Source organism: Phoenix dactylifera, chromosome 16 (genome assembly GCF_009389715.1).
Source record: "Phoenix dactylifera cultivar Barhee BC4 chromosome 16, palm_55x_up_171113_PBpolish2nd_filt_p, whole genome shotgun sequence".
Classification (NCBI taxonomy): domain Eukaryota; kingdom Viridiplantae; phylum Streptophyta; class Magnoliopsida; order Arecales; family Arecaceae; genus Phoenix; species Phoenix dactylifera.
Genome location: NC_052407.1, coordinates 13014556 through 13085209, shown reverse-complemented (window position 1 = coordinate 13085209; position 70654 = coordinate 13014556). Strand labels below are relative to the sequence as shown.

The following is a 70654-nucleotide window of genomic DNA, read 5'->3' as shown; positions in this document are numbered from 1 at the left end:
TTGGGCCGCGGAGTTCGACAGGGCCCAGCTTCTTAGATGGGATCGTGATGACTAGCAGTAGGCTATTGGCAACTGAGCAAGATGATCGATCATCAGTCTGTTCCACATGATCTTGATGGGCAAGATTTATTGTGACAAGAAAATAAATGTTTCAATCCTCAATGCCAGAACTTTGTATGACTCTGATACCGCAATATTAAACTAGATGGGGGCCAAAGGACCACTTACATGAAGATGAAGCTAGGGAAGTATTGCTTGATGCTAGCCCTACTGTAATACTGAAAGTGGATTTGAATATGCTTCTCACCACCCATGAGTAGCATTTTAGTTTTTCAGATTCCAACTCTAAGTAAGCCGGTTAGGGAGAGCCTCCCAAGCACTCCTGAATAAGTTGGGGACTAAATCCGTAGGATATTCTTTTATAATATGCCCCACTTATAGGACGCAGTTATGGAGATTAAAATGGATATTACCTCTAATATGCTTATGTAGAAATTATCCCTTGCCATTCGTTTCTCATTGTTGTATCGGAGATTTCTATCTTTAATGCAGAATTCAGATTAAATTAGATAAGTAAATAAAATAAAATTCAGTATGTTAGTGTGGATTATATCCAGATGGGCTTAAATTAGATAAAAGTTCAAACACTTCTTTTAGGATGCTCAAGCGCACTTACTTTGAAGCTGTTGATTCCGGCTCCATTTAAACTTACAGTTTTCTGGCCATGCTAACGGAAACTCCTTGCACTAGCTGATAAAAACAAGCACATGAAAATCTGCTGGCAGGGAAAATTTAACCCCCAAATGCAAATTTCACATGGAAACTACAGAGAAGGCCTACGAGAAGGAACTCAACGTTCATATGGCCACCGCTCGCCCTGATCCACCCAGGCCCTTTCCATGCATTAAATCCACCGCCCGGCCGGCCGGCGTCCCACTTGGAGATCCCAAACGGTCGCTTTCCCTGGAAAACGGACAAGCCTCCCTGTCCACTTGTAGGATCGAAGGACGAAAATGCCCCTTCAATTTAATCCGGTAACGGCTACTCATGGGCCGTGGTGCGGAGGACAGCCGAGAGCAGGACCAGCGAGTCGAGGGGCAGTCTTGTCAATTTAGACAAGTGCACTGCAGCGGCGTCCGTCTCGGATTCCGAGTTCGTTTGGATCCCACCACCTGCCACCTCTGTTTTGTTTTGGCACTCCGATGCACATCATGTGGCCTCGAGGCATCCCACGTGTGCGGATGCCGACGTGGCGGGTCCCCCCTGACCTTTATAAGCCATCATTTCCGGTCCCTCGATCGTATTTCCCCACGCCGTTGGCCGTATCTCCACACACACGCGCTCTGTCTTCAAGGCACGGACGCAGACGCCCTCTAGTTTCTTCGGTGCTCGAATCCGCGAGCAAGCAACGGTCGGATTCCCAAATCCGAGATACCCCGCTTTCTCTTCTCCACCACCGAACGAAAAGAAAGATCTTGCCGGAAGGCTGAGTCTCGGAGCAAAAACGAGTAGCCGGACTTCCGTGGAGGAGATCACCGGAGAAACAAATATTACAATAAAAGTCAGGCAAAAATGACGGAGGGCGGGAGCCGGAAGGTGGTGGTGGAGGTGTGCAATGCGAGGAATCTGATGCCCAAGGACGGGCAGGGAACGGCGAGCGCATTCGTGATCGTGGACTTCGACGGGCAGCGGCGGCGGACCAAGACCAAGCTCCGCGACCTCAACCCCCAGTGGGACGAGAAGCTCGAGTTCCTGGTCCACGACCCCGACGCCCTGCCCGCCGAGACCCTCGAGATCAACGTCTACAACGACAAGAAGAGCGGCCGCCGCAGCACCTTCCTCGGCAAGGTCAAGATCTCCGGGGCCACTCTGCTCGCCTGGAGGGGGACGTCCGAGGCCGAGGCCCAGGCCTTCCCGTTGGTTTACTATCCCTTGGAGAAGAGGAGTGTCTTCTCTCAGATCAAGGGAGAGATCGGCGTTCGGATCTGCTACGTCGACGAGCCACCGCCGCCGAATGCTGCTGCCACCGAAGCTTGTCCGGCTGCGGCCGAACAGAAGCCCGACGACCAGCAGGCTGCCGTTCAAGAGAAGAACGCCGAGGGAAATGATAAGCCACCGGTGACGGTGACGGACGGGAAGAAACCGGAGGAGAAGAATTCAGAGGTCAATCCATCTGCTCCTAAAGAAGAGGAAAAGAAGGACTCGCCACCGGGAAACCCGAAGCCGGAGGAGGCCACTCCAGCCGCCGGCGATGCTTCAAAACCGAAGGAAGAGAATCAAGGCCCGCCCCTGCCGCCGTCCCCGGCGAAGGATCCGCAGCTCTCCAGCTTTAGCGACCTCGAGATCCGGCCAGTCACCAGCGAGCGCGCCGGTGGGAGCTCGTACGATCTGGTGAACCGCGTTCCGTACCTCTTCGTCCGGGTCCTCAAAGCGAAGCGCGGGGGTTCCGCGGACGCCGGGCGGCCCTGTTACGCCAAGGTGGTCATTGGGAGCCAGAGCGTCCAAACGCGGACCGTTATGTCCGCGGACTGGGATCACGTGTTCGCCTTCCACAAGGAAAGCCTGAATTCCACTGCTTTGGAGGTGTCCGTTTGGGAGGAGGGCGGCGATGATAAGGTGGTGGCCGACGCGAGCCTCGGGTTGGTGTCGTTCGACCTCGAGGAGATCCCTAAGCGGTCCCCGCAGGACAGCCCCCTCGCCCCCAGTGGTACGCTTTGGAAGGACCGCCGGAGGGCTCGCTGGGGAACGATGTCATGCTCGCGGTCTGGATCGGGACCCAGGCCGACGAGGCGTTTCAGGAGGCGTGGCAGTCAGACTCCGGCGGCCTCGTCGTGCATACGAGGTCCAAGGCCTACCTGTCCCCAAAGCTGTGGTACCTTCGCCTGACGGTGATCCAGACCCAGGATCTGAGGTTCCCTTCTCCGCCGCCGGTGGTAAATCCCGAGTCGAAGGCGGCCCGGCCTCCGGAGCTCTACGTGAAGGGCCAGCTGGGCTCGCAGGTCTTCAAGACCGGGCGGGTGGCGCTCTGCACCTCCTCCAGCTCCGCCAATCCCAGCTGGAACGAGGACCTCTTCTTCGTGGCCGCCGAGCCTTTCGAACCTTTCCTCACGATCGTGGTGGAGGACGCGACCGCAGGCAAGCCCGTGGGCCAGGCGAGGGTGGCGCTCTCGAGCGTCCACCGGCGCCTGGACGACCGGGCGGAGCCGCCGTCGCGGTGGCTGAACCTGGCCGGCGGCGACGGGGAGCGGCCCTACGCGGGTCGGGTGCACGTGCGGGTCTGCCTCGAAGGCGGGTACCACGTGCTGGACGAGGCGGCGCACGTGGCGAGCGACGTCCGCGCGGCCTCGAAGCAGCTGTCGAAGCCCCCCGTCGGGCAGCTGGAAGTCGGGGTCCGGGGGGCGGCCAACCTGGTGCCGATGAAGGTGGCGAAGGACGGGGCCAGCGGGTCCACCGACGCGTACGTGGTGCTGAAGTACGGGCCGAAGTGGGCCCGCACCCGCACCATCCTCGACAACTTCAATCCCCGGTGGAACGAGCAGTACGCCTGGGACGTGTTCGACCCCTGCACCGTCCTCACCGTCGCCGTCTTCGACAACGCCCGGTTCAACAATAACGGCGATAACCATAGCCACAATAATAGCAAAAGGGATGTGCGGATCGGGAAGGTGCGGATCCGGCTGTCGACGCTGGACACGAACCGGGTGTGCTTGAAGACGTTTCCGCTGACAGCGATCCAGCCGGCGGGGGCGAAGAAGATGGGGGAGCTGGAGCTGGCGGTCCGGTTCAGCTGCTCTTCGTGGGTGAGCCTGATCCAGGTGTACGGGAGCCCGATGCTGCCCCGGATGCACTACGTGCGGCCGCTGGGGCCGGCCCAGCAGGACGTGCTGCGGGGGACGGCCATGCTGATCGTGTCGGCCCGGCTGGCCCGGTCGGAGCCGCCGCTGGGGCCGGAGGTGGTGCAGTACGTGCTGGATACGGAGGCGCACGCCTGGAGCATGCGTCGGAGCAAGGCCAATTGGTTCCGGGTGGTGGGGTGCCTCTCCAAGGCCGCCGGGCTGGCCCGCTGGGTGCACTCCGTCCGCACGTGGGAGCGCCCCTCCATCACCGTGCTTGTCCACGTGCTGCTGGCCGCCGTCGCGCTCTGGCCCCACCTCATCCTGCCCACCGCATCCTTGTATCTGTTTTTGACGCTGATCTGGAGGTACTATCGGGCGCGGCCGAGGGAGCCGAGCGGGATGGACCCGCGGCTGTCGCAGGTGGACACGGTGGGGCCCGACGAGCTGGAGGAGGAGCTGGACGCGTTCCCGACCGGGCGGGCGGCCGAGGTGGTGCGGGCGCGCTACGACCGGCTGAGGGTGGTGGCCGGGAGGGCGCAGGCGCTGCTGGGGGACGTGGCGGCGCAGGGAGAGCGGGTGGAGGCGCTGCTCGCCTGGCGGGACCCGCGGGCCACCGCCATCTTCGTGGTCCTCTGCCTTCTGGTCTCCCTGGTCTTCTACGCGGTGCCTTTCCGGGTGCTGGCTTTGGCGATGGGATTCTACTACCTGCGGCATCCCAGGTTCCGCGACGACATGCCGTCGGCGGCCTTCAACTTCTTCCGCCGCCTGCCCTCCCTCTCCGACCGGATCATCTAGTCCACTCCTGCGCGTTGATTAATTTATTTAATTATTTGATGATATTCCTACCTGATCATGTGTTTATTTATTTTATTTAATATTATGTTTGATTAGGATTAAATGGAATTTTTCTTTTTAAGAAACTGATTTATTTATTTGGCAAATGCACGGTATGTTGTCGTCTGGGTGCTGGCAGTTGCGCGCCGTCAGCTTTTAAATATTCGACATGCTTTATCTGTGATTTGAATTTGGTGACCGTTGCTCCCACCGTCCCACGCCCCGGAGAGCCGGGCCTCTGGCTTAATGGCTGCGCTGAGGAATATATAAGGGGCTCGGTGCACCATAGGCAGGCCATGTCGGGACTCACTCAGGTTGTACCTTCCACGCGTTAAGAAGGTGAAGCCACCAAATCACGAGACACACAGACTTCTCTCAGCACATACATGTGGCGCTGTGATAGTGGTGCAGAGAAAAGCGCGCATCTAACACCTACAGCGAGGGAACCGGCATGTGCTTCCAGTTCCAGGTCTTGCCTAGGAAAAAGTAGGGATTTTATTTTGTTTTAACCAAGGGTTGGTTAAATATGCAGATAAATGGATCTGATGCGGTGAATATTCGTCAACCTCATCCAGACGCAGATAAATGCAAGCCTCGTCCAACCGAGGAACGGGAACAACACGTCACGTGTCTCATTGAAGATTGTTTAAGGAAAAGTAATGCCCATCAAGAATGTTACCAGGATCTCTCATGGGCCGTCCCACCAGCTCAACCATTATCTCGTGACTAAAACAGTCGTTATCACGTGTGTGACTTATCATGCGGTTACTATGTTGCTGTATAGTTATTGCATGCCGTATTAATCTTGCTAACAAACAAAGAATCGGCACCTTAGGAGTCTGGTCGGTTTGGTCACTGTTGGGAGAAAAACCCCAGTTATGCCGCCTCGGAGGCGCTCGGTCAAAAGGCACTCGACTAAAGAGCGCCGACCAGAAGAGTGCCAAGTAGGGACGCTCGGCTAGAAAGAGCCGACCAGAGGACACCGACCAGAAAAACGCTCGACTAGAGAGCGCCGACCAGAGAGACAAAAGAGTGCCAAATAGAGGCGTTCGGCTAGAAGGCGCTCGCCCAGAGGGCGCCGACCAGAAAATACTAATTAGAAATGACCCCGCCACAGGGCGCCCCGCTGGGCGACCAGCTCGGCTCGGCACCCCTGCCGAGCCGATGCCTTAACCAAATATCCAATCTCCGCCTAACCTTTTAAAGGATCTGACGGCTAAATACACAACTCCACTATAACCTGCCACCATCTCTGAGCCGTCAAGGCACAAGATCTTCGCAGGTATTTGGCACGACCTATCATTAATGCATGAGACCCCCTCAAGTCTCCGATGCACTCAGTCATTTAATGAACACGGCTCAAGACGATCTCCGGATCACTGAACCATCAAAGCGTATGGCTCTCCTTGATCGCCGGTTCGCTCGGTAATAAATGCACTTACCATCTACGAACCCCAGGCCCACTACGGCCGACGGTTCAACCACTCCAACGGGTCCGATCAACCGCGACAACTCCCTGACTCCGGTCTGATCCGGCCTTATTCTCCACTACACCATTAATGAGCCAAATCGTGCCCAATTATCACAAAAGAGGACAAATTCTCCTGTCACCTCCCAGGTAACATATCCTTCTATAAAAAGGAGCCTGGGGGGAAAAAGAAGGGAAGGAGGATGAAAAACAAGTAAACAGCACAGACACGAAAGAACAGAACATTTTCTCTTCTTTGCTCTCTCCACATATTAGCCCCCTCTGACTTAGGCATCGGAGGGCCGGCGCCGGAAAGCCCGGCCACCGGCTTTTTTGCAGGACAGACGCCCACTCCACAGGAGGACGCGGCCAAGCCGGCGCACCGCCGTCCGCCGTTCCGGCAGTGGAGCTCCTCCCCCTGGTTTCGCGGCGGCCCCCGGGTCCAATTTCCAGCAACAGTTGGCGCTAGAGGAAGGGCCCGAGTTGCTGCCATGAAACTAAGTAAAGGGGCTTCCAATGCCTCTCGACGTCCTCCACCTAGTCCCGAACATTCTGTCTGAAACTCGCCGCCTCCGGCCGAGTCAACTCCTCAAGTTCGGTCGGAGCAGTTTGATGCCCTGGTGCAACAGGTGCAAGCCTTGGCTACCGCTATCCAAAGCTTGCAACCCAGGGGTATCCCAACGGCACCACTTCCTCCGGCTCCAGTTCAACCGGAGCCCCCTACAAGCGGACTTCCCCTTCGAGGTCAGGACTCTCAAGTCCAGGCCTCCCTTTGGAGAGAACACCCAGTCAGGGACCATTGAGGATGGCCACAACCTTCAGAAGCTGAGTCGGTTCCAGGGCAACCTGCACCCGAGCGAACCGCTGCAGCGATCCCTCAGAATGATGAACTCGACAAGAAGGTCGAGAAACTGGAGCGCCAAATCCAGGCACTCCACGGGAGGAAATCGGGGCGCGATGGCGACTTTGAGTTCACCACGAAGTCGCCCTTCTCCCCGGAGATTGAAGATGAACCGGTTCCACTACGGTTCAAGATGCCCCAGGTGGAGCCTTACAATGGCAAGGCTGATCCCCTTGACCACCTGGAAAGTTATCGGGTCTTAATGGCCCTACAAGGAGCCTCGGAGGCCATGATGTGCAAGGCTTTCCCAGCGACACTCCGAGGACCGGCCCGGCTTTGATTTACCGGGCTGAAGCCGAGCACTGTCTCCTCTTTTGAGCAGCTCGGCAGACAATTTGCTGGCAATTTTGCCGCCAACCAATCCCAGCGGCGGACATCGGACTCCCTCCTTGATATCAAACAGAAGGAGGGAGAATCCTTTAAGGAGTATCTGGACCGGTTTACCGCTGCAACATGGGAGGTCCGGGAGCTTGACCAGTCCATCGCCATGTCGGCGCTAAAAACTGGAGCCCGGTCTTATAGGTTCCTCTTCTCTATTGAGAAGAATTTTCCTGTAGATCTTACCGAAATATTCACCCGGGTGCGGAAGTACGCCAAGGCTGAGGAAGCCGTGGCTGTTAGGCGGAGCGGGACCGAGCAGAACCCCAAGAAATAGAAGAGGCGCCGCGAGGAACGCGGCCAGCCCAGAAGCCCGTCCCCGCGACGAGCTAAGAATCCGCCCCGCCTGAAGAGTCCACCCCGGTTGCGGGGACCGCCTCAGCAAAGGTCACCACTCCGCCCGAGGTTCCCACTGCGGGCCCGTGCACCCGAAGGGAGGTATGAAAACTATACTCCCCTCAATGCTCCTCGGGCCGAAATCCTTATGGAGATTGAGGGTCGGGATTGCATCCGGCTCCCACATCCAAAACAAGATTTCAGAACTCGGCGTGATCCCCGGAAGTATTGCCGTTATCATCGGGATCACGGCCATGATACCGAGGACTGCTACCAGCTCCGAAACGAGATCGAAGCACTCATCCGCCGAGGGGTGCTCGATCGGTTCATGCAAGGCCGGCGTGAAGAGAAGAAGCCAGCCGAAGGAGCCGCACAGCCTGAAGGTTCGAATGCCAACAGGCCCGTCGCCGGCATCATCAACACCATCCGAGGCGGGGCCTCGGCTGGAGAAGCTTCAGGAGAAGGAATCTCCTCGAAGCGCCTGCGCGCCTCAGAAGCCATCTCCTTCTCAGATGATGACCTGGAGGGAGTCGAAACTCCCCATGATGATGCCGTGGTCATCTCCATGATCATAAATAAATTTGATGTAAAACGCATCTTGATTGATAATGGAAGCTCGGCGAATGTTTTGTATTTTGGTGCCTATTGTAAAATGGGGATGACAAAAGAGCAGCTACGAAGGATGAACGCTCCGTTGGTTGGATTTACTGGGGATTCAGTCCCAGTGGAGGGCGAGGTCGACCTTCTGGTCACAGTCGGGCTCGCCCCCCGTGAAAATACCGTGGGGATGAGCTTCCTCGTGATACGCTTCCCTCGGTCTACAACGCCATCCTCGGAAGGCCAGGTCTCAACGCCCTCCGAGCAGTGGTCTCGACCCGCCACCTGCTCATGCGATTCCCCACCAGCCAGGGAGTTTGCGAAGTTCGAGGGGACCAAATGGTGGCAAGGCGGTGCTACTTGGCGACCCACAAGGCAAAACAACCCGCCGAGGCGCCTGTCCCAGCAGCCGACCAGCCCTCAACTAAGACTATGGAGGCACGGGTCAACCCTCAGAAAAAGCGGGTGGAGCCTGATGAGTTATTAATTCAAGTTCCTTTACGTGAGAACTTTCCTGAGCTAACCGTGCAGGTCGGCTCTGGCCTCAATGAGCATGAGAGGGGTCGCCTCCTCAATTTCCTGCGGGATAACATGGACGCCTGCAGACATGCCGGGGATAGACCCAGAGACCATGGTCCACCGACTCCAAGTAAAGCCAACCTGCAAGCCCGTGCGACAAAAGAAGCGAGGCGCCGCCCCTGAACGACAGCGAGCAACAGCCGAGGAGGTCAGCAAGCTCCTTGAAGCTGGCTTCATCCGGGAGATATCCTACCCGGAGTGGCTCGCCAACGTGGTCCTCGTCAAGAAAGCCAGCGGAAAGTGGCGTATGTGCGTAGACTACACCGACCTGAATAAAGCCTGCCCAAAGGACAGCTTCCCACTCCCCAGCATCGACCAGCTCGTGGACTCCACCTCGGGTCATGAGCTGCTGGCATTCATGGACGCCTTTTTCGGATACAACCAGATCCGCATGGCGCCAGAAGATGAGGAAAAAACAGCCTTCATCACCGACAGGGGAACCTACTGCTATAAAGTGATGCCATTCGGCTTAAAAAATGCCGGGGCAACTTACTAAAGGCTGGTCAGCCGGATCTTCAAAGACCAAATAGGCCGAAACATGGAGGTCTATGTTGATGACATGCTGGTAAAAAGCAAGGTGGCCCAAGACCATATAGCCGACCTCAATGAAGCATTCTCTACACTTTGAAAGTACCATATGAAGCTCAATCCAGCCAAGTGCGCATTCGGAGTCACCTCTGGCAAATTCCTCGGCTTCATCATTACACAACGAGGAATCGAGGCCAATCCTGAAAAAATCCGAGCCCTCCAAGAGATGACACCTCCCAGAACGGTCAAGGAGGTACAACGGCTCACAGGCCGAGTTGCAGCCCTAGGAAGATTCATCTCCCGCTCGGCCGAGCGCTGCCTTCCATTCTTTACAGCCCTCAAGAGGCCGAAGGACTTTCTATGGTCGGATGAGTGCCAGCAGTCTTTTGAAGAGCTCAAGCACCTCCTGGCTTCCCCTCCCCTGCTCACAAAGCCTCAACAGGGTGAACTCCTTTACCTGTACCTAGCTGTCTCTCCCGTAGCAGTAAGCTCGGTCCTGATCCGAGAAGAGGAAAAACTCCAAAAGCCAGTATATTACACCAGCCGGGTCTTGAGGGATGCCGAGACCCGATACTCCAAGCTCGAGAAGACTGTCTATGCTCTGGTAATCTCAGCTCGGAGGCTCCGACCCTACTTCCAAGCTCATACAATGGCCGTGCTGACCGACCAGCCGGTCAAACAAATCCTGCAGAGATCAGACCGCGCAGGTCGGATCACTAAATGGGCCATCGAGCTCGGAGAATTCGACCTCGAATATCGACCCAGACCGGCGATCAAAGCACAAGCGCTCGCAGACTTTATAGTCGAGTGCACCATACCGGATGAGGTCGGCCCCGAGCCTGAGCCACCAACGGAACAGACCCCGAGTTTGACATGGACTCTGCATGTCGATGGCTCTTCAAACTCGGGGGGTAGCGGAGCGGGACTCATCCTCATCAGTCCGGAGGGGGTGGTCGCTGAGCAAGCCTTGCGCCTCGAGTTTCCTGCTTCCAATAATATGGCGGAGTACGAAGCGCTTGTCGCCGGGCTCAAGCTAGCCAGAGAGCTAGGGGTGAAGGACTTGAAGGCCTTCAGTGATTCTCAGCTCGTCGTCAATCAAATCATGGGCGACTTCGAAGCCAGAGACCCGACCATGCAGAAGTATCTTCAGAAGGTACGGGATCTCACCTCGACCTTGGACTCCTTTCACATTCAGCATGTTGCCAGGTCGGAGAATCTTAGGGCCGACCAGCTGTCAAAGCTGGCGTCCTCCCGCATGAGCGAGCTTTCCAAGGCCGCAGCACTGGAGTATCTCCAAAAGCCCAGTACAGACGAGCCCGAGCAGGCCCTTTGCATTGAGTACGAGCCAAGCTGGATGGACGAACTCATCAGCTACTTGCAAGATGAAGTCCTCCCCAGTAATGAACAAGAGGCTCGCCGAATAAAGCGCTCCGCCACCCGGTACATACTGCACGAGGGAAAGCTCTATCGGAGATCTTTCACATCTCCCCTCTTCAGATGTCTCCGCCCAACGGAGGCTGATTACGCCATGCGCGAAGTCCACGAAGGAATTTGTGGAAACCATCTGGGAGGGCGAGCATTGGCCCATAAAATTCTGCGCCAAGGATACTATTGGCCGACACTCCAGAAGGACGCTGTGGACCTCGTCCGAAGATGTGACTGGTGCCAGAGAAACACCAATGTTCAACGCCGACCCTCGGCTCCCTTAACTTCAATCAGCTCCCCTTGGCCTTTTGCCCAGTGGGGAATTGACATCCTAGGGCCATTTCCACTAGCCACCGGGCAGAGGAAGTTCCTGATCGTTTCCATCGACTATTTTACAAAGTGGGTGGAAGCCGAGCCCCTTGCCCGGATCACCGAGCAGAAGATGCGGAATTTTGTCTGGAAGTCCATAATTTGCAGATTCGGGCTTCCCCGCATCCTCATCTCTGACAACGGTCGCCAGTTTGACAACATTCATTTTAGAGAATTCTGCTCCGAGCTTGGCATTGACCACCGCTTCACCTCGGTCGCGCACCCTCAGACGAACGGAGAAATCGAGGTAACAAACTGTACTATTTTGCAGGGGCTCAAAGCTAGGCTCGACAAATCCAAAGGACAATGGGTCGAAGACCTATACAATGTCCTGTGGGCTTACCGGACTACGTTCCGCGTCCCCACCGGCGAGACTCCCTTCAACCTAACATATGGGACGGAGGCTGTCATCCCACTGGAGATTGGACTTCCTTCTCCGAGAGTCGAACATCACGATGCCAGCTCCAACTCCTCGCAGCTCAGAAGCAACCTTGACCTAATCGAGGAAACAAAGGAGGCCGCCCGAGTTCGCATGGCGAGGTACCAGCAAAAGACAGCTCAGTACTACAACGCCAGGGTCAAAGTCAAATCTTTCAGACCAACTGAGAAGTGCTGAAGAGCTGAAGAGCTGAAGCCTCCCGACCAACTGAGCAAGAAAAGCTGACCCCGAACTGGGAAGGACCTTACCGGGTCACGCGCATCCGCCGACCCGGAACTTATAAGTTAGAGTCCCTAGACGGGACTCCCATTCCACGAAGCTGGAGCTCTGAAAATCTCCACGTGTACCACCAGTAGAACCCCAAGGGGTCCCCCATTATTCAACTATGAATTTCATTTTATGAATTTCATTTTATGATGGTCTGCGTACTTATTTCAAGCTCACCAATTCTCCTGATTATCTCATGGTACCAGGTTTACTCTCCTCCCCTGACCGCGGTTCGGATGCCCCGATGTCTCGGGATGATGGAGTACCTACGTGGACTACCTGAAGATGTTCGTGAGCTCGCGATGCGTTCTCCATCAACCAACGAGCTCGCGATGCGTTCTCCATCAACCAACGAGCTCGGCTCGTTCTCCATCGGCCAACGAGCTCGGCTCGTTCTCCTATCCTGAGACGTCAGGATGCCCCAATATATTGGGATGCCCCGATACGTCGGGATGCCCCGATACGTCGGGATGCCCCGAGACGTCGGGATGCGCTCTACACCAACCAACGAGCTCGGCTCGTTCTCCATCGACTTCCACCGACGAGCTCGGCTCGTTCTCCATCGACCAACGAGCTCGGCTCGTTCTCCATCGACCAACGAGCTCGGCTCGTTCTCCTACTCTGACCACGGTCAGGATGCCCCGAGACGTCGGGATGCCCCGATACTTCGGGATGCCCCGAGACGTCGGGATGCCCCGATACGTTCGGATGCCTCGAGACGTCGAGATGCGGTCTTCACTGACCAAACGAGCTCGGCTCGTTCTCCATCGACTTCAACCGACGAGCTCGGCCCGTTCTCCATCGGCCAACGAGCTCGGCTCGTTCTCCTACCCCGACTACGGCCGGGATGCCTCGAGACGTCGAGATGCCCCGATACATCGGGATGCTTCGAGACGTCGAGATGCCCCAATACATTGGGATGCGGTCTTCACCGACCAACGAGCTCGGCTCGTTCTCCATCGACTTCCACTGACGAGCTCGACTCGTTCTCCATCGGCCAACGAGCTCGGCTCGTTCTCCTACCCCGACTACGGCCGGGATGCCTCGAGACGTCGAGATGCCCCGATACATCGGGATGCCTCGAGACGTCGAGATGCCCCAATACATTGGGATGCGGTCTTTACCGACCAACGAGCTCGGCTCGTTCTCCATCGACTTCCACCGACGAGCTCGGCTCGTTCTCCATCGGCCAACGAGCTCGGCTCGTTCTCCTACCCCGACTACGGCCGGGATGCCTCGAGACGTTGAGATGCCCCGATACATCGGGATGCCTCGAGACGTCAAGATGCCCCAATACATTGGGATGCGGTCTTCACCGACCAACGAGCTCGGCTCGTTCTCCATCGACTTCCACCGACGAGCTCGGCTTGTTCTCCATCGACTTCAACCGACGAGCTCGGCTCGCTCTCCATCGACTTCAGCCAACGAGCTCGGCTCGTTCTCCTACCCCGACCACGGTCGGGATGCCCCGATACTTCGGGATGCGGTCTTCATCGACCAACGAGCTCGGCTCGTTCTCCAGAGGAGCGTCTTCAGTCGCCTCGGCGTAAGAACGCTCACGGTACCAGGTACCCCCTTTATTTAATGTTTTTACATTATCTCGTTAATCCTTGGATTTCTCTTTGCCGACGTCCTCAAAGAACGGACCCCGAGCAGAGGAGCGTCTTCAGTCGCCTCGGCGTAAGAACGCTCACGGTACCAGGTACCCCCTTTATTTAATGTTTTTACATTATCTCGTTAATCCTTGGATTTCTCTCTGCCGACGTCTTCAAAGAACGGACCCCGAGCAGAGGAGCATCTTCAGTCGCCTCGGCGAAAAAACGATCATGGTACCAGGTACCCATTTATTTAATATCTTTACATTGTTTTATTCTTGGATTTCTCTCTGCCGATGTCCTCAAAGAGTGGACTCCGAGCAGAGCGTCTTCAGTCGCCTCGGCGTGAAAATGCTCACGATACCAGCAAACTTAGTTTATACTAAGCTCGGTGAATCCCCGTCACGAGCTGACGAGCATTCAACCCATTCGTTGGAAACGAATCCGGTCCGCCCTGGCAACTCGAGGCTCAGACCCAAAGTTCACTAACTTTGATAAAAAGTTAATGTCCAAGTGACCCTCCTAGAGCTTGGCCGGATTCTGGGTTAGGCTCGGGAAGACTCCCCGAGCCCAAACACCCTAAGCGCAAGTATTGCTGTACTGCTAGTCGAAAGACCGAGCAATAGAGCTCGGCCAGCCGAGCCTAAACGCAAGCCCTGTGGCGAATAACGTTCGGGCCATAGAGCCCATACCCTTGGAGCCTAAAGAGGATCCAAGCAGAGAAACCTAAGTCTACCACAAACACTTGCGAGCTGAGAAAAATATATATATTCATCCCAAAAAGCCCGTAGGCTAAGTACAAGGATTCGGGCTCGGCCCCTACAAATGTGTGGACCATCCCGACTTGACAAAAAACAACAAAAATTACACTTAAGGCTCGAGCTCGACTACTTCGGCTTCGGCAGCATCGGAAGCGGCTGGCTCAGCAGTCGGGACCTCTTCAACGGCCTCGACAGCAACAGGAGCAGCCTCGGGGGCGACCTCGGTGACTTCGGGGACGGCTTCGGCCGCCTCGGCCAGACCTCTCTGGTCGGCCTCCGAAGTCTCTGCCTCCGCCTCTGGTCTCTCGACCCCTGCTCCCGGTTTGAGCAGGTTCACGTCGAAGTCCGGAAGGAGCCGCCGCAGCTGGTTGCGGAAATCCCGGAAGCCCTGAATCAGCCCGTTCACACCCTCCTCTTCTAGGAGGTCGCGAAACTCCTCCGACTCGCGAAAGAGCTTCACCGCATTTTGGGCTTGCTCCCGAGCCTCGTGGTACGCGGCCTTCCGCTCGAGATTCCTTATTTCCCGCTCGAGCTCTAAGTGTCGGAGGCGGGCATTCCCCACCTCCTGCTCGCGGGAGGCCAGCGCCAGCTCGGCCTCGGCCAAACGGGCCTCTACGGCGCGCACCTCGGACCTTGCCAGTGTATGCGCGCCCTTCTCCTCATCGAGCTCGGCGGTTAGAGCTCGAATTTCGTCCTCGGCTGCTCCTACTCTTGCTTGGAGCGCCTGACGCTCAGCCTCGGAGGCCTGGCACCTCGCCTCGGCCTCCTCATACCCACGCTGATATTTCCGGGCCCGCTCCCGGTAGTCTTGGACGACATGCATCAGCGTTTCCGTCTCGTGCAAATGCTGTAAAAAAGACGTGAAAAAACATAAGCCGCTACGAGTAAAAACTCTCGTAAATTACACAGACGGAAAAACAAACTTACCCGGACGGCGTTGCAGAGAGTAGCGTCCATGAAAGCATTATAGCTCATGGACCGTATCCTGGCCTGGTCGGCCGGGAGCAGCGCGACCCGAAATACTTCGCGTGCCACTCGAGGGTTGTCGAGGGCTGAATCGCCCTCGAATACCGACCAGACGGGTGCAAGGGGCACCCGCTCCCCCCGAGCCTGATGGGCCCGGAAGGTCAGCATCAGCTGGCCTGGGCGGAGCCGACCCCGAGGCTCCCTGACTGCTCCCCGGCTCGGAGCTAGAGGGATGGGGTCGGACAAGCGGCCGATCTGACTGCCGCATGACTGAAGGAGGGCGCGCAAGCGCGAGACTCGCGGGACTCCTCCCCTGGTCGGCAACTGGAGCATCCTGCCGACCAGGAATTTGCGCCAATGGCACCGGGCATGGGAGCACCACCGAAGCTCCCCGGGGGCCCGTGCCCCTGAAATCCGCGCCATCCCTCCGACCAGCGTCGGAGTGCGTGGGGCGAGAAGGGCCCGCCTCAGCCACTGCTGTCGCCGGGGGAGCCGAGGTCGCCGAGATTTTTGCTTTCTTCCTCGGCTCGGTGGGCTCGCCCGAGAGCTCGGCTGCCCTCTTTTGGAAGCGGGCATAGAGGACCTCACTCTTGGTCACCATCTTTGCGATATCTGCAAAGGCGAGCAGGATTAGAACATTAGAACAATAATAAAACGAAAAAGACACCTTGCTACTGTTCTTACCATGGGGACGCGCCAAGCTCAAGCCCACGTTCACTAGAGCATCCTCACTTATGAGGCCGTTCAGTAAAATGCCGTCTCCGAGGCCGCGGATGGTGTCGACGATCCCCTGCTCATGTGGAGAGAGCCGGGAGGCTTGTTGATAGACCTAAGCTGGGTCGGTCTCCACCTAGGGTCGTACCCCCACGACCGTTCAGAATCTAGGAAGAAGAATTTCTTCTTCCAGTCATGAATAGACGAAGGGGCACCATGAAAGAGTGGCCGACCCGCCCGAAGGGCGATATAAAGCCACTCTCCGTCTCCCGGATTCGACTTCAAAATAAAAAGCCGCCGGAAAACGTTGACAGAGGCCGGAATCCCGTGCAGTAAGCACAGCGACAGGAAACCGATCCCTGTCCTCCAGGCATTCGGAGCAAGTTGTGCCGGAACCAGTTGGTATACCGTCAACAACTCATTCACGAAGCCGTGAAGAGGAAATCGTAGGCCGGCCCAGAGTGATTCTAGATACACTCCAATCCGGCCTACGGGAGGATCGGTTACCTGATCCCCCCGCATGGCGGGTTCCAAACGGAACCCTTGAAGAGGGAAAAACCACTCTTCGGTCATCTCGACCTCCAGGACGCTCATGGTGGACTCGACTTCGCTTGGAATAGAACCCATTATAGGGAAGAAAGGGATTAGGAAGAAAAATGGAACCTGTGGAAGATGCCGGAGAAAGAGAACTTCGGGCTGAAAAAACTAAGAGGAAGAAGGCAATAAGAAAGAGGACGAAAGGCCAGGGGAGAGTTTATATAGACCTCCCCAACGGCCCAGATCAGCGAGAAAAACGTTGTATCCCGTTTAGATGACAACACGAATCAGCCCGAAAGACAGAGCGCCGTATTAAATTTAGGTTGATGCTTCGGACACCGAAGTGCCCTATCGGATCGTGTGGCCCCATCATGAGCCCACGACGCGAGGACGCTTTGGAGAAAGCGTCCCAATAATGAGATATTTTCGGAAAGGAGGAAACGCCGCCTATTAAAAGCACCTCGAAGCGTCCGATAATTCGAAACGCGCAATAAATTAAAATTTTCGGAATCCATAATGACCCAGCTAAAAATACTTCCCGCGCTCAAGCTGGTAGCCAGCTGGAACTCGGAAGTCGGGGGGTAGTGTTGGGGGAAAAACCCCAGTTATGCTGCCTCGGAGGCGCTCGGTCAAAAGGCACTCGACTAAAGAGCGCCGACCAGAAGAGTGCCAAGTAGGGACGCTCGGCTAGAAAGAGCCGACCAGAGGACGCCGACCAGAAAAGCGCTCGACTAGAGAGCGCCGACCAGAGAGACAAAAGAGCGCCAAATAGAGGCGTTCGGCTAGAAGGCGCTCGCCCAGAGGGCGCCGACCAGAAAATACTAATTAGAAATGACCCCGCCACAGCGCGCCCCGCTGGGCGACCAGCTCGGCTCGGCACCCCTGCCGAGCCGATGCCTTAACCAAATATCCAATCTCCGCCTAACCTTTTAAAGGATCTGACGGCTAAATACACAACTCCACTATAACCTGCCACCATCTCTGAGCCGTCAAGGCACAAGATCTTCGCAGGTATTTGGCACGACCTATCATTAATGCATGAGACCCCCTCAAGTCTCCGATGCACTCAGTCATTTAATGAACACGGCTCAAGACGATCTCCGGATCACTGAACCATCAAAGCGTATGGCTCTCCCTGATCGCCGGTTCGCTCGGTAATAAATGCACTTACCATCTACGAACCCCAGGCCCACTACGGCCGACGGTTCAACCACTCCAACGGGTCCGATCAACCGCGACAACTCCCTGACTCCGGTCTGATCCGGCCTTATTCTCCACTACACCATTAATGAGCCAAATCGTGCCCAATTATCACAAAAGAGGACAAATTCCCCTGTCACCTCCTAGGTAACATATCCTTCTATAAAAGGGAGCCTGGGGGGAAAAAGAAAGGGAGGAGGATGAAAAACAAGTAAACAGCACAGACACGAAAGAACAGAACATTTTCTCTTCTTTGCTCTCTCCATATATTAGCCCCCTCTGACTTAGGCATCGGAGGGCCGGCGCCGGAAAGCCCGGCCACCGGCTTTTTTGCAGGACAGACGGCCACTCCACAGGAAGACGCGGCCAAGCCGGCGCACCGCCGTCCGCTGTTCCGGCAGCGGATCTCCTCCCCCCTGGTTTCGCAGCGGCCTCCGGGTCCAATTTCCAGCAACAGTCACCAACATCTCACTAGTCAGCATCCAATATTCCGTTCGTCAGCCTCAGTTAGCACACTAGCTCGGAGTAGTGGAACCCACCTCGCCATTTGACCTCATTACTTACTTACCGACCTCAACCTTCACCTGGCATTCTAGCGCCAACGGTATTTATCATCCAGCATTCTTCCTAGAGGCCGTAACTCAAGCCGACACTATTTGGTCCTAGCGCATTGCCTTGCTATGTGCATTGGGCAAGTGAACTGCACCAAAAGCCAACAATATCTGATTCACGTTAAACTCGCCACTGCCCTCATGAATCACAAAAAGAAAAGGCAAATGTTTATCTTTATTAGTTAACGATACGCCAATATGACCGATACCGGAGTAAAAGGAGGTCATATAAGAGTGTCGGAACATTTATAGATCAAGAATAATTATCAGAACTTCCTGATTCGTGCTAAATGCCGAACATGTATGCACGTGCCGACAATGCATGTCCATATACACATCTTCACCATGTGGCAGACAACAAAGAACCAAAAGGATAGGATTCAACAAAATTTGGAGTTTCTCAATGCTTGTGCAAGTCCACCGGCACATGGCGACTTACTTCTTTAATGTGAAAGTGTAAGCCGGCATGTTGCATTAATGTTGCTGGGACCTGATATGGTGACAGCTCCAGAGTTTGAAATCTCTGACAAAATTCTATGCTTTTACAACCAAGGCAACTATGAGAGCTGGAAGAGTTAGAGGAAGAGGTCTAACTAGTGGAAGGGTTAGACATGCATAGCTTACGCGCTAAGAGCAAAGAAAGTAAGGTTGGAGAAACGAATGCATATTTGAAGAGCTAACAAGGATGAACTAAGCAGAGAGAATGAGATTTAAGTCGGACGGCTTGAATAGAACTCAAGACTCTTACGAATGAGGTGAAGGCATTGATTCTAGCCTTCCTTATATAGAGCTTTCAATGGCTCAAATTAGTCAGAAAACTGCATCCAATTAGATTCCCCGCTTGACGAAATGCCATGCATCATGTCATCATTGGCTATTGAGCATATGCACAAATTGAATCATTGGCCACCTTGCATATATGAAGCGTCAGTCCTTTCTAATTTCAAAAAAATCTACCCAAATAGCTCGCCAAAAATCTGAAATCTCCACCAAAAATTTCTATGCGCTAAAAAAGAGAGCTATGACCTTAAATAGCCATGATCGAGTGAGTCAGATCTGAACCTACTATTGGCCAATCTATCTACTTCTTTAGCCCAAGCTGGATGAATAGCTCAGGCACGGAAGTATGGGGCATATGATGTGGCCCAAATCCAACCTCCTATCATGAGCTAACACACAGTATATCCAAAGAAGAAGAAAAAAAGAGAGAACTTTCCTCAGGTGAACAAAGTTTTCCTCAAGAGGGGAGACCAGTAGTTTGACTTTCGCTCGAATTAGGACTCGCGTCCAACACCAACAGACCAAAATTCCTTACCTATAAAAGGACACTTAATGTACTAGGTGCACACCATATACAATACAATAAAATACAATTTACTCTCCTTTTCAATTCTTATTTCTTTGCTGCCCCCTAAGCCCTTTCTTCCATCGGAGGACCCCCGATCGACTCAACTCGAGCAACCTTTTGTTTTCTTTCTGTGTACAATTCAGCACTTCTTCCTCCCGTGTAGATCCATCGGTGCTCATCATTAGATCAGTTTTTAGTGGTGTTGCTGGAAATTGGACCCGGGGGCCGCCGCGAAGCCGGGGAAGGAGGAGCTCCGCTGCTACAGGGGGCGGACGGCGGTGCACCGGCCGGCTGCGTCCTCCGCTGCGGGGGGGTGTGCAGGTCCTGCAAGGAAAACCGGTGGCCGGGCTCCCCGGCGCCGGCCCTCCGATGCCTAAGTCAGAGGGGGCAAGTATGTGGAGAGAGCAGGGAAGAGAGTATATGGAGAAGACAGCAAGAACATTTGGATAAGATAAAGAAGACGAAGAGGATGATGTCCTCAATTGTGTCTACGCTTCCCGGCGGGTTCAGTCCCGGGGATCTGTTTCCGTTTTTTTGTTTGTTCCCCCCCCCCTTGGTTCTCCCAGCTTCCCTTTTATAGGAGGGGATTACGTTACCTGGGAGGTAACCGGGGGATTTGTCCCTGTCTGTGATAATTGGGCACGATTTGGCCCATTTATGGCATAGTGGAGAACAGGGCCGAATCAGACCGGAATCAGGGAGTTGTCACGGTCGATCGGACCTGTTGGAGTGGTTGAACCGCCGGCCGTAGCGGGCCTGGGGTCTGTGGATGGTAAGTGCATTTATTACCGAATGAACCGGCGGTCAGGTAGAGCCATGCGCTCTGATGGTTCAGTGATCCGGAGATCGTCTTGGGCCGTGTTCATTAAATGACTGAGTGCATCGGAGGCTTGAGAGAGTCTCGTGCATTAATGGCAGGTCGTGCCGAATACCTGCGAAGATCTTATGCCTTGATGGCTTGGAGATAGTGGCAGGTCGCAAGCCGTAGGAGTTGTCAGTCCCTTGGACTTTAGGCGGAGGTTGAACATTTGGTTAAGGCATCGGCTCGGCAAGAGTGCCGAGCCGAGCTGGTCGCCCAATGGGGCGCCCTGTGGCGGGGTTGCTTCAAGTACTCCTGGTCGGCGCCCTTTAGGCGAGCACCTTCTAGCAGAGCGCCTTGGCGCTGTCTTTGGTCGGCACTTTCTAACCGAGCAGCTTTGGGTGGGGCACCTCTTGGCGCGCGCTCTGGTCGATGCCCTCTAGTCGAGCGCCTTCCTGGTCGGCATCCTTTGGCCGAGCGGCTTTCCGGTCGGCGCTCTTCGGCCGAGCGCCTCTGTGGATATATGACTTAGGGTTTTTCCCCTGACAAGTGGCAACAACAATAATAATTGTACAAGGAAAGATAAGGCGAATTTTCAGCTTAAATTAAGTTTTGTCTTAGTCCATAGTCCAGTCTAATCATACATCGGCAAGGAAGGGTTCTTTTTTTTCCGCCAATCTGCAATACGTGCATCGCTAATGGCCGTCATGTTTTGCTGTTTGCTGTAGGTGAGGTGGAAGAGCGGGCGCTCCTTTCACGCAGGGAAAAAAAAACTATACACCCCTCGCGATCTGGGGCTGGATATGGAAGCCCATCACTCGTTCTCATGTCTGAATACCCCAGATCATTATCTCAATAGATTGATGTAAAGATAAGAGTCCAATCGGAGACAAGAATAAAATAGATTCGGATAAAGTTATACTAGCTAGGGTAAGAGCATCCCAGATAGGTGAGTTTAGTGATCGTTATCCCAACAAAGAACTCAATAATTCATGGACTTCATATCTAAATAATTGCAGAGGAAGGCCTAGTTGGGAGCAATATACTAATTAAGCATCATTGCATATCAATAATCCGGATTGACCATGAGACAATTATTGGGGCTTATTGATGCTGCATCTCCGTCAAATTAACGTTGGGGCAGTCGCGACCAGAGATGTCAACCTTTCACCAGCCACTCATTCCGCTTACGCTCACTCAATAGTCATATAATTGAGTTGGCTTCCACTGCTCAATCTTGTTACGAGCCCCACGTTGCTCTCACCTATTGCTTCTTTGACGATGCGCTGAGATTACCAGCCATCCTGGCTCGACTCACGAGCAAAACTTGGTGCGTCCCAAATCCAAGATTTGCAGGGTTATCCCTGTTCAAACTCCGCACGCCTTCCAGCCACAGCGAGTGGAAAACGACCCTGCACCAAATTACAACGAAACAGGAGAGGAGTGAGCGAACGAATGGGAGCAGGAACGCCTCTAATCCATCGCAAGGGTACTTTCCTACGACCGACTTACGCGTTTCCCGGGATATTTAAAAACCCAAAACGGCGACTCTCGGGGATGACCTTGTCCATCTCACGCTGACCTGTCCCTTTCTCCCGCGTCACCACGCTCCGTCATCGCCCAGTTATGCCCACCCCCCGGTGTCACATTTCTTCCTTCGTCCATCCAGAAAATAACAAAAAGCGAATTCGGTTGATGAGGGAAGTTCCGAGGGCTGTTCCTGCGGTAACTTGACTGAGGGTGACCAGATCCTCGCCCGACGGAGAGCAGTTTGTTTCAAGTGCCACCTCCGGTCTCGAGACGAGATGAAAGGATCGGGTTCGTTCTTGCTTTCTTTATTTCTTCCCTTTCGTTCCTCGCCGGCCGTCACTCTTCTTGCAACTTAATCTTCTTTGGAATTAGGAAACAGGAAAGAGAAAGAGAAAGCAAAAGAGAAAGAGAAGAGAAGCGAAAGCGAGAAAAGAAGAAGAGCCAAGAGAGAGGAGGAATAGAGAGAAGAATAAAAGGAAGAGGGAGAAGAGCAAAGAGAGATCTACTCGGAAAAGAATGGCGAAGCAGGGTCACAACAACACCCACAACGACAGCGTCCGCATCCCCATCGGAGAACGGCGGCAGCATCGAGAGGATGGTAGAAGCGACACCACCACGGCGGCCTTCGCTACAAGAATCAATCAGATAGCGCCCACCGCCACCCAGGTGAGAGAAGAAGAACAACGATATAGTACTTCTCTTCTCCATCTGCCACCCCGTATCTTGTTTTCTCCTTGAATTCTTCGTTTCATTCTTTCGTCTTCTGTTCTTGAAGTCCTGTGTCTGAGCTGACCCCCCTTTTCTTGAACAATCATCCGTCGTAAAATTTTAATTTCAACCTCGTCCAATTATATATATCTCCGAATTCAGCTAGCTGTTTATCAATGGACTAGTTTTCGGGGTAAAAGAATGCCCATTAGAGAAATGAAGGTGGTTGGGCTGCTCCTCCATCATCTTCTTTCTTTGTTCCTTCCTGAAGAAAAGAAAAAGACCCATTGGAGAGTCTCTCCACCCCTCCCAAACGGTAGGTGGACTGTTTCTAAATTTTCATGGACCCACCAACATGGCACGGTCGTTGCAATTCTCTTCTGTTCACACGGTGCATGCTCTGAACAAAATCTAGTTTTATTTTCCCCTCTGGTTTAATTCAATGCATCTCGGTGTCTTGCACTCAAACACATTCAAGAATTTTGTCAGCATACGCTGAAGCGTCCTTCAATGGAGCTTGTTGCTTGCCTTACATCATGTATCAGACCCTAATTTCTTCCAGGGGTCAGATGGGTTTGTCTTTCTTGGTTCTACTTCCAGCCCATGATGTGATGTGATTAAGCTCTTTATGTTATTTAAATCCTCAAGCATACCCATGCATATATTTTGTAAAGCATATTTGAATAAAGAATAGGCTTGTGAAAGCGAGACATACCAACATTAACAACTCTCACAGATATCTCTAGTCCTGTTACAGATTTTTCATTTCTTTCCTAATGTTTAAATAAGACTGCGTTTAGGTCTAAGTCAGAGGACCATTGTGTTGGTTGTCCCAACCTAAAGCCCAACTCTAACTAGGTCAGTCATGGGTCGCTACAAAGGGCCGAACAAAATATGGAATGAAATTCCAGTACTAGCAGCCCAAGTGGCGACGCGATCTGAAAAAGGCCCAACTTGTTCTGAAAAGTAGTGGATCCCATCTTTAGTACAAAACAAGGGTCAAAGTTAGACATGAGCCCAAAACAAAGCAACCATCCCACATGGTGTCCCTTTTAATTTTTTTGTTTTTGAGTACGGAGCGCCTCTAAGAAAAATATAGTTCTTACCGACTAGGAGCTGTTAGCCGGCAAGGGGTGAGGATCACTCGGTGTTGTGATGTATGCACGGATATCGAGGAGATCATTGACCATATCCTCTTATGGTACCCTAGAGGCAGAGAGATATAGAGTAGGTCATCTGATCTTCTGCCCCACTTAGTCGTGTCGGCACAGAATTTGATTTATCGGCTGAGAGTCTCCATGCAGAGTCCTAGTACTGTTAAAGCAGAGATCCTATGAGTATATTTGGCTTATTATATATGGTTGGATAGGAATGTCGGCCTATTTAAGGATAAGAGGTTATCTCCGAGGATGGTGGTGAACAGAGCTATGCTTCATGTGAGGGAGGTCACCGAGGCTGCCGTTATGTTCTCTTCTGGAATGGCCAGGAACATCTGAGGTACTCTTTCCGCTGTTTCAGCACCCAGGTTCACCCTTATTCCTCGGGTGCTCCCACCCTTTGGTCATCTCAAAGTGAACTTCGATGGTAGTATGTCGGTGGATAGGACGTCTGGAGGTGTTGGATTTGTGATCAAAAATCATCAAGGTAGGATGATAGTAACGGATGGTCGCTGCACGCCTGGACTCACTGCAATTGGAGCTGAGCTGCGGACAACTTGGAAGGGTATCTCCTATGCGAGGCGGGTACTTGGTGCTAAGCGTGTATGCCTCGAGGGGGACCCCTCCATAGTGATCGACTGGGTTCGGGAGGTGGACAGATATGGTGATGGTGACCCTCTTATCTATAATACTCACAGACTGGCTCAGGAGTTGAGCTATTTTCAGGATTTACATGTATTCCGAGAGGCGAATAACGCAACAGACTAGATCACCTCATTTGTTGCTCGGTACTCTAGAAAGAACATTTGGACATCCGTAGGAGACATACTCTCTACCTTATACTCTTTACTTTTTTTTGATCTGATGGGATACACTCACGTTAGAGCTATATGAATTATCATTTTTTATCAAATAAAAAAAATAAAAGAAAAAATATGTAGCTCTTCGGGCTGCTCGCTAGCTTAGATTGCTTGCATTCTGCCAGGCTATTTGACTCCAAGTTCTAAAACAATTTCGTCTCTCTCTTTCTCCTTGCTTGCAGGTTGACAGAGCCAGAGTGAATCAAGGAGCAGCAAATGCCAATTTCACCGGCAAGCTCGCCATGATCCTCTTCTTGACACACCTCCTTGCCCTTGCCATCCTTATCACCTTCCTCTCCGTCCGTGGCTTCATGGATCGGGCGCCCGCATTCCATCCCATCTACTGGTACGTCCCCCTCTTCACCTCCAGCGCATCCTCCGCCCTCACCGCCCTCCTATGGCTCCTCCTCACCCTCCGCCACCCTTCCAAAGCCCTCAAGGCCTCCCTCTGGCTCTCCCCCTTCCTCACTTGCGCCGTTGCCATGCTCCTCCTCGCCAACGGCACCGGCTCCAGCCTGGCTTGCGCGGCGCTCGCCCTCGCTCTTGCTCTCATCCAGTCCCTCTACGCCTGCTGGGTCACGCCGCGACTCCCCCATGCATACCAGATCCTCTCCGCCGCAACCCCTGCCGTCCAACCCTCCGTCGCCATCGCCAAGTACATCGCCGCCATGCTCCTCACGGGCCTCGCGTACTCCTCATTCTGGATCCTCGGCGTCGGCGGTGTCGCGGCCGACAGAGCCTCGAGATTCGGCCCGCTTTACGTGCTAATGCTGCTTTTGAGCCTCTGGTGGAGCATGCAGGTGATGAGATACCTGGTTCACGTCGCGGTGGCGCGGGTGGCCTACATGAAGCTCGCCCGCGGCGCCGAGGAGGCGTTCCGGGGAGCCACCGGGGCGCGGTGGCTCGGGGGCGTCTGCCTGGGGGCGGCGGTGGCGCCGGTGGTCGGGGCGGTGAGGGGCTCGGCGCGGGCGATGGGCCTGGTGGCAGGGGACTCGGACGAGTTCCTCTTCTCGTGCACCAGCTGCTACATGGGAGTGGCGGACCGGCTGGTGGCGTGGGGAAACCGGTGGGGGCTGGTGCATGTGGGGGCCCATGACAAAGGCTTCGGGAGGGCGTCGACCGAAACGTGGGAGATGTTCGTGAAGCAGGGGATGCGGCGGCTCATCGACCGCGACCTCACCGGATCGTTCTGCTTCTTGTGCGGGGTCGCCGGAGGTGCGGCGGCGGCGCTGGTGGCGGGTTGCTGGGCGCTGGCGGTCGAGAGCAGCTACGTGACGGGGATTACGCTGTATGCCTTCATCATCGGCTATTTCATGGTAACACTAATAATAAGGCTGCATCCTCCCTATATATTGCATTTTTTTTTTGACCTTTAATTTCTTCTTCCTAGTGTTGAATCAATCTACTTTTACGGAATTGATGATCATGTTCATATAATGTTTTCATCTAAGAATTCAAATACTAAGCATGGTTCTGATGTTGAATGACAGATTCGGATTGCCATGGCCTGGCCTCAGGCATGCGTGGCAGCGTATCATGTAGCATACGCAGAGAACCCACAGAACAGCCGTCTGGGTTCGCTGATACCTAATCGAATAGGGGAGCTGCAATCCTCTCTGGACTGAACTCAAAACGGATTTTGAGGTCACCGTGTACAGTTCCAGCCATGCGCCATGGCCACAGCTCATCAAGCACATCGATCGTTTCCTGCAACCAGCTGGCTGCTGCTGATTCGCGCAACTCAGCATCCGCCCCCAAGGATACAGATTGCAGCAGCACTTCTGCTTGTCAAGTTTATCAACTTAAAGACGTTGATGAATATTTTTTTTACTTTCTACTTGTATGAAGTTACCAGGTATCCTCGAGAAACAACGGTGAGCAGTTTGTTCTAAATTGACCCCCCAAATCCTACGACTGTGCAAACTAATTCATATAGGATATGATATGAAGTTTCCGTGCATATAAAAAGATAGGGAAAAAATAGAAACAGCATACAATGAATCGCTGAATTTAAGTACTTTTTGGATCAGGGAGTTGAGTCTAGCTCATCAGTGCAATGCTGCTCGGTGAACTGTGAGCAGATATCTGCACATTGGGAAAATATGACCAAGTTATGTCATAAATAATCAACAGAATTTCATTATAATCCCGATATATCAAAGACTCAGAATTTGCTGTCTGAAAAAAATTGCTGCGAGGTGCATCCAGTGTTCAGATTTTGCTGAATAAGGAGGATGCTATGGGTTCTATGAGACAGTGCCTGAGGTTTTTGATAAACTGGATGTAACGAGTGACGCAGTGCCAGGATAACATCAAGTGGGAATGATTCTTGATGTCTTATTGGAAAAACTTACTAGCAATCTGCACAATACCCTTGTGCAATGGAGAAAGCAAATACCATTGCACAGTATCAAATTATGTAGTTTAAATGAGATATTAACCTGCTAACCTCTTCCAAGAAGATGCTGAAAATAGTTGTAGAATCCAATGGTGGGATTACTAGCCTAGTCAGCACCAGTAAAGACCTTCAACTCCTCAAAAAAGTAAGAAAACAGAGAGGAAAGATAGACAAGCTACCATTTCCTGCAGGTACCAATGGATGAAAGAAGCCGCAAAAGCAGCAAAAGCCACTAACATGCCATGTGTATGCATATGCAATTTGGATGGCAGAGTCGCACAACATAACCCATTATTTGACAATGCTGAGCGGCGTTGGGATAAGATTCATTATCAGAATAGCTAAAAGTTTCAATGGAACTTAATACAAGAAAGTCACCAATGAGCTTTGATTAAGACAGATTTTCAGGCCAAAACAGCACAAAAGGGAAGCAAATTTCACCTTAAACCAGCATTACATAACGTTGTTTCATTTGACCACGAAATCATCACCACGAAGATTCAGGTCATCGCAACATATAAATAAGGCAGCCAGAAGTAACTCTGTCGACCTCTGCATCGGGAACAGTGTCATGACAAAGATGAAGATTTATGATCTTGGTAAGGCTCATCTCAAGCATGCTGGAAGCAGCAAACCGTCTAACAAGGCGTCTTGCACTTGCATATAGGCCATTTCAGAAAGCTTGATGTGAGGACCCGTGCGGGCGTGTGTTTAGTTCCACATCGGTTATTCGCTGGGTAGATCTTGGGTACTTATACAGGATCAAGGAACTCAAATAACTTTCCGGCTAGCCATTTTGGGTGAGGTCCTGGGTTGTTACTAATGGTATCAGAGCGGACCCGGCCCATAACTTATGTGGACTAGGGAACACTGCAGCACGGATCAATTGGGGTTGACCACGGACAGATCGTGGTGTTTGTGATTAGATTTGAATGGATTTGAACCCTTAGCCTGACGAGGACGTCAGGACTTGAACGGGGGGAGTATATGAGGACCCGTGCGGGCGTGTGTTTACTCCCACATCGGTTATTCGCTAGGTAGATCTTGGGTACTTATACAAGATCAAAGAACCCAAACAATACCTTTCGGCTAGCCATTTTGGATGAGGTCCTGGGTTGTTACACTTGATATGAAAGAGGCATTTACTCTAGAGGTTATTCATGAACTATCTCCATCTCTACTATTTTAAGGGCAGAGGCTTTTGCGACCGGACTCTTCCTTTGTAAGTGCAATATTTTGTTGGAATTTATCTGATTGAACCCATCTGGATGTGGCCCACACTAGCACACATCGGGATTTGTTTTAGTTGTTTTAATTTGAACTGTGTTTTGGTTCAAGATAAGCCTTCGATATGGTGATGGAATACATTTTGTAGTGGTTGCAATAAAATTAAATTCTAGGAGTGCAACAATCCTTTCCTTTGACACTGGTCCTGTAAACGAGTGAAAAATGCCTTGTACAGTTTCCCTTTTCCCTTTCAGCCAATCCAAGAGTTCAATTCACTCGAAAGCGGGGTAAGCCCATCTTAATCTCCGTAATTGATTCTGATACCATCTCTAATGGGTGAGGCACGTTATAGACTTGGTTCCCAACTCATCCAAGAGTGCTTATGAGGTCCTCCTTATCATGAATATTCGGAGTTGGATTTGGAAAATCAAGATACTTCTTGTTGCTGGAAATTGGACCCGGGGGCCGCCGCGAAGCCGGGGAAGGAGGGGCTTCCGCCGCAGGGGCAGTGATCGACGGCGTGCCGACTGGTGGCGTCCTCCTGGAGGGGCAGAGCTCCGCCGCTGGAAGGGTGGTCGACGGTGCGCCGGCTGGTGGCGTCCTCCTGGAGGGGCAAAGCTCCGCCGCTGGAAGGGTGGTCGACGGTGCGCCGGCTGGTGGCGTCCTCCTGGAGGGGCAGAGCTCCGCCGCTGGAAGGGTGGTCGATGGTGCGCCGGCTGGTGGCGTCCTCTACTGTGGGGTGCGAGTCCTGCAGGAAGAACCGGTGGCCGGGCTCCCCGGCGCCGGCCCTCCGATGCCTAAGTCAGAGGGGGCGAATATGTGGAGAGAGCAGGGAAGAAAATGTGTGGAGAAGACAGCATGAATATTTTGATCAGATCAAGAAGATGAAGAAGATGATGTCATCCATTGTATCTGTGCTGTTCAAGAGGGTTCAGTCCCGAGGGTCCTGAGAGTCCTCAGAGTCCAGACCCCAGGGTCTAGTTACCAGGGTCCAGTTTGGGTCCGAGTCCCTTTCCCAGTCCAGTCCCTTTCCCCTTCCCCCCAGGTTCCCTTTTATAGGAGGATTCGGTTACCTGGGAGGTGACAGTAGGTTTGTCCCGTTCTGTAATAATTGGGCACGATTTGGCCCATTAATGGCGTGATGGAGAACGGGACCGGATCAGACCGGAATCAGGGAGTTGTCACGGTCGATCGGACCTGTTGAAGTGGTTGAACCGCCGGCCGTGGTGGGCCTGGGGTCCGTGGATGGTAAGTGCATTTATTACCGAATGAACCGGCGGTCAGAGAGAGCCATACGCTCTGATGGTTCCGTGATCCGGAGATCGTCTTGGGCCGTGTTCATTAAATGACTGAGTGCATCGGAGACTTGAGGGAGCCTCGTGCATTAATGGCAGGTCGTGCTGGATTCCTGCGGAGATCTTATGCCTTGATGGCTTGAAGATAGCGGCAGGTTATAGTAGAGTTGTCAGGTCCCTTAGAGGGTCAAGCGAGAGTTGAACTATTTGGTAAAGGCATCGGCTCGGCAAGGGTGCCGAGCCGAGCTGGTCGCCCAATGGGGCACCCTGTAGCGGGGTTGCTTTTGAGTACTCCTGGTCGGCGCCTTCTGGGCGAGCACCTTCTAGCCGAGCGCCCCTACTTGGCGCTGTCTCTGGTCAGCGCTTTCTAGTTGAGCGCTTCTCTGGTCGGCGCCCACTGGTCGGCTCTTTCTAGCCGAGCATCCCTACTTGGTTATTTCGGTTGGGCGGTTCTTGGCGCTTTCTCTGGTCGGCGTCCTTTGGCCGAGCGCCTTTCCGGTCGGCGCTCTCCAGCCGAGCGCCTCCGTGGCGATATGACTTGGGGTTTTTCCCCCAACACTTCTCATGGGCAGTGAGGAGCACATCCGAATAGTCCCGTGATTGGAGTCAAGTTGGTTTCAAAGATCAAGATGTTAATTGCTTCATCTTCATGTAAGTTATATTGCCATATAGTTTAATATTATGGTATCAAAGCAGGTTATTAGGCATAAAGATTGAAGCCTTGTTTGTTAAATATTGCCCATCAAGATCCCACGGATGTATAGATGTGCCCAGCCACCCTAGCCGCATGGCCCATCGAAGGATCCGGGCTTTGTTGGATTCCATGGCCGTAGCTAGAAGGGCCACCACCCATGGATCTCCTAATATTAGTTTAAATAAAAAAACTAGAATAACGGGGGTGTAAGGAAACAAAAAACAAAAAAAAACAAAAGGAGGAATGTGAGAGAATGACGGCGCTCATGGTTTCTTGCTGTCGTACCACCGAAGAGGGGTCTCCGATAGACATTGGACCAGGATTTGGCAAGGAGGGGTGCTGGATTAGGTCACCTCCTCTCTGCCCAATCGAAGGAAGAAGATGAGGATTAATGGGATTCGGGTTTTGGGTTTCGACCCAAAATCCGAAACACATTGCATGAAGGCGCGCAGTTGGGTCCCGACCGTCACGAGCCAAAACGTCCTAGCTCTAGCTCTCTTGCTTTCTACTTTGCTTAAGCCAAAGGGTTCTGGGTGCCAAGGGCATGGCACAAGCCAACAAGAGCTAGAGCATTGGAGGAAGGCTAACTCGTCCATAACCATAGGGGCTAATGGAGAGGGGGATTGTCTCCCGGTCTGTGACAAGCTTTCAAGGCTAAATCTAGGAACTGATAAACAAAGTTGACTTTAAACCCTTGAGTCAAGCAAAGGTCAAGAGGTGGAGGAGGAGAAAAAAGAAGAGATCGAGAGGTGGCTTGGAGAGAGCTATGTTGAAAAAACTTATCTCAAAGAGCACCTTAAGGCAGGCAGCACATTGGCTCACAATCACTAGAATGGTCCTAGCACTGTGGATGGAGAGAATTAACACCAAGGTAGAGATCTTGCAGCATCAAAGGAGGAATAGAAGTGAGTAGTGTTCCTAGTTGGCTGAGATCTCTAGCAGTGGGACAAGCCAGCGACCACCTCTTTGCTTGCATGAACCAACGAGGCAAGAGCATCATAGACGACGAGAAAGCGAAGAGCTCTACAGAACATCTAGGGCATTTTGATTTGGGGTGGGGCTTTCAGGGTGAGAGCGTAACTAATTTAAATATTAAATAAAATAATAAATGTATCTTGCTTCTACTCATGGGCTTAACCAAATCGAGCACCCTTCTTCCCGGGCATGACTTGATTAATTTGTGAGTTACATTCTGAGTTTGAGACTGGCTTTTCTGGGAGTCGAATGAACCAGAACCGACTTGTTCACAGAAAGCTTGGTTCTTTTTCAGGTTAAGGTACTTGGGAAAATGTGGCAAAATCCAACTCTCTTCCCTTTTCTAAATGTAGCAACAGTTATGAGATTGTATCATAGATCTGTTGTTCACCATTTTCTAATTGTAATGAGCCTCATTTTCTAAAAGAATCATCACAACACATTTAGTTTGTTTACCCTTCAATACATAGACTTTCGACTTTATCATTGTCACAGATGAATAAAAATCGACGCTACTGATACTTTAAAATGGTCATACCAGAAGGCAAAGGGGAAAATAACTGCAGATTCAGCCTATTCCACTATGGCCTCGCCCTCCATATCTTGAGCACCTGATGTTTCCATTGCCTCCACAACCTGCATATTAGAAGGATCTATTAAACCAAGGAACTAAATTAAACAATGCAAATATTAGATATATAGAGCATTGAATTACACATATCGAAGACAAAACACCATCTCAGATAGGGATGTACAATTAATACATCTTTAAGACGATGTTCACCGTACAAAACATAGCATAAAGCAAAAACATGATTATGTATCCCTCACATTTCAAAAATTGTAGAGGACTTTGGAGTGGAGAAAACTCTGATATACTTGAAAAGTTCCATCTATTGGTCAAAGATGCAAAAAGATGAAACCTAATTAATCAAGGGCTATGTAATAGTGCATCAAAGCTCTCTAATAGAAAGCTCGGTCTTTATACACCATTACCAATACCCAGCAAATCATGAGAGAGTGTCTCGATAAATTTCTTAGAAGGTTTGTCAGGAATGGGACTCAGCCATGATTGCTATCGTGGTGGTTGATTGACTTAGCAAGATAGATACTTGATTCCTTGCAAGAGTATGATAACTAGAGAAGGAGCAACTTGTTTACTCTTTCAACATATGCGAAAAAAAATTTGGCTACCTTTTCCATAATATCAGATGGAGAGAGTCAATTTTTTTAGCAATTTTAGGAGAATTTTGGACAGCACGATGGATACCAAATTGAAGCAGAGCACTGGCTTTTCCAGGCAGATAATTAGATAGATGGAGATCGTGGAGCGTATGATGATGTACCTCCTTCGAGGCTATAATTTCAAGCATCCAAAGACTTGGGATGATAGCTTGCCCTATTTTCAATTTACCTACAGTCGAGCTATCCATGGTTCTGCATAAAAGTCATCATTTATGCTCTGCTCTAGGCTATCTGTAACAGAGTTCTTTTGGCTTAGAACATACCGTTGGTTTTGCTCTAAAAAATAGCAAGGAGAAGGGGATCAGGCATGAGCTTCAAGGTTCCTTGAGCATATTTGAAAGGTGCATCAAAAGATTGAGGCACACCTACATAAATTACAACAATAGTACGAGAAGTTTTCAAGAATTCCTGAAGTATTTAGTATCTATCGTATGAGAATGTTACTTCTTTCCAAAAAAAAGCAAGTTCACTCAATTTTAATTTGCATAGTTTTGATATTTTCTTTACATTTTGTCTATCATTTTCTAAACAAAAAATGCCCTTCCATTTTTCTTAAAACATGTGAATTACCTGTCGAAACTGTTCTTGTTGCTCTTAAGTATTTGAGTTTGGACGGAGTTTTTTTCCAAATGAAACTAGCTAGATGATTCTGTGTAGTTATCCCTGATTGGGTTCCAGCCATTTAAAAAAAAGAGAAATGAAAGGAGAAAAGCTCTTCGCTTGAACTCCTTTCTACGAAAGTATTGTCCACCTAAAACTCAATAAACAGTCCTACCTAATTACATGCTAATGAATATGGATTTTTATTCTTGATAATCAATAAACCGTCCCACCTAAGCACACCCCCATCCCAATCATAAGCTAATAAATGTAGAATTTTTTTTCTTGATAAATAATCCCATCCAATCAGATTTCAATGGATATTGAAAATTTTTCAGATCTATATATGCCCAATCAAACGCATGGGAAGATTTTTATTTTCAAATCAAGGATAAACAAGTGGTGTGTTCTTGATATAAAAACTGACAAACTAAATCAATCAAGAGAGAATTTTCCCAGATTTTGATACTAGGACCTTTCTTCATCCGTATCATCTCATATATTATGCCATTAAGCCCTGATCACATCTTCTGGCTAAAGATGTGGCTCCCTTTTAAAATATATATACGCATAAGCTTCAATGGCATGGCTGTATTTTCATGCGATGAATGAGAAAATGGGTTCAGCCTGCCGAAGAGAAGGAAAAGAGGTTGAAAACATAAGTACAAACATAAGATACCCTTATTATGTTAAATCAAATGATCTATTCAATCCGATTCATCCAATGCTATTCACAATTACTGACGCAAGTGCTCTTAGATATGGATCATTACATGGGCATTCATGGAGCTCTTCTCATCTGAGATTCCAGTAGTATTACTCCCTCCTCGATGATGGACCACACTCAAATCAAATATGCACATCCTCCATCTTCTCTTTGCATGTGCGTTGTATGTACCTCCATTTTGTACCACCATATTATTCAACCATACACTTACAAGACCACTATAAAGAAATTTTATGACCTAATTGAAACCTAACCAGGGGCGGCTCAATGCATTTGGAGGCCTAAGGCGAACTTGCTAAAAAAGGCCTTTTTTTATTTTTTATTTTAAATAATAAAAAAAATTAATAAGTGCAATATACTTTAGGAACCGTCTATTTACCAACCATTTGAAGTTACTAAGAAGGGTAGAAACTTATTTTTCTAATAAAAGCTTATGCTACTAGTGTTGGCGCCATCCTCACTTCACACCTCAACTCCCACATACAGGCACAGAACAAAAAAATAACAGCAGCAGCAAGGACAATAATCTTCAATTAATAAGCTATCAGAGAAAATACATACCTTATCCTGTGCAAGCAAAGGAAGATGTAGAAGAATTTCAAGTAGCTCTGAATGCAATAAGCCAATAACAACAGTATGGCATATGAAAGAAACCCTATTTATATATAATTGTTCGGTAATCACAGATTCACAGAACTATTAGAAAATAAAAACAACAATCAACAAATACTTTCATGAAATAATTAGTGAATAGTGAATAGTGATTAGTCAATATAAAATATTAAAACTTACCCTTAGCCTAAGCCTGGGATTTGATTTTGGCTGCCTTTGCCCTTTGGGATTTGGGATTTGGGAATAGCCGAGCTGCCGAATGATGCTCCACTCCGAGTGGAGGACGGGAGTCGGGAGGAGCCGACGAGGCGACGAGGCCGGAGCCGCGGAGCGGCGGAGCCCGGAGGGCCGGAGGAGCCGGAGGAGCCGGAGGCCGGAGCCCGGAGGCCGGAGCCGGAGGCCTGGAGCCGAGGACGGAGCTGAGGAGCCGGAGCCCGGAGCCCGGAGGAGCCGAGGACGGCGAGCAGAGCTGGAGAGGAGATCCGGACTCCGGAGTCCGAAGCAGGGGCGGTCGAGGCGTCGAGCCTCAAGCCATCGACGGTCGAGCCTCCCGGCTGCCGGTAAAGAAGGAAACTAGGGATTAGGGAAGGGCCGAACTGCCGAAGAACTGAAGTGAAGAAGCACTGAGGCCTGAGGGGAGATCGGGAGAGCCGGAGAGGAGAACGGAAGTCGGAAGGTACGCTATGTTTTTTTTTTTGTGCTTTGAAGGGTTCTGTGGCTTCTGGCTTCTGCCGACTGCTTTGAGAGGAGAACGGAAGGTACGCCGTACGCCCCGGCGCCCCGCCCCGCTCTGCCTGTCTCAGGAGTCAGGCCCCTAACGGATCATAGGCTCGTAGCCTGTCTCAGGCTCTCAGGAGGCAGCAGCATAGGCATAGCCGTCGGCTCGCGCCCGTCGCCTCGTCGGGAAGATGGGGACTGTAGCAGGCTGCCGTCGTCCGTCAACCCTGCAGCCAGCTTTCGGATGTGACTCAAAAAAAAAAAAAAGACTCTTCCACTACCAGAAAACACGCGTATAGTGACGGAGATTCCCGTCACTATACCGTGTTTCCGGTTACTAATACGGAATTTGTGACCGGAGCTCCCGTCACGAAATTAGTTACAAAAACACGCGTCACTAAATTCTCAATGACGGCGGCGATTCCCGTCACTAAACTCCGTGACAGAACCGCCGTCACTAAGCCGTTACAAATCCAAAAAATTAAATATTTAAAAAATTACGTATTTTCCGTCACTAACCAGTCATTGAGTTAGTGACGAAGATAACTTGGTCACTGATTTTGTCACAGAATTTGGTCACAAATTTGATCACTGATTTGTCACAACCTTCAGTGACAGATTTAGTCGTCACAGACATGGTCACAAATTTTGTCACTAAATTTGTCACTAATTCCGTTACTGACTCACTGAGCAAAATCAATTTTTAGAAACCAAAATCCTGTCACTAAGTTTATATTAGCTCGTCACAATACTTGGTAAACTATTCAGTAACCAAATTTGGTCACTGGTCACATTCCAATAATCTGATATTTTTGGTACATTGATTGGCTCATAATAAAAGAAAAATACAAGCTAGAGCCTCATCCAGTCATATGCATAAACAAAACAATGGAAGTGTTCTGCTGAAAGCTTTTCATTCAGCATCTCTCCTTCCAGAATACAAGAGACATATATAAATGTCGTCAGTATATGATTCCAATGGACTGACATAAATGACTTCAACTCTGTCAACCGGGAAGGAGTCGGAATAAGAACTTGTACTCGTTCAGATAGAAAGCCAGCAGTATGCTTTGACCCTTTGCTTTTGCATTGCCCCTTGTTGTTTCCTTTAACCTGTTTCATTCCATTCATCAGAGGGGCAAAAAAAAAAATAGAGAGAGAGAGAGCATTGCCCCTTTTGTTTCCCTTAACCTGTTTCCTTTAGCAAAGCATATCCCATCTGAAGTTAAAAAGAAAGCATTACAATTCAGTTCATAGTTACTTACAGAAATATAAAAACATGAGCAAAAGTTAAGAGTGACATTAGATGAGGGCATACCTGAGAAGCTGAAATTTTAACCAAAATTACAATAACCAATGACAACATCCATAGTCAAAGCAAAACTAAAAAAGTCCCAAACTATAACAACATCCATATTTAAACCAAAACCAAAAGGGAGTATCCCATGATCATGATTCATCTCACTATGAATTGGATTCAACATTGGCCGAGCATTGAGTTGATTGAGTTTCATTGTAGAAACTTGAGTTTATGACATCTTCTACAATCTCATCTAACTTGGCATCCTCAACATCTACATTGAAATATTGCAATAATTAATAATAAATTATTCAAAAAATAATAGAAATATAATTAATAAAACATATACCTTTCTTTTCCAACACCCAATCTTGAGTACAAATCAAGGCCTCGGCAATATTCAGTTTAAGTGCACTACGATACTTATCAAGTACCCGCCCACCGATACTCAAAGCAAATTCAGTCCTTACAAGATGTTAATAAAGACTAAACAAAACAAAACTGTAAGGCGATTTTACCAATTATCTTCCCTGCTTTGGAGAGAAATACAAAGTCTCACTGGAACCAAGCTGTTCAGAGCCTCACGCAAAATGTTCGTAAGATATTTTCTGATCATGATCCTGGGCTATTCATGGAGTGCTTGAAGAAGTTTGAAGAAAATGAATCTAAAGAAAAGGAGATTAAGTCAAAACGTGAAGTTGTATGGAAGCGCCTAGAAGAAATTGCCGCTTCGAACGCTGCAAGTAATGAGGCTGTTCAATCCAAAATACAAGAATTTGCTACAGTACAAGACTTTGTGTCATTTCGATCCTGAGATTGAAAGCCCAATCCAAAATACCAGGACCATATGTTTTCAATCTTTATGATGATCAGCAACAGGGTAAAGACATATCTATCACCTACTTAAAATCTTTATAAAGCTCTTTCTACAGTAATTAAGCTCTGCAACCTCATTCTAATTTGATGGTAAAATTGAATATGTTAAGTTACTATTGATTTTCTGGAGACATAAATTAACAGCTGAAAAATATCCATTATTGTTTGGGTGGCATATCAGCCATAATCCCAGATCAAACTGGTTGCACCTAGGTGTGAAGTCCAAAACATAGGAGGGCCAAAAAGTTTCATAGCAATACACAACCAAAAAAGTAATTAGAGAGATTATAGAGAACAGCATGGAACAATAGAGCGACAGATTAAAAGAAAATAAGACTCAGATGTAGGCATTGATGACACAATCTGCAGCAATTAAAAAACAGCTTGCCTGGATAATGGCCGAGATATCATCACTTTGAAAAATTAATAAAAACATTAAAAAAACAAAGAAAATAGATAGCTCTTGATGTGTGAGAAGGTCCTCTAAAAATGGCTAACACATGCACCATCTCCTTCTTCTGCCCTTCTCACAAAAAATAAAAAAGAATAAAATAGGAAGTTACATTTTAAGAACAAATTAATGTGGGAAGCTTGGTAAGCGGGTTGCCAACAATAAGGAGAGCAAGCCGACCAGTTTTCTTCCCTCTTCTCTTTATTCATATAGCTACAGCCAGATCCGGCAACTTCAAGACCAGGGCAACCCAAAACCCTAACCTTGGTACTTGTAGCGCAAATCCTAACCACCATTATAAAATCTACCACATAATATCAGGAGAAAACGAAGAAAACCCCAAAAATCAAGAGGAAAAAGAAGGGATAAGCTCTATACTGAAAGAGAGAGAGAGAGAGAGAGAGGACAAAATTCAACATCATAGAGAACGCGACCAACAGGGGAAGGAAGAATGCCAATCGGACTAGACTACCCGCAGCAGAGGGGGGAGGAATGACCCTCTCTGCCTTGCCTACCTGCAGCAGGGGAAGGAAAAGAACCCGGATAGGAGGGAAAGAAGAACCCTAGCGCGGCCGTCGACAACTGCGGCCACGGCGGCGATCAAGCGCGGCGCTGGATCCACAGGCGGAGACCCTCGGTAAGTTCCTTCCCCCTTCCTCTTCCTCTTCTTCGTTTCTTTTATTTTGTTATCATGGGGTAAAAAGAAACGCGGTTAGGGTTTACCTTGCTCGGGAAAGAACCAGTTGTGGGTTCTGAAAACCCTAGCCGACGAGCAAGAAGAAGGGGGCGTCGACGGGGTGATGTAGCCGTGATGATCTTGTCCCGGGTGAGAGTTGGATCGGCCGATCGGGGGGCGTGATGTGGCCGTGGTCACCGTTGACGGGGAGGCACAAATGGTCGGCAAGGAGGAGCCGGAGAGGAGAGGGCGGCGGTCGAGGAGAGGAGAGGAGAGGGGAGACAAGAAAGGGGAAGCGGCGATGCCAGAAGCCCTAACCGTCCAATCGGGACGAAGCCAATGTTTTAAGTTCGACCGGGCTGATGGGGAAGTGCTTCGACCGGGCTGATGGGGAAGTGATGAGGTAAGTCGGTCTGCAAGCCAAATTTCATATCAAACTATTTTTTATCTATAAGGCCGATTGCACCGAACTTGATGTCTCCCAGCTCCCCACTCACGAGGACAAAAAAAAATCCCAGACCTTCTTCCAAAATCTAATCCCATTGCAGGAAAGCAGCAGTAGGGGTACAAATAGGTCATGACCGGCACCATGAGATTTGAAAATGAGAAGAAGAAATTTGAGTTTTCTGGAGAACGATTGAAATTTGGGTTATCGAAGGAATTTGGGCGGGACGGCGGACACACTTAGTTTCATTTTGGATTTTCCTCCTTTTATCTTTTTTTAATTTAGAATTACTCAAAAATAATATTTTTAATATTTTTGGAATTAAAATTTAAATTTGGTAACGGAAATTTTTGTCAATAACCCGTCACTGCCAAAAATAATCTTTTAAAAATTTATAAACACTTAGGTTACGATATTTGTGACGGCTGAATTTGTCACTATCTGGTTACAATTTCGGTTATCATTTTGCTGACAGATACCCCGTCACTACGATGGTCACTAAGTTTTGGCGCCCATCCTACCCGCGCATTCTGTGACCGGCCTGTCACTAATCTGTCACTAAGTTTATACCACGGTGACCAAATTTATGTCGGTCACTAATCCGTCACAAATAGTGACTGATAACGGTCCGTCACTAATTTTCCGTCACTATACGCGTGTTTTCTGGTAGTGTTCACGAGTCGGGCGGGGGGCCTTCCATGAGCCGGGGGCCTTAGGCGACCGCCTCAGTCGCCTAAGGCTCGAGCCGGCACTGAACCTAACTTGTCTTTTACTCAATTCATTTGTTAATCAGTTCGCTCCTAATAAGAAAGATATATGGATTAGGGAGGGAGGGAGGGAGAGGGCTAGGGATTACATATGTCAAGTAAATTTAACCAATCTCTACTTTTCCAAAAGGTTATCGGTGCGAGAGAGTACGTGCTTTTGCTTATTTCCAAAGAATACGTGCAATTCCTTCTTCCCATGCAGCAGTCGGTGCAGGTCAGGACTGCGTATATATCCTGGTGCCCCACCTTCTTCTCTCTGTACACTAATAAAATCGATAGATATTTCCGGGAACCTAGCTTCAGAATTTCGTGAAGTACTTTGCAGAGCATTTGTCCTCAAGAGCAGAAACGTTTAAAAAAACAGCATCAAATATCACCAACATGTGTAACATATTGTTCGCCTCTGAGCTGCTTCTCTCTCATCCTTACAACAGGGACTGGATCAGCTAGCTAGCTAGCAACTCCTCCTCAGAGCACCAAACACCAAACTTTTCCAATACTATAGAGAATCAACGTTCGGTCCCCACCTTTAATTAATTGTCCCGTTATTCGAATTCACTCCTCATATGCTGTTCTGCCTACCACTGGACCAGCTGATCCCTTCTTCTTCTTCCTCTTCTTCTTCCTCCTCCTTTTGCTGCACTTCCCTTCCTTTCCCTGTTGTAGTCTGTTTTTCACACAAGCGGCTTCCTTCCCATATCGCACCACCAGTGTATAAAAGCCTTCAGAATCCTAGGCTTCTGAAGAACCCACATATAATCGCACCACTAGTGTTTTTGCGACACTTCCCTTCCTCTCGTTGCTTCCACTCCCATCACCTTTTCATCCCATACTCCTATCCAAAGACCATTTATTTTTGAGAGGACACCAAGACCATTTCGAAGCAGCAAAATAAGTATATACGCAAAACCCTTGTCCTTTCTCATCATTCTTTTGGATCCAAAGATAGTTATACCTCCAACACCCCTCCAGAATGTTCTACAAAAAGATCGCTCGAATTTCCTCATTGCACGAGTCCCGTGCGTGCATCTCTTAAAGCCATGACCAGCCACTCCCTTCCAGCAAGAACCTTAGTATCCCTCTTTCCTGATAGAGTCTGATCGAAGAGGTGTCTGTTTGCGATGGCGTTTGTGCTATCCGACAATGCTAAGGCCTTCATCAACACGGCGTTCCTCCTCCTCCTGTGTTTCTTCTTCACCTCCCACATCCGGTCTCCCACCACCGTCATCCATCTCGCAAGCCCTCAGGCTCCCAAGGGAGCTGGATGCATTGGGCTCCACAAGCTAAAGGGTCCCCATTCCAAATGCCTCTACCTCAAGACCCACTCACCATGTGTCTTTCAAGGCTATGTCAACTATCTCCACGTCTTCTACTGCCTCTGTGGGAGGTACGCGCCTGTAGGGTATGCCCTCCTAGCCCTCTGGCTTCTGGTGCTCTTCTATTTGTTGGGCAACACAGCCTCGCAATATTTCTGCTCCTCAGTCGAGAGTTTATCGAAGGTGCTTAACCTCTCTCCCACCATAGCTGGGGTCACGCTCCTTTCGTTAGGAAACGGCTCGCCGGACGTGTTTGCTAGCATCGTGTCATTCCGCTCCGGCTCCGGCGAGGTGGGGCTCAGCAGCGTGCTCGGGGGAGCATTCTTCGTCTCATGCGTCGTGGTCGGCATCATCAACGTGTGCGCGACGAGCTCGTCGCCGCATGCAGTCCGCATTGACCGCTCCAGCTTCGTGCGTGACGTGTGTTTCTTCATCATCGTTCTCTCTTCTCTCCTTGCAATCCTCATCGTCGGCAGGATCACCATCTGGGGCGCAATGGCCTTCACCTCGCTCTACTTCGTGTACGTCTCCATCGTGTCGGCGACCCACTTCTGCCGTGAGAAGTATGAGGACCTTGTCGTGCCGATCCTCGACCACGAGGAGCTCGGCGAGTCGGTGTCGGTCTCGAAGGAGGCTTCCCCTGCGAGCGGAGAGGAGGAGACCTCATCATCAAGTTACCTTCGCCTCAAGGTAACTTCGGTGGCACGCTACCTTCGGTGGATCTTTTACATTGTCGACATGCCTCTCTATCTGCCGAGGAGGCTGACCATACCGAATGTTTCGGAGGAGAGTTGGTCAAGACCATTTGCGGTGGCTTCAGCTACATTGGCACCTATCTTGGTGGCAACCCTTTGGAACTCTAAGAGAGGGGTTTTGGGCTCCAAAGAGGGACTGACCATCTATCTCTATGCAAGCTTGGTGGGATTCGTCTTCGGTCTCATTGCATTCCACACCACCATGAAGTCGTGCCCGCCAAAGAAGTTCTTGTTCCCGTGGCTAGCAGGAGGGTTTTTGATGAGCGTTCTATGGACTTACATTATAGCCGAGGAGCTGGTGGGATTGCTGGTGTCCTTGGGGTACATATTTGGAATAAGCCCTGCCATTTTAGGGTTGACGGTCTTGGCATGGGGCAACTCCATCGGGGACCTGATAGCGAATGTTGCAATGGCCACGAATGGAGGGCAGGATGGGGCCCAGATTGCAATCTCAGGGTGCTATGCTGGGCCTATCTTCAACACATTGGCTGGCTTGGGGTTATCCCTGGTGGTGTCAGCTTGGGCAGTGCATCCCGCTCCCTTCGTGATCCCTGCGGCGCCGGCGCTGTTTGAGATACTCGGCTTCATGATAGGAGGGCTGCTGTGGGCTCTGGTGGTACTGCCGAGGAAGGAAATGAAGCTGGATAGGATCTTGGGGTTTGGTCTGCTGGCCATCTACTTCTGCTTCCTATCCCTGAGGCTCTCTCAGAGCCTTGGGCTAGTGCAACTTTGAATGTTCCTGTATTCTTACTTGGTAGAGGTTCATGTGTTTTTGAAAGGGATTTTTTTTGTTCTTTCTTATGCATGCTCCCTTGTCTGTATAAATAATTAGCTATAATTCCTCTAGTTTTATGCATGGGTTACTGCTCGCTATAAGCATATTCCCCTATAAGATGGCTAGCTTTGTGGTTAGAACTAATTCCTACCAAATGGAACCAAGCAATGCTTTATGCTTCGCTTTTGCACCTTTGTTTTTGGATGCTAGCTAGTGCTAGAGATATTGAATGATGAAAGGATTAAATTAGAAAACAATAGAAAGAAACCAAGAAATTAAGAATATCACATTTCAAATTAATGAACAAATTAATTTGAGACCATGTTATATGACTTGATCTCCATGGTTTGAAGAATGAGATGTAATTTGTGAACAGACTATCTTATTATGAATTACGCTGATTTCAAATGATTTTCCATAGTATTTTATATAATATGTATACGTATGACGCCAAGAATGCTACCATCTAATTTTAAACAAGAGATCTGTCCTAGAAGAAGAAAGGTGCCGACTGATCCAATTCCCATCATATTGTCATAACTTTATATTCAATATTTTTCACCTTTTTTTTATATTGGAATCATATGGATATCATATTTGTATTATGTCTTATCATATCTTTGTGTTTAATCTTATATAAGAACAATGCTTTACGCTTGCTTCTTGCCCCTCTACTTTTGGCTACTAGAACTATTGATGAACAAGGAACGGACTAAACAAAACAAAGAAAGAAACGGAGAAAGAAAATCACATTTCAATTGAACTAATTTGAAACCATGGTTTAATCTCTGTATTATAAAGAAAAGGATGCAATTTTTGCTTAGATAATATTCATCGTACTGATTCATTAGGTATGTTCTTTTTTAGCGGAAATTTGGATTTTTCTTTGGACGACATCAGACTCATTAGAATTTAGAAACCCTTATGTCAATTATAGGCTCCAATATTTGACCTCAACATGATATGATTTATAGATCATACTATTCACCAAATCATAATTCTTAATGAATATAACATAAGTGCATTTTATGCACTCAATTATATGACTCCTTTATTGTATGAGTTTATTATGAATTAAATTTATTAAGTGACAAACAACAAGAGAGAGCCGGACTAATTAAATTGTAAAATGATGCAACAAATATTATAGTAGCGTACCATATTATATATTGCACCACATGACGAGAATGATTAATGCAACATATTTAAATAAGTAAATAAAAAATGGTATAGTGTCATTAAAAACATCACATGAATTAAAACTTTATGCTATTTTGTACAAGACCAATCATAATAGTTCAATAGTTTAAAGACATCTCTGAAATTTTGTTTAAACAATGAATTATGATCAAGTGAATGCTAGTTTAATTAGGACTTTCGAACTGATGAAAAGCTAATCATTTGTAAACCAATTCCTTCTATTGGGACTTGTACGTAAAACATTCAAAATATTTTCATTTTTGTAATCCATTCAATCCTTTGAAGAAATACCTGTATTTTGGACTTCGCAATTTTTTTATTGACAAGATAAGTTTGATTTTTGGGCATTTTCTTTTCTTTCCTATTAATGGTAACATATTTCTAGGATTAGGGAAATAACTAGCAGTTATGCTTATACTGAAATTAATAAAAAATTAAAATTGAGTTAAAACTAATGAAAGTGGGAAATAAAGACATTGATTGATTCCTTTCATTTCTCTTTTGAATTTTCCAAAAAATTGCAAGAAATAGCAAAGAAATTATAAAATGAATATGATCTACTATATGTAAACTGCTTATATATAAAAAATCATGTAATTTGAAGACCTCTAATCTATACATCAAGTTGGTAAAATATTGGATAGTTTAAATAACATGAAATAATATGTATGCTTTTTGACCACAAGATGCATAGGTTAACTTATCCAAATCATAGTGTAAACAACTTGAAGAAAGTGGGTCATGTCCAATAGCTTGGATCGGTAATGAAGGATTCCATCATCTTATCTAAATATAACTAGATCTGAGTGGAGGTTCACTTGAGTATAGTCAATATACATAAATACATAAATAAATACACATATACATATATATACATAAATACATATTTTTTAACTAATTTTTTAACCATTTGATGCATTAGCTAGGAGTCTCTAAATCATATTACTTTTGGTGCATAAAGCAATTTGGAGGTAGTGGATCACATCCAATGATTCAGATCATTGATGCATAACATTATCATGATTTAGAGCTTTCCAGATTTGAGTGGATATCTACTAGTGTAACCAAGTCTATCTCTCTCTCTCTCTATGTATATATATATATGTGTGTGTGTGTGTGTGTGTATGCGTGCATGCATGCATGCATGTACATATAATAGAGAGAGAGAACATGCATGCATGCATGCATGTACATATAATAGAGAGAGAGAGAGAGAGAACATTTGTATTTACAAACAAGAAAATTACATAGGATGGCAATGGAGTGAGCTTAGACCTATCAAGGGGTTTTTACCTTAACAATTCTATCAGTGCCGGCTCGAGCCTTAGGCGACTGAGGCGGTCGCCTAAGGCCCCCGGCTCATGGAAGGCCCCCCGCCCGACTCGTGAAGAGTCTTTTTTTTTTTTTTTTGAGTCACATCCGAAAGCTGGCTGCAGGGTTGACGGGCGACGGCAGCCTGCTACAGTCCCCATCTTCCCGACGAGGCGACGGGCGCGAGCCGACGGCTATGCCTATGCTGCTGCCTCCTGAGAGCCTGAGACAGGCTACGAGCCTATGATCCGTTAGGGGCCTGACTCCTGAGACAGGCAGAGCGGGGCGGGGCGCCGGGGCGTACGGCGTACCTTCCGTTCTCCTCTCAAAGCAGTCGGCAGAAGCCAGAAGCCACAGAACCCTTCAAAGCACAAAAAAAAAAAACATAGCGTACCTTCCGACTTCCGTTCTCCTCTCCGGCTCTCCCGATCTCCCCTCAGGCCTCAGTGCTTCTTCACTTCAGTTCTTCGGCAGTTCGGCCCTTCCCTAATCCCTAGTTTCCTTCTTTACCGGCAGCCGGGAGGCTCGACCGTCGACGGCTTGAGGCTCGACGCCTCGACCGCCCCTGCTTCGGACTCCGGAGTCCGGATCTCCTCTCCAGCTCTGCTCGCCGTCCTCGGCTCCTCCGGGCTCCGGGCTCCGGCTCCTCAGCTCCGTCCTCGGCTCCAGGCCTCCGGCCTCCGGCTCCTCCGGCCCTCCGGGCTCCGCCGCTCCGCGGCTCCGGCCTCGTCGCCTCGTCGGCTCCTCCCGACTCCCGTCCTCCACTCGGAGTGGAGCATCATTCGGCAGCTCGGCTATTCCCAAATCCCAAATCCCAAAGGGCAAAGGCAGCCAAAATCAAATCCCAGGCTTAGGCTAAGGGTAAGTTTTAATATTTTATATTGACTAATCACTATTCACTATTCACTATTCACTAATTATTTCATGAAAGTATTTGTTGATTGTTGTTTTTATTTTCTAATAGTTCTGTGAATCTGTGATTACCGAACAATTATATATAAATAGGGTTTCTTTCATATGCCATACTGTTGTTATTGGCTTATTGCATTCAGAGCCACTTGAAATTCTTCTACATCTTTCTTTGCTTGCACAGGATAAGGTATGTATTTTCTCTGATAGCTTATTAATTGAAGATTATTGTCCTTGCTGCTGCTGTTATTTTTTTGTTCTGTGCCTGTATGTGGGAGTTGAGGTGTGAAGTGAGGATGGCGCCAACACTAGTAGCATAAGCTTTTATTAGAAAAATAAGTTTCTACCCTTCTTAGTAACTTCAAATGGTTGGTAAATAGACGGTTCCTAAAGTATATTGCACTTATTAATTTTTTTTTATTATTTAAAATAAAAAATAAAAAAAGGCCTTTTTTAGCAAGTTCGCCTTAGGCCTCCAAATGCATTGAGCCGCCCCTGATTCTATTATAGTATGTTGTTTTCCTTGTGGTTGGTTGCACACATGCACATATATGACAATCAAATTATAGTTGGAACATTACAGATTAGGATTTTTTTTTTTTTTTTGCTAAAGACAGATTAGGATTTCATTGATTATATATTACAATAGATGTGCATCAATCTTTGGCTGAACCTGCTATCATTTCCTGTCAATTAAAATTCTCTAGATAGCTGGAGCACGTCATTCAACTAGAACTACATATAGTTGATGTGGTCAGTTTACCATGTTTGTTGGTTGCACCAAGAGACTTATATTCATTCTCTTTCAATAATCAAGAAGGTCAAGGATATTTAGAGGAGAAAGAGATTATTGTCATGTATGGTGATTGCATTGAGGATTTTATTGGAATGGGAAGGCATGGATCCAATTCCATGCCCCATTATATGTTGCACTGATTCCACACTTAGCATTGGCACAAAATCCAATAAAAATGCACCCATCTGATCATATCTTCAGGATTCTATCCAACGTTGAACCAAAAATTCCAAACCAGTTCCATCCGAGGGGGCCAGAGTTGGTTCCCATTGCATAGACTGTCGACTTTTCCTTAAAAATAAAAATGTTAAAAGAAATATCAATGACTTTAAGTGATGTTGGAGCTGGATCCAGCCCAACTAAAAATTAAAGAAACAAAAAATAGCGTTACCTTGCCCATTGCTTGCAAGTAAAAGCCAACTCCCTCGCAAATGGAAAACACCTCTCAACATGAACTCCAGGTCCAATATCAACGTTCCAAAAAAAACTGTACTGCTTCATTTCCTCCATCCTATGGAAATTCCATCAGCATTGAAGCAATAATTGAGATCATCACCATGTCTTTGGCTTAGTCTCCAAAGATGTACCAAATATTGCAGCAGGTTAACTCTTGAGTGGAAAGAAGTGCGACGACATGTATCGCATGGATTTTGTGGATTTGTGGAATCGTGAGATTCCGGTACCACTCATTTATTTATTTTTTTTTGGTTGAAAACGGCAATTCATATAGTTCTAACGTGAGTACATCCTGTCAAATCAAAAGAAAGCAAAAAATACAAATGGGCCGAAAGTTCTACTATGGATGTCCAGCGGAGCTCTCCAGAATGCCGTGGAGACTCGTTAGTACTAGCAGGGTTGTAGGAGGAAAAATGGTAGTAGGATAAAAGCATGGCCTACTCGCAAGTACGTATGCTGGTGCTGGCTCCAATATTAGATACTCGTTGTTTTATACTTTGGTGCAAGAACCTCGCAAGCTCCGTTAGGTTGGAAAAGAGCCGCGGAAGATAATCAAATTTGGGGTATCACTAGCCTATACCTCAACGACTTTGGCGGTCCTAGAAAGGTGGTGGAGATTTGAGACGCGATCGACATTCTGCTGCAGCCCGATCTGCCCGTTAGTTCGGTAACAAATTTGACTGATTTGAGGAGCCATCTTTGTAATTACTTGTCCTAAATGCATCACACTATTGCTACAGCAGCCGAAGATATTGCACATGTGACATCCTAGAAGGAAGAGTTCAACTCTATGTGGTGGTGCTGAGGACTTGGTCACCCCATGCTAATGCTTCTGTAACAACCTTTAGGTTGAAGTTGTGTCAGCTAAACAACGGATCACTTCTCTAGAGGCTCAATTGGTAGATGCTTGCATGAGGCTATCGAGCTCGAAGGTGAGTCTGGCCGAGGAAGAGAGGGTATATGAAACGATACAGTAGGCTAGCTCCAGCTGAAGCACGCGCTAGACTGCAAGACTGTGTGCGCTCTCTTGGCCAATCTGGTTGAAGCTGATGATGAGCTAGCCATACATTTGCCAATTGAGTGGGAGCATATCAAGGATGCTACTAGAACTTTGTACGTACCTTTCACGTTGCAACGTAATGCATAACTGAGAAGTAATCTACGCTACACGGTGGAATAAAAAGCTAGCACACATACAAAATTTTATTATAATATTTATGGACATGAAATAATAAATGTTACAAAAATATTATAATTATTAGAAAGGGATTTTATAATTTCAGCAGAAGATCAGGGTTGTGGGGAAGTGATCGAAATACCTACCTGCAGGTTGAACGGGGAAGCTGATCACATGCTGGGCCTCCTAAGAATAGTTTATCCCCATTTGTTGAGTGTCGATAACGGAGCTTTAGGAGGAGAAAAGTTTTATATAAGCTTGCTTTAATAGAAAAGAATAGTTCTAAAAAAAATGGAAGTTTGAACTCATTTCCAATAGAGTTATGTTCTGCTCCATCTCTAATGTCATAAACAACATGGTGATAAGCAAAATCTATAGCTGTATTGATCATTGGATGTACAAAATACCGATATGCTGCCTGGGATTATTGTTTCATGACAAATTGCTATTAGCAATTTTAAGCAATAATTTTAGTTACAGCCAAATTACCTTGCATGGGCTCTTTTTTGTGGGTGGTGCTATGAATAACTCTCTATGAGCATAGTTGTTGATGATGTCATAATGGAAGTGCAATAATTTCAATTTTTGTTTTTTTTTTGACGATAAGTATAAATGGATGTTATACTCAGAAATGTTAATAATTGAAAAAAATGTTACTTGCTTGAAGATTTTTTTGCTGCAGTTTATGCCTGAAGATGCCCTCCAAATAATCTAATTAATCCCGCTCTTTTTCCTCTATTTTTTTAAAATATAAAGTAATCTGAGTACAACATCAAAAAAGAAGCATGTGGTTGTCTAGGGACAAATTTGCTCCCTACTTTTCATGATCAATGAAACCTCAGGACGAAAGCTAAAGTTTCTTTGCATTGTAATGTTAGAAATAGAGTAGGTAAACGTCAACTCCCTGCATTAACATACAACAATGTTTTCGTTACATGTCTCATATGGAGCTTCAAACTGTTTTCGGTATCTGCATACTTCGCATTCTCTGTATCAACCTACAAAGCATGTCTAAAAATGCATCATAATAAGTTTCCACTCTAATTACTGCTACTTATATTTAGCTTCCACTCCTGGCAGCTCTAATAACTGACACCAGCTATCCTCTCATTACTCCATGTCTTAATCGTGCTATCGTGTACCACTTGTTAGGACCGTAGTCACACTTAATTAGCCGAAATCTTTGCTATATCTTCATTTGATCTACTTTATATCAGTGCACTTCCGATTACTTCTGTGCATTCAGTCTTTAGTGAGGTGCCCTCGGTCAACTTCTATCTAGTGCCCATTCGATCTTAGCTCTTAAGATATTTTCCTAAAATCTCTTTATATTTGTTCTCAACCAACTACGTGGCTAATTAGCCACACGTGTCATTTGAGCAAGGATATGGTGTAAACAAACTTCGAACAGCCCCTTGTGTGAACTTTATACTATTAGCAATTTCTGATGACTATTTTTCTAAGTTATATTATGGTGGCACAGGGGTATTTGTATATGGGTGGTAATGATCATACTATTGTATGCACTGTTGAAAGATTAAATTGTATGAGTTGGTTATGTGATTGGTGGGAATCAGTATAAGTCGATGTTGACGCGTGCAGTTCCTTTCATGCTTAGTATTTTTTTAAGCAGTAAATGATAATCCTGTTTCAGCAAGGAAAAAAACACACTTCTCTAGTCAGGGTATATTTGTGATTTTGGAGGGCTTGATTCTTTATATTTTCACAAGATAGAGCAGGGCTGGAAGTGGACATCGGGCCAGGCCATTTCTCTACTCGAATCCAGCCCAAATTTTTTTCCGAGTTTCAGGCCGGGCTTAGGCCTGAAAACTTTTGGATAACTCAGGCCCGAATCTAGCTCGAATCCGATTGGGCCGGCTCGAATTATTCATTTGGGCTAAAAATAGGTTCGGCCTGAACCCAATTGAAGCTTAATATTTCATAATATTGTTTCACAAAAAAAATGAGCTAGTCAAAAATTAGACTCTCTTATATAATACAAATAAATCATACATGATAAATTATTCTTAGCTAAGCCCATTTTATGTACCATATGCTGAAAACCTTAAACATATATGAATAGTCCGAATATCATATATATAAAGCAGCAGAAATTGGAACGTATACCTCCTGCCATAGTGAATGTCTATTGTCTTTTAAGCTCCAGCATTGAAGTTCCGATCAAGATAACTCGACAAGAAACACTTCAGTGAGAAAATGGACTTCTAGTCTTTTCCTAACCTTATGGGACGTACTGATGGATGTATACAGGCCCCTTTTATAGGCAAGACCAGGGACCCTTGATTCTCTATTGTAATAAATATTAGTATTCAATCCATCACAGAATACTAACAGACACTGTACAGATATGTTGATTTTGGTTAACTCCACAATTACCTCATAATAATGCTTATCCAACTCTTCAATTTATCAAGAAAGCTGTACATGCATATAGTGTGGGGGCCACCTTAAGGGATAATTATCAATTAAAGTTTACATTTTCTCCCACTTGGCCCACATGACACATTCAAATTGTATAGAATTGGCAACTTTAGTATGGCCAAATTTTATACATCATTTATTATGGATACTCCCACTAGCTTAAGAAACATCATACACGAACCATGGCGGTAAGGCTCTATTTATCGAAATCGTCCCTTCCATGTGCTACGATGTACTCTACCTCTTCAGTAGTGCTTTATGAGAAAACTTTATGAATCACGAACAAGTCACTCGGGTCCAACTTTATCATCTCGATGGATAAATGAATTCACAAACTTTATTACACAATACTCAAACTGAATTCATTGATAATATTTGTGAAACAAGAAAGTACAATGAGAGAACTAAATGCATATACCCATAGAATCCACATGATCCTTAAATTGTTTAACTGGTTAACCTTTTGTCATTGAATCTGCAATCATCAAGTCTGCAGTGGTGTGGTGAATAGACACCATACTACTCTTGATGTTCTCTCTCATACTGAGATACTTTATGTCGATGTGTTTACTCCGGTTGCCATTTTTATTGTTCTTTGAAAAGAACACTGTAGCACTGTTTTCACAGTCTATCCTGATTGGTCTCTCTATAGAATTGACAACCTTGAGACCACTTATGAAATTCTTCAAACATAAGGCATGTGTAGTTGTCTCATAACAAGCAATGAATTCTGCCTCCATAGTAGATGTAGCAATAATGGTCTGCTTAGTACTCCTCCAAGATATAGTTCCTCCAGCAAGAAGGAGGATATATCCTGAAGTTGACTTTCTAGAGTCTACGCAACCGGCAAAATCCGAATCTGAATAACCAACTACATCCAACATGTCGGTATGCCTAAAAGTTAGTCTGTAGTTTTTGGTGCCTTGCAAATACCGCATAACCTTCTTTGCAGCTACCCAATGTAGGACATCAGGATTTCTTTGGAAGCGCCCAAGTATACCAATGGCCAAGCATATGTCGGGTCTAGTATAGACCTGAGCATACATCAAGCTTCCTATCGTAGATGCATATAGGATATCTTTCATCTGCTCTTGTTCCAATGCATTTTGTGGTGACTGATCTTTAGAAAATTTATCCTCTTTGATTATGGGAGCTACAAAGGGTTTACAATTCTGCATACCAAATCTCTCCAAAACTTTTTCAATGTAGGCCTTTTCAAACAGTCCTAAAATTCTTTATTTTCTATCTCTGTGAATCTCTATGCCAATAACATAAGAGGCTTCACCCATATCTTTCATCTCACAATTTTAGAAGAGAAACTGTTTGGTCTCATGTAGCAAACCCAAATTACTGCTAGCAAGAAGAATATTATCTACATATAGGATTAAGAAAATGAATTTGCTCTCACTTGCCTTAAGGTATATATATTGATCGACAAGGTTCTCGATGAAACCAAATGAAGAGATAACCTTGTGAAATTTTAAATACCATTGTCGGGAAGCCTATTTTAATCCATAGATAGACTTTTTTAACTTGTATACTTTTGGATTGTTACTGTTAAAACCTTCAGGTTGACACATGTATACTTTTTCCTCAAGATCCCCATTAAGAAAAGCTATTTTCACATCTATCTAATGTAGCTCGAGATCAAAATGAACTACCAAAGCCATGATAATCCTTAATGAATTCTTCTTAGAAACCGGAGAGAATGTTTCATGATAGTCGATACTCTGTATTCACGGCATGTGAAAACGTAGTAAGATCATCCTTAGGTCCGAAATCAAAATCAGACTCGATGAGGTATACAATATAGACATCGGGAATGGCAGGTCTCCTTATTCTTGAGGATCTCCTTAAAGCCATGTTTCCTCCTTTTCGAGGTAACTCGGTCGGCTCAGACTGCACTAGCTCAATAACCTCAATTTGAACCTCTTCCTGATGAACAGGTTGTACATGACTCGGTTCTACCTCAATATCCCTTACCACAATCGAAGGTCCTCCAACTGGAGAAAGTACATCTTGTTCAAGTGTTTTCTCAAATTCAATCCAACAAGGATCAACACTCCCACTAGGCTCATTATCCTCAAGAAACCTAGCATTTATTGACTCAACAATTTTAGGGCTATGAGATGGACTGTAAAATTTGCATCCTTTGGAGTTAACTGGATAGCCAATGAAAAAAATTGCTGGTTGTTCTTGAATCCAACTTCTTTATGTGAGGATTATAAATCCTTACTTCAGCTGGACAACCCCATACATGTACATGATTTAGACTAGGCTTCCATCCTTTTAATAATTCAAAAGGCGTTTTGGAAACAGCCTTGGATGGAACCCTATTTAAAATGTACACTTCAGTTTTAAGAGCTTCACTCCACAAGGACAGGGGCAGACTAGAGTTACTAATCATGCTTCTCACCATATCCATGAGTGTACAATTTCTTCTTTTAGCAACACCATTTTGTTGTGGTGTGCCATGCATAGTGTATTGAGCAACTATACCCTCACCTTTAAGGAATTTTGCAAATGGTCCCTTCATTTGTTTCTTTTCTGTGTAGCTTCCATAATATTCTCCTTCTCTATCAGATCTTACGATCTTGATTTTCTTTTCACCTTGATTCTCTACTTTTGCCTTATAAGACTTACAAGCATCAAGTGCCTCAGCCTTCTCATTCAGAAGATAGAGATATATGTACCTTGAATGATCATCTATGAATGAGATAAAATACCTCTGACCATTCAAGCAAGGAGTAGAAAAAGGTCAACAGATATCTGTGTGTATGATTTCTAAATTTTATGTGCTCTTTCTTGAATCTTTAGATGACTTGGTGGTCCGCTTACTTTTTATGCAGTCCACACAACTTTTGAGATCAGTGAAATCAAGAGTCTCCTTCTCTCACTAACCTCTTCATTCTTTCTATAGAGATGTGTCCCAATCTCTTATGCCATAGTAGAGAAGAACTTTCGTTCAAAAAGTTTCTTTTAACACCAACTATATGTAGGGACATATAGTTTTGCTCAAAGTCGGAATCTAAATTTATTTTAAATAAATTATCAATCGTTGAACCAGAACCAATAGAAATTTTATCAAGAAAAATAGTCATTTCATTTTCAAATAAAAATCCATATCCTTTTACAACCAATTGGGAAATAGAAACCATCTTTTTACTAAAATCTGGTATGTAAAAGACATTGTTTAAATCTAAAACAAATCCCAATTTCAAAACTATCTGAAAAGTCCCAACCGCCACAACTCGTGAACGACCTTTGTTTCCAAAGAAAACCCATTGTTCACTTGTTGTTGGCTTCCTTCGGCTGAGAAATCTCTGCAAAGTATTTACAATATGGATTGAAGAACTGGAGTCAACCCACTACGAGTTTTTAGGAGCGCGCATCAATGAAAAATGATTCATGACACACAAGAGAAATAAATATACCTTTCCTTTCGAGCCACTTTTGGTACTTCAGGCAGTTTTTCTTGACATGGCCCTTTCTTTTGCGGAAAAAACAGTTAACCTTGTTGTCAACAAATTTTGGGGGCGCCTTGTGTTCTCTCTTTTGGCTATTCCTTCCTTTCTTGCTCTTTCCTTTATCACGAACAACCATGTGAGCCTTTTCAGGTTGATCGTGCTTCATCCTTTCCTCTTCCTGAACACACATCGCCAGTAATTCATTGATTGACCATTCTTCCTTATGTGTGTTATAGACAATCTTGAAAGGTCCATACTCGGACGGCAGAGAGTTCAGGATGAAGTGAACCAAGAATGACTCAGACATATCTATCTTTAGAGACTTAAGCTGAGCAGCTAAGTCCCTCATCTTCATAATGTGCCCGTGCATGCCCTTCGAATTGTCATAAGTTTTGGCTTCGAGCTTCTTGATCGAAGTACTTGCCAAGGCTTTATCCAATCGAGCAAATTGCTCTTCAACGGCCTTCATAAAAGCCTTGAGAGTGGTAGAGTCACTGATAGCACCCCTTGTGCTTCTACTAACTCGAGATTTAACGAGTAGTAGTCCCAAGCGATTGCTTTTCTCCCACAATTGGTACTTTTTAGTGATGGATCCATATTTGTGGGGACGGGTGGAGGGTCCTCACAAAATCAAGATCTCTATACCCAAAGGTAAACTCAACAGCATCCTTCCAGTCAAAAAAGTTGTGATTATCAAGCATTGGAGTGTATTCACCATTTTCGATAAAATTTTTTGGTACAACTGCAATGACTAAGGAAAATATCTTTAGTATATGAGGCATTTCTTTAAAGCAAATTCTCACCTACATGTGGGCAAAGGTTGCAACAACATGGATTTACTTTACTTTATTAATGGGACAAATAATTTAAAACATCAACAAATAAAGATATCCACACCTGTGGGCAAGAGGATAAAACTACCGTAAATACTCTAAATCCATTTTCCTATTCTAATTAAATCATGGAAAACTAATAAATTTCCTATGGGGATAAAATATTAATAACCATGACCCAATCACAATTTAATACCAGATCCTTATGAAACTCAATCTAGATGTGATTTTCTAAAACTATTAGGGCGTTGTGGCTGGACCCCTAATAATAATAGTAAAATACTACTTCATGGTATTTACAAAATAATTGCTTAAAAACTTTTATAGTAATCGAGAAGACCCTCTAGGTAGTAAAGCACTTTCTTTCCGACTTCCATCAATCGAAAAGCCCGACCAACCAAAAAAAAATTAATCCAAACTTTATAGCACTGACTCGAGAATGACAACAAAGTCAACAGCCAACAAGAACAATAGATTCACAAAGTTAAGCAAAAGCATTGTTTGCCGCAAACACAGTAAATTTTGAGCAAAGAACCCCTTGAATTCCAGCAACTGAATTCCCAGTCGGCCTTAGAAACAAGAAAGCCCAGGATCCATAACGAAAGTTTAAACATAAAGAAGAATTCGTGTGGCAAGAACAAAAAATACAGTTGCAAATTATCCCATCTTCACCGATTGAAAGTCCACTTCGGAATTCAACAGAAATGCAAAAATAACCCATCCAGATATATGCATACACTCGGATTTTAGGAATAAGAAAACCCAAAATATGTCCGAGCAAAACCCAGAAAACCATTTGTCTTTCATGCTTCCAGCCAAGAGAAATCAAGCCAAAACCATGCAAAACCCAGTAGCATCCTTGTCGTAAGAGAGTTATAGCTTTAAATAAGGAAAAGGACGAAAATGGTGAAGGACAATCCAGAACGTGTTTTGAGAGAAAAGTTTCAAAAAAAAAAAAAAGCATTGTCTTTCACCAGTAACTTAGCTTTTGGATTTAAATAATTTTCTCGAGTATCACTTTATGCGTGTCAACAAGATATGATCCCATTACATTAAAATACGCACATGAAAATCTCAAAAGCGACAAACATCAAATAGAAAAGCTTGCTCTGATACCAAATGAAAATATTAAACATATATGAATAATCCGAATACTATATATATAAAGCAGCGAAAATAAAAATATATATCTTCTGCCATAGTGAATGTCTTTTGTCTTTTAAGCTTCGATGTTGAAGTTCCGATCAAGATAACTTGGCAAGAAATATTTTAGTGAGAAAGATATTTTTAATCTTTTTCTAACTTTATGGGACGTACTGATGGAGTAAATAGGCCTTTTTTTATAGGTAAGACTAGAAACTCTTGATTTTCTATTGTAATAAACATTAGCATTCCATCCATCACAGGATACTAATAGACAACGTTGATTTTGGTGAACTCTAACTATCTCATAATGATATTATGGTGGGGGCCACATTAAGAAATAATTATCAACATTTGCTTTTCTCATTATTTTTTTTAAATAACAACATATAAAAATAAATTGATACTGATCTAACTTTGGGCTGTGCTTTGGGTTTTGTCCGGGCTCGAATTTGAGCCGAGCTACCGACATATCTGAAGCTGCTTAAAAAATAAATATTTTATATTTAAGTTTAAATTTAATTTAAACTATTACGAGTCTGGCTTGAAGTCCCATGAGATAGGCTTGAGGTCGGTAGGAGGCAAAATAGTATTCAATTTATTCCGCGCATTATAACAGGTTATTCCCTTTCCCTCCAACTTAGGGCTCGTTTGGTTCGCAAGAAAAGGAGGGGAAAAAGTGTGGTCAACGGGAAAGTAATGAAATGCCTCTTGTTTGGTTAGAGTTTTCAAAAAAGAGAGATGGAAAAGTTGTATTGGAATATGATTCCCATGAGAAACATGGAAAAGTTACTTTCCCATGAGGTGAGAATCACTCCTTTTTTATTTTTTTTCAAAAAGACCCTTCAACATTAAAGAAGCATTAAAGAGGCATTAAAGAACTAATTTTTATTAAGGGCATAATAGGAATTATACATAACTTTTCTAGGAAGTGGATGGTCAACCAAACATAAGCACTTTGGAAATTTGTCACTTTCCCATAGTTAACCAAACATGCCAAAAGTATTTTCCTAGGTATCCTCTTCCTAGGAATCTGATTCTCAGAAATCATATTTCTAGTAGGAAAAATACTTTTCGCGAACCAAACGAGCCCAAATTTCATCAACCATCATCCGGTGGAACAAATTCTGTACACCCCAACCCCACCCCCCCCCCCCCCCCCCCTCCTAATTTATTCCACTATCACCTATTTTCTTAATTATTAAACACGATCCTTGATGTGCAGCCAGATGTCGCTTCCGAAGTTGACTTTAAAAGAGCCTTTCCCACTGTAGTCTTGGTAAAGGCGAAGCAACAAGCTCCTTTCAGCTTCCTGTCTCTCTGCCACCCTTTTCCCCAATCCTGAGGCCCAAGCGGCGGGACCTCCAACCTTTACCCTCAGCTCCCCATAGATGCGAGTCTTTCCATTTCCCACTCCCTGAGTCCCTCTCCCGCATCTAAAAGCCTTTACCAATTGCTAGTAGATGCGAGTCTCTCCTTCTGCCCAAAGTCTTGGCTTCCCCTTCGAACCCTCCTCCACCCACAGCATCTCTCCACGCCTCCTCCCACCCGTTCCTCAGTAATTCCCTTCGATTTCTTCTTTTGAATGGCTTTCGCCCGCACCCACCATGAACCCAATGGCCCCCTCCTGTCGAACCTTTCCTTACTCCTGTTATCCTTCCCCCCCCCGGCCCATCCCTATACCCCGCAGGATGCCTGCCAAGGCCTGGAGGACCTCGAAGACCACCAGGCCAGGTGCTCGTATCTCCATACCCACCCCCCATGCTCGCCTCGGGGCTGCATAGACTATCTCCGCGTCTTCTACTGCATTCTCGCGGAGTACCCTCTTCTGGGCTATCTTCTCCTCTTCCTCTGGCTTCTGCTGCTGTTCTATCTCCTGGGAAGCACCGCTTCCCGCTACTTCTGCTCCTCCCTGGAGAGCCTCTCCAGACTCCTGCGGCTGCCGCCCACCATAGCAGGGGTCACTCTCCTACCGCTGGGCAATGGCGCCGCCGACGTCTTCGCCATCTTCGTCTCCTTCGCCGGGTCCGGCATCAGCGATGTTGGCCTCAGCAGCGTGCTCGGCAGCGCATTCTTCGTCTCCAGCGTGGTGGTGGGAATCATCAGCATCGGCGTTGCCTCGCGGGCCGTCGTCATCGACCGGTCGAGCTTCGTAAGGGATCTCTGCTTCTTGGCGGCCGCGCTTTGTTCCCTTCTCGCTTTTCTGATCGCTGGGAGGATTCGGGTATGGTGCTCGATATGCTTCGTTTCTCTCTATATTGTCTACATTGTTACAGTGTGGATTGGGCTCTGCTGCGGCGAAAATTCCGCAGAGCTGGCGATGCCGCTTCTAGATAGCATCCAAGTCGTACAAGTTCCCATCGACAACAACGCGAAAGAAACCAGCGAGCACGACCAAGTCGATGATGACAAGTCTTGCCGTTCCAAGCTCAAGCCATCGGTTCCATGCTGCATTCATGGGTTGATTTATCTCGTACAGATGCCTCTCCATCTTCCAAGGAGGTTGACGATACCCGACGTTTCGGAGGAGAGGTGGTCGAAGCCGTTCGCAGTCTCTGCGGCCATCTTCGCGCCGCTTCTCTTAGCTACTCTCTGGAATTCTCAGAGAGAGGAGATGGGCTCGGATGAGTGGCTAACGGTCTATCTTTCTGGCGGCCTGGTGGGGATCGTTCTGGGGATCATTGCAGCGGAGACCACTGAGAAACACAGCCCTCCTAAAAGGTGTCTGTTCTCTTGGCTTGCAGGTGGTTTTTTGATGAGTGTGATCTGGGCTTACATGATAGCTAGAGAACTGGTTGCTCTGCTGGTTTCCATTGGTTGCATACTCGGGATAAGGCCTCTGGTTCTGGGGCTCACTGTCCTGGCCTGGGGCAACTCGCTGGGGGACCTGATGGCCAATGTTGCGATAGCTGCGAACGGTGGGAGCGATGGAGTCCAGATTGCCTTCTCCGGGTGCTATGCGGGGCCTCTCTTCAACATAGTGTTTGGCTTGGGTCTGTCCCTTGTGCTGGCATCGTGGGCCTCACATCCGTCTCCTTTTGTCATCCCTCAGGACCCATCTCTCTTTGAGACGATGGGGTTTCTTGTAGGTGCCCTGCTCTGGGCCCTTGCGATGCTGCCAAGGAGAGGGATGAAGCTGGATAGGGTGTTTGGCGCTGGGCTGCTGGCCATCTACTTGTGCTTTCTGTGCTTGAGGCTTTCCGAGAGCCTTGGACTGTTGCAGCTTCGAAGCCTTCTCCTCCATCTATAGATATTGACGTTCCTCGATGTTCATGTGTTTTTTAGTACTCCTGTCTGGGGCCCGTGCTATGTTGTCCTACGCTGCCACTTGTAATTTGCTCGGTTGGGTCATAGGTTTTTTCTCTGTAAAATAATATTATTCTCTCTAAATGTAACTTTGTGATTTACGGGGACTTGATTTAGTACATAGACCCACAAGGAAAAGGCTGCTTGTATGAGGCTTTTCTGGGCTGTAATTGGCACATGTCTTGTCATTCTTAGTCTCTTGGGTCTTGTAGTATGGATATGAAAACATGGAGAAGGATTCATGCCGGTCTTCGGAAATCACAGTATTGGTTTAGTTTGATGATTGTCATTACACATTGGATGTGTTGTCTGAGAAAGTCATTCCTTTTCACTCACGAGTCATGACCTCTGGTTCTAATTGCTTTACAGACTACATCCTGGAAGCCCAAAAGATCGCTGCATATTCTTTTCTTATTCAGAGATTAGCTTTTCTGGTCCTCTCTCTCTCTCTCTCTCTGTGTGTCTCTTACCAGGCAGGATCTTGGACCGACTTTGTTATAGCATCCTTAATTTGTCTGAGCAGAGCCATTCTGTTTCATAAATCAATTAATTATTTTAAGAACAAGCAAGATCCAAATGTGTATTTCTTGTGGATTTTTGGAACAGGTCCATTTTGGGTTTAATGATGCAAGGCAGCACGCTTCCTGAGCTATCAGCTCTCTGTCAATGGCCCTGTCTATCACAATCAAAAATGGTTCATTATCCTTGCATTCGTTCGTTAGCTAACCTTTAAAACAACATAATAGCAGCACGTCCCTGTCATAGCATCAATTTATAATAAAATGACCGGCCAAACAAGCTGACAATATCCAGGAGACATAAATTTTTCTACTAGTATTTGGTATTGTCATGCATGTCAGAGAAGCTTTGAAGAAGAAGAGAGACAGGGAAGGAAAAAAAAAAAAGAAAGAAGGGAAAGCGAAATTTTATGTCTCCACTCCTTGTTGCAATGCTACTGCTGACCTTTATCGTGGTACCAGTGGTCTTGTGGTAGAATGGTATCCTGCCATGGTCAAGACTTGGGTTCGCTTCTTAGCTGATGCAATTTTAATAATTTATTCACCTTTTCATTCCATTTAACAATCTGCAAACATTTTTTTTTGTTTTTGTTTGGTGTGTTGTTAGAAACAGAAAAGCACCCTAGAATTTTTGTTCCCAGATCCACCAGGAGCAGCTGTGGTAGTAGAGAGACAGTAGTCGACATCCCTTGTCCCACCTGCCTTCCATCGTTGCCCACCAATCCATCCACCCGGTGAAGGTTTTTCCTAGAACGATGGCACCTGAATCCAATCACACCATCCTCGGATATATCAAAGCTAGCGCCTTTGGATCTTTGTCACCTCTCGAAAAGGATGTTGATTAAATGCCCACCATAGCAGCAACATCACCTTTTGGCTCCTTGTTAACCGCTTGCACAGGCTTGGACCAGGCAGTGCCGTGGTCCAAGGATCCCTCGGACAGCCTCCCTTCCAGTCCCAACTCTCATCACTAGATTTGCCTTCATGCGCAGGTAGCTCGGTTGCTTTCGCAGTCCAACGGTACCAATCCCCCAGCAGAAGTTTTGTAGCTGCTTCACATCATCACTTCGGATAAGCGGCGCAGTCGTTGTCCCTTCCATTAGCTGCATTGCCAATCTTGGAGTGTTCGAGTCAGGCTGTCGGCAACAAAACCAAAGGCTGGACATTTCAATGTAATCACCAAAACCAAATGCTGCCGACCAAGTTGAAAATTGTGAGATGTTATCATTGTGTTGGTGGAAAGCTAATCAAGCTCAAATTGGCACACCAAATTATGCTTATGCCACCTTCATCTTGGTAAGAAGTTTGGATTGTGGGAAGAATCCTTGAATCAGAGTGTGGGACAAATCTTCCCCCATCGTAACATTCTGAGACTTTGCTTGATGGACAGTTAGTGAGGAAATACTGGAGACTCAGATTGCCAACGCGTCAGGTTCCTGAAATGCTTGCAAGTGATTACCATTCATCTCTCACTTGATGTATTTCTGGCGAGTTTGGAAGGAGTCCACACAATTCCAGAGTTCTTCAAATGGCTACGGTATTCAAATGACTAGCACCGAGTTCAACATCCATGCTTTGGTGTTTTTGCTGCCATCATTCGTACTCTGTTATTCCCTGATCAACGCATAAAGAAGTAAAAATTCTAACTCTCTTATATCCCTATTAAATGATGGATAAGTGTCCGAAATCATGGTAATTCATTTAGGTAAGTTAGCTGAAACTGCAAATCCATTATTCCCTTTTCCATGGTTTGCTCCGATACACCTCAAAACTGACCACAATCGATGTGGCAGACTGACTAATTAAAGCTCACCATGAATCCTCCAATCGACTACTCAAAGCTCACCAAGTGGCCGACCTTGAGGTGTGCAGAGAGTCCTTCAAATTTCAAATTCTTTCCCTAGCTAGCAACACCTAGGCCACAATCATGAGAGGTTTCTATAGCTGTATGGGCAAGATGCTCGGAGCTTGATCATGGGCAAGATATATACCTGCACGTAACTTTTAGGTTGTGCGATGGGCTACCAAAAATGTCCGATCTGCATGCTTTAATTTCTCGATGATGGCTGCCGACCTTTGCCTATATAAACCATTCCTGAAGGATTCTCCAAGTAAGTGCTCTCGAGCCCTCTTATGCCCTTGTACCGTCGTTCTACCACTCTCACAACACTTTCATTGTTCCCTAAGAGTCTGTCTAACTTAGACATTGGAGAGTCCCCGCCCCGAACAACATTCAGTAAGAGGACTTCTTCGTCTTTGCTATTTTAAGCCAGATCACACATTGAAGTAAAGGTTTGAGCATAGTCTTCTCTTTCCAGCACCACCTTAGTAGAAACAAGCATTGGATCCATCACCACTTGAGCACAACAACCCCCACCTCTCCACCTCAAAGACACAACACAATCTTCAACGGACCTCCACGGTTTGAAGCCAATTGTTCAAGCATTCCAGCAACTCAGCCAGCTCGGTGCCATGGTCGGGTTGATTTCTAGTGGCAATAGATTGGTGTTAAGAGGAGGATTCGTGATCCCATTACCAAAGGTTCCACCAAACGACAGACAACCCATAGCCCTGAAGTCTCGAAGAGCACAAGTAGGACCCTTGACTGCCCAGCCAGACATGCAAGTAGAATCTGATAGCTCTCTACAAAGCCCTCAAAGGGCTCTACCTCCAACGGAGCCACAGGAAACAAATTTTTGCCAAGCAGTTTCAGTTGCTTATACAACAGGTTCATGCACTGACTATAATCATCTAGAACCTGCAGCAGACAACTGCCAAGCACCACCACCAGCAATAATAGCAACAATCGCAAGCCGAGCGACCATAGAGTCCCAACGCAGCCAAGCCACCACTCTCCTCCTTGGAGTCTAGGGCGGACACAACAAAATTATCGCCTCCATCCTTAGAGCTCGTGGAGGACCCTGTGCAACCACCATTCTCATCCTCAGAGCCCTGAATAAGATAGGATGCATCGATCCTCGAGCTCCCTATCTCAAAAGGGATCGATGTCTAGCCACTCCTCACCCTGCTGATCTAAGAGGGCCTCTAGGAGGGAGACCAACCTACTCCACCTCCTCCGTCACCGCCCCGGCCTCACCCCCTACGACCTCGACATTTTCCTTTGGGTTACCAGCGTTGACTCCTTCCGCCACAAACACTCCACCTACGAGTGGATGGTCCGCACCCTCGCTGCCACTGGTCGCCTCGACCCCCTCCTCCACCTCCTCTGCCTCCTCTCCCACCCCTGCCCCTGCGCCTATGGCATCTTTGCCTGCCCCCGCCTCGAACCCATCTTTCCCTTCGCCCTCTATGCTTTCTGTTGCGCCGATTGCCTAGCCGATGCCGCTACTGCCATTGACGATGCTTGCTGCTTCCTCGACAACCGCCCCGCCTGCCTAATTGATGCCACTGCCATCGTTGAGGATGCTCGCCGCTCCCTCGATGGCTGCCCCGCCCGGCCAGCCAACGCCACTGCCGCCGTCGACGATGCTCACTGCTTCCTCGATGACCGCCCTGCCCGCCTAGCCGATACCGCTACCATTGTCGACGATGCTTGCCGCTCCCTCCATAGCCACCCTACCAGCCTAGCCGATGCTCCGCCCGCCGTCAACGATGATGACTACTCCCTCGACGGTCGTCCCACTCCCTGACCCTCAACTTGCTCGACAAAAAGTCAAAAACAATATCCGAACTCGGACCCGATCCGATCCGGACCAGAATTTTTTGGGTCGGGTCCATGTACCAACCTGAATGGCTCATTAGGTCAAAAATTGTAGCTGTGGATCCGACCCGATCCGATCTTCTATTAGATCAGTTTTGGGTCCAAAATTAGAATCCGAACAAAGAACCGGATTGGGTCAGGGTCACTCGTGGCCTGACCTGACCCACTTGCACCCCTAGCTACAAGGATGGAGACAAGAACTAGAAAAATGGCAAAAAGCTGAGAGGAAAAGAAGGAAATAAGATCAAATAAGGTACCTAATGAAAGTTTAAAAGAGGAAAAAAAAACAAGGAGCTATGAGCACCAGCTTCCGCAATGGGTTGAGAGCAGCTCTGGCAAGAAAATCTCCGAATTATACCCTAGCAGAAGTCTTTGAATTGCAAGAAGGCCAAAATAGAAAGAGGAGGGAGGAAGCTCACTTTATATAGAAGCTCGGATGGCCTAGATTGATCCAGTCATTTGACAACTTGGCGCAATCTTTGACCACATGTTGCCATGGCATTCGATCTCAAAAAACCATGTGGTTCATCATTTTGAGAAGTCTAATCATTGTCTTAGAGCTTCCCATAAATAATGACATCTCAAAAAGGTCGTCGGATGCCACGAAGTAATAAATGCTACCTCTAGAACCCTTTAGAAGACTACAGAAGTAGCTCAAGAAGGTGATCTCGGTGGCTTGGCTCAATGAGTCTCCTTAATTAGCTCAACGGATTAGTGTGACTACTTCCTTCACCTGAGCCAAAGAAGTCAACTCAACCTCAAAAATAGAGGGTAAGTGATATGCCTTGATCTACCATTGCTAACCTAATCAAACCAACCAATGGAAGCTTGCTACATGGCCTCCCTTAAAGGCACCATAAAGGCAATTAAACCTCGCCCAACAGATAGTTGTTATTGCTTGGCCCACGAACGCACATCCCACATAGTTAAGTCGTGCGATATGCGTAATGTGTGGATAGTTATTGCTCACCAAATAGTTATGGGACACGTCCGCCTTTCTTAGTAACTGATATCAACCCTCATTTTGTGTAATCTGCAATCAAAGGACCTTCAGGTACGTTTGCATTTACACTTACGCTTTTGCGGTGCTACTCTTGCTCTCACAACTCTTTTTCAAATCTGCACTGTTCTTCAGAATTCTTCCCTGACTTAGGCCTTAGAGGATCCTCAAACAAATAAAATCCGGCAACCTTCGGTGTTTTCATTCCTATTTTAAAGTCAAACTCTTAGCTCAAAGCATACCCCTTCGTTCGAGCATAGCAATCTGAGTAGAACTGACCACCCACCATTCGCCAGCTCATCCAATCTGGTTGGGTTAGATTTTGGTGGCAACAGCGGTTATCCCAAGTTCTCCATTTTAAATATCTAGCTTTCTTAACTTAAACAAATAAAAGAAAAAAGAAATTCAAAAACAAGCATGAACAACAAGAAAACTTCAAAGCACAAAAATACTTGCAAGAACACTAAAAACTAAAAAGATGACTACATTTACTATAGATCTCAATTTCTCTTCAACAAAGGAAGAATTTACCGAGAGATTTATTGGTGCAACTAATCTTTGGAGAGGTTTCTCAAATTTATAAAAGTTTTTCTTTCATTAGATTGCCTTTTGTGAGATCCAAAAAAGGATCTTACAGGTAGGCTTGCCTAACACCCGTAAATTAAATTCTATATAAAGGTTTTGGCCACATCCAGAAGTTGGCTAGCTTCGTATGAGCATTATATATAGGGCTCGTTTGGTTCGCGGGAAGCATTTTCCCTCGTAGGAATATGATTCCTAGGAAACAAATTCCTAGGAAAATGATGCCTAGGAAAGTACTTTTGGCATGTTTGGTTAACCATGGGAAAATGACAAATTTCCAAAGTGCTTATGTTTGGTTGGCCATCCACTTTTCTGGAAAAGTTATGTATAATTCCTATTATGCCCTTAATAAAAATTAGGTCTTTAATGCCTCTTTAATACTTCTTTAATGTTGAAGGGTCTTTTTGGGAAAAAATAAAAATGGGGTGATTCCCGCCTCATGGGAAAGTTACTTTTCCATGTTTCTCATGGGAAAGACTTTCCCATATAGTGAAATTCTTAAGAAGAAGCTTTTGGAAAATGAATGTAGGAGCATGTTGCTCCAAAGACTATAAAAACTTCTCTGCATGTACCTTTTTCAATTCTCCTCCCTCTACTGTTCCATTGATTTATTGCTTGCTAAGCATCTTTGTAGCGCTACACTTATTGCAGCACGGTTCATTTTGAAATGGCAGCTCACATGGTTCATGCTGCATATATACAGGTGACATGTATCAGAGTGCAGGACCCATTTTAAAATGGTAGTGCATGTGGACTATGTTGCGCACACACATTCAGAGTGACCTGCATTAAAGGTATGGCATATTTTAAAAGAGCTGCAACTAGTAGGGTAGGACGAGGGCATGTTTAACCCTACCCTGATACAATTTTATGTTCGGGTCTTGATTTTTTTGACATCGAGCCAATTTATATGCTGATTAAGTCGGGTTTGATGGGGCTATGAAAAAGATTTTAGACTCAACAAGTCATTTTCATGAAGTTGCGACCAAGTATAACTCAAACCTAACTAGAAATATTCGGGTTCAGCTCAGGATCCAGCCAAATTTGATCTATAGTTTGAACCAAACATGTAGCTTCTATTTTATATTCAAAAATATAATAAATGATAATTCACCATAGAGTTATTAAAAATATTTTAAATGATACCAGTTTACAAAATATAATTTTAAAAAAAGAATATACTTGAGAATATTGTAAAAGTAAAGTAAATAATGAATGTCTAAATATAATTAAGTAAAAGCAAGTGAGAGGAGATATGGTTGTTGAATTGAACGAAGAGAAATTAGTTTACATAAGGTTCATTGAAAATATATTTAGGATGAACGAGAAAAAGTTTTATATAATTTGGATTTTCATGTTGAGTAGGAACAAGAACGTGTAGGATAGATTTAATTTTTGTTAATCCAAATTAGATTTGGATATTACATAGGTTAGGCCGGGTAAAAAAAAGAAGCTACAAATTTCAGATTCAACTTGTTTCCCAAGTTGATTAATGACGATGATAATCTGTGGGGTGTGGGAACTACATCATACTTCCCCATCATTCTCATGCTTTTAATTTTTGTGTTAAAAACAAAGAAAAAGAAGAATCCAGCTGGCTGCCACTAAACAGTTAGAGAGTGGGATGCATCTAATGCGCCCAGCCCAGCCCAGCCCAGCCCAGCCCATCTTTCCTTTGAAACCCTCGCCCCTGGAGCACTTTGCCATGCATTACTGGTAGACGAGACCGTTTGCTGTTCCCCCGCTTTTAGTTGATCCTCCTTCAAGTTCTTTCCTCTCTCCGTCTCGGACCCCATCCCCCTTTTGGAGAAAATGAATTGACCTGTTTCTTGGTTTTCATCGGATCCCCATGGCGGGGCGGACGATGCCCGATCCAGGCGGGGCGGACCGCCTTAGCAGCCTCCCAGACGCCATCCTCAGCTCCATCCTCTCCCTCCTCACCGTCCGGGAGGCCGTCCGCACCAGCGTCCTGTCCAGGCGGTGGCGCCACGTCTGGTGCCAGACCTCCGACCTCTTCCTCGACGCCCCCAACCTCTTCCCTCCCGATCTCTGCATCCCCGACTCCGAGCTCTACAACCTGTTCAGGGGCGAACGCGACCGCCTCATCCTCCATCTCTCGTGCCGCTTCCTCTCCGCCGCCGGCGCCCTCCTCGCCCACCACCAAGCCCACAAGCTCGGTACTTTCCGCCTCCACTTTCCGCTAGGCCGCGGGCAGTCCCAGCTTCTCGACTCCTGGCTCGAACATGCTATCGGCCGCGAAGTCGAGATCCTCGATCTCAATTTCAACAAGGGTCGACCCATCATCCGCTTGGACTTTGCCCGGCCCTACAACTTTCCCTTCCGTCTCCTGCTATCTTCGCCTTCCGGAGCCAACTGTTTGAAGCGCCTTTTCCTGGAATTCTCCATCTGGAACCCCCCACTCGAGGAGTTCGAGGGTTTTGCCAGTCTCCAAGTTTTGGAGCTCCGGCGAGTGAACATTACCGAGAGGCATGTGAAGGACCTGCTGGCTTCTTGCCCGGTTCTCGAGCGTCTTGTACTGGCGAAGTGCGGAGATTTCGTCGATCTGGTGGTGAGCAGTGATTCACTGAAATATTTCTTTCTGGAGGAATGGCAAAGCTTGAAAAGCGTCGAGCTCAGCGGTGCGAATCTCTCTACGTTCGAGTACAGGGGCCGGCAGGTCTGGTTCTCCTTCGAGAAGGTCCCCAGGCTTGAACGGTTGTTCTTGTTCAAGGATTCTGTGCGCCTGGTGGACTATGCCTTGAATAGGCTCCCGATCGATGCCCCACAAATCAAGACTCTGACTATGTGCGTTTCCTCACCGAGGGAGGTGGGTTTCTATTGGAAGGTGTGACTACTTCTGATGTTTCTGCGATCAATCTGACTCAATTGTTTATTTATTATGATTATTATTTTAGATTGCGGGCATCGAACCCAGTTTTCCAGTAAACCCACCCATATTTGCTAGTCTCAGCCAGTTGATCATCAACATTCCATCACCTGGAGACCTTCTTTGGATAGCTTGGCTTCTCAAGGCATCGCCTCTCTTGCAAAAACTTGAACTGCATGTAAGGAAATCCCTCATTCAGTAACATTTAATGAGTGCCAGGTTTCGATGCAATCAATTATTTTGTTCTGCAACTAATAAGTTTGTCTATGGTATTCCCGAAAAGAAACCCAATGATGCAGAGTTTAATGTCGTCGTCATCGTTGTTTATCGTTAAATTCTAATGGCAATATCCTGTAGGAGGTTTGTTTAATTTCACCATATCTATAAAATGCTTTTGTTACTTGCAGATGGCTTTTCATTCAAACTACATGTCTCATAACCGGGATGTGCGTCGATATAAGAAGGTGAAGGTGCTTCATGAGGGTCCACATCACCACCTTGAGAATGTTGAATTGAGTGGTTTCACAGGCAGCAATTTCCAACTCGACATTGCAAAGTACATTCTTAACATTGCTGTTAATCTCAAGTTGATGATGATTGATCCACGCCCAAGACAATATATTTCTGATGGCAAACTGATGGATGTTGAAGGGTTGTATGAAGGAAATATTGCTGACAACTGGACCAAAAAGATCCGGACATTGGTCCATCAACAGCTCTCTGGAGAGGTTTACTCAAATGCTCAACTAATCGTCTTTTGATTATCCTTTTGTTCATATACAATAATGTGAGACTGAAGCATCAATTACCTCAATTTTATCTTGTTTGTCTCAAAATCAATATTATATTGGAAATTATGAAAGGCTAATATTGTTCCCTCGAAATTCAACCAATGAATGCCGACTTTCTTTTCACACAATTTCTTAATGTTTATCTTGATGTAAATGATAGAAATATGTTTTTCTCTTTATGGTCGATTGTTAGTTGTACAAACAGTTTTTACAATATGATGATGGATTAGAATTTCACAATCTTTCAAGCATGACAGCATCTTGTCCAAGCATTGCTTAGGCATAGGATCTTGCACAATACTAGAAGCACAGAATGAGGATTTACAAGTTGGCAAATCTTACATCTAAGATTTCTTGTTATATGGAGACAATTTCCAAAAAAAGCAAAGATAAATACTTGTTTGACTTGTTATCAATATCGTGGGGTAATTTGTTTTTGACATGTTTTTGTTTGAGAACTAAGATGGGCGGAAGCTCTGTCGAATATCAGATTGAGGGTGGGGTCGAAGCTAGGTCAATTGTTTCAACATAAGAAATTTTACCAGCTCAACCAGTTGGAACCCTCTTTGTTGGTGACATGTTACTTCCAACTTTTTTTTAGTTGATGGATATGTTTTCTATGTGGATAGATTTCATAATTACATATTTTTGTGCTTTGCATATAAGGAACTTTTGAACGGAAGGAAGATCTACTTGGTAAGGGAACCTAACGGGATAGTCACCATGGAGATGACTACTAGTCTGCCAATCAAATTTGCTTGTTGAATTTAGGAGATTGAGTATGAAAAAACCAAATCAACATTGAGTAACATGAGTAGGTTTTGATGTAAAAGGTGATGGGGACTGCCAAGATGATCTAATTAGAGAGAGGGATCCTTTAGTGCACTTAGAATAAAACTATTATGACAAAAAGAATTGTGGAAAAATATAAGCCGGTTTTTTACATCTTTACATTTTTTTTCAAAAAAACCTTTGTACAAGTACCTACTACAGTCACAAGGCCTTCTTTTGCTCTAGTGAGGTTCCTTGTATTGTTCTTGTAGTTAAAAGGTGACTTACATAAAATCAATATTAATTATTTTAATCAAAAACTAAAATATTATATAGTGTGAGCTGGGATTGGCTTGGAAGCTAATGTTGTTTTCCAACTTTGCCTGCTGACACATCCTTGGTTTTTTTTCTTGGATTACGAGATACTTCCTGGTCAAACATTACTACAATTATTTCCACATGACTAGGCTTTGCTTATCAAACTATTTTAGCACTTATTAAACCTATCATTTCAACGCCTTAAATACCTAATGTAGATGTCATATGTGGAAGTTATGGCCTATGGAAGTTATGTTGAATGATCGAGATTTAGAAGTGGTTTGTCTTTCTTAGAAATGCTATCCATAACTACTTGAAGCAAGGATTTGGGTCCCGATGCAACCTGTTGGTATCATATTACTCGGATGAGAGAACAGTACTGGGGATGCACTTCGGACACCAGTTCTCTCATGGACAGGCACATCTTGACCA

General features: G+C 46.7%; 6 protein-coding genes and 1 non-coding gene across 8 annotated transcripts in view; 5 read left to right on the top strand and 2 right to left on the bottom strand.

Annotated features, from left to right (window-relative positions):
- The first annotated feature begins 1286 nt into the window (after positions 1 to 1286).
- On the top strand, positions 1287 to 4796 carry LOC103708307 (FT-interacting protein 7). The gene is given in 2 exon segments (XM_008793170.4): positions 1287 to 2695; positions 2698 to 4796. Coding segments are annotated over 2 exon segments (3057 nt in total). The 5' UTR covers positions 1287 to 1572; the 3' UTR covers positions 4632 to 4796.
- Positions 4797 to 22296: 17500 nt separating this feature from the next.
- LOC103723050 lies at positions 22297 to 26760 on the top strand. The gene is made up of 3 exons (XM_008813844.4): positions 22297 to 22684; positions 24926 to 26059; positions 26234 to 26760. The coding sequence occupies exons 1-3, from the start codon at positions 22535 to 22537 to the stop codon at positions 26366 to 26368; spliced, it is 1419 nt and encodes a 472-aa protein (XP_008812066.1). The 5' UTR covers positions 22297 to 22534; the 3' UTR covers positions 26369 to 26760.
- An 11227-nt stretch (positions 26761 to 37987) lies between these two features.
- On the bottom strand, positions 37988 to 38082 carry LOC120104149. Its single transcript, XR_005506601.1, has one exon. It is a non-coding gene; the product is annotated as a small nucleolar RNA snoR109 (small nucleolar RNA).
- Positions 38083 to 40869: 2787 nt separating this feature from the next.
- On the top strand, positions 40870 to 42774 carry LOC103723049 (cation/calcium exchanger 1-like). The gene has a single exon (XM_008813843.2). It carries the CDS (start codon positions 40870 to 40872, stop codon positions 42550 to 42552), a length of 1683 nt encoding a protein of 560 aa, XP_008812065.2. The 3' UTR covers positions 42553 to 42774.
- An 8566-nt stretch (positions 42775 to 51340) lies between these two features.
- On the bottom strand, positions 51341 to 52063 carry LOC120104099 (secreted RxLR effector protein 161-like). The gene has a single exon (XM_039114631.1). It carries the CDS (start codon positions 52061 to 52063, stop codon positions 51341 to 51343), a length of 723 nt encoding a protein of 240 aa, XP_038970559.1.
- Positions 52064 to 57625: 5562 nt separating this feature from the next.
- LOC103723047 (cation/calcium exchanger 1-like) lies at positions 57626 to 59912 on the top strand. Its single transcript, XM_039114602.1, has one exon. The coding sequence runs from the start codon at positions 57914 to 57916 to the stop codon at positions 59576 to 59578; it is 1665 nt and encodes a 554-aa protein (XP_038970530.1). The 5' UTR covers positions 57626 to 57913; the 3' UTR covers positions 59579 to 59912.
- A 7297-nt stretch (positions 59913 to 67209) lies between these two features.
- Positions 67210 to 70654, top strand: part of LOC103723046 (F-box/FBD/LRR-repeat protein At1g13570-like) — an 11373-nt gene continuing 7928 nt past the window's right edge. The window contains exons 1-3 of one of the 2 annotated variants that reach the window (XM_008813840.4): positions 67226 to 68282; positions 68371 to 68520; positions 68750 to 69070. In XM_008813840.4, the coding sequence (XP_008812062.2) occupies positions 67305 to 68282; positions 68371 to 68520; positions 68750 to 69070 (1449 nt within the window). In that variant the 5' untranslated portion in view covers positions 67226 to 67304. Of the gene's footprint in view, positions 68301 to 68370; positions 68521 to 68749; positions 69071 to 70654 lie in introns of both variants that reach the window. The other variant, XM_008813841.4, reaches the window with a different exon arrangement.

What these genes read in the sequence shown, in the direction of transcription:
- LOC103723050 (XM_008813844.4), top strand. Translation starts at nt 22,535, where the DNA reads ATGGCGAAGCAGGGTCACAACAACACCCACAACGACAGCGTCCGCATC. An exon ending in TAGCGCCCACCGCCACCCAG is followed by an intron (nt 22,685 to 24,925) that starts GTGAGAGAAGAA and finishes CCTTGCTTGCAG; the next exon opens with GTTGACAGAGCCAGAGTGAA. An exon ending in TCATCATCGGCTATTTCATG is followed by an intron (nt 26,060 to 26,233) that starts GTAACACTAATA and finishes GTTGAATGACAG; the next exon opens with ATTCGGATTGCCATGGCCTG.
- LOC103723049 (XM_008813843.2), top strand. Translation starts at nt 40,870, where the DNA reads ATGGCGTTTGTGCTATCCGACAATGCTAAGGCCTTCATCAACACGGCG.
- LOC120104099 (XM_039114631.1), bottom strand. Translation starts at nt 52,063, where the DNA reads ATGCAGAATTGTAAACCCTTTGTAGCTCCCATAATCAAAGAGGATAAA.
- LOC103723047 (XM_039114602.1), top strand. Translation starts at nt 57,914, where the DNA reads ATGGCTTTCGCCCGCACCCACCATGAACCCAATGGCCCCCTCCTGTCG.